The 72,089-nt window shown below is 36.9% G+C and overlaps 1 protein-coding gene across 1 annotated transcript; it reads right to left on the bottom strand.

Moving 5' to 3' along the window:
- Nucleotides 1-31,481: 31,481 nt before the first annotated feature.
- On the bottom strand, nt 31,482-59,365 carry DSG4 (desmoglein 4). The gene is made up of 15 exons (XM_011933295.1): nt 59,273-59,365; nt 57,616-57,747; nt 55,904-56,059; nt 55,407-55,551; nt 53,609-53,775; nt 53,238-53,372; nt 52,136-52,321; nt 44,573-44,844; nt 43,095-43,234; nt 40,501-40,719; nt 37,452-37,748; nt 36,142-36,281; nt 35,925-35,988; nt 33,918-34,180; nt 31,482-32,246 (listed from the first exon to the last, which is right to left on the bottom strand). Exons 1-15 carry the CDS (start codon nt 59,363-59,365, stop codon nt 31,482-31,484), a joined length of 3,174 nt encoding a protein of 1,057 aa, XP_011788685.1.
- Between the last annotated feature and the right edge of the window lie 12,724 nt (nt 59,366-72,089).

Below are 72,089 nucleotides of genomic sequence, written 5' to 3'. Positions count from 1 at the left end.
GCAGGCTGGTTGCATTTCTTGTCCCTGTGGAGGAGGACTGTAGAACGCAATGACAAATCTCATCGTGCTGTCCATAGGCATTTGGGGATCTCTCATCTTTCCAAGTGCCCTTGACAGCACTGCGTTAAGCCAACACTTCCTTTCCTTTGGAAGATTGGGGACCTCCGTATGGTAATAAAGCACCCTTGTACTGGGGCCACGTTTACGTGGTGTTAGGACGGTAATCTGCAGGTTAGTCCTGCTGGGACGTGCATTTGGGTAGAGCCTCTGGACTTAGCAGTTCTTTCTCTTTTCTTCTCATTTATGTTTGGAAAAGGGAAGAAGGAAAAATTTTCCCGTGTTTTCTGGTGAGTGGTTATGTTATTACTCTCTGGATAATGTCTTTGGAAACCTAAGCCCAACCTGAAACTGGATCTTAATCAAGAGGTTGAAATAAAGATAAGAATTGTAACACTATCATAATCACTAAAAGGGATCTTCATTTTGTGTGTAGACTGTGCTTCAATTAATGTGCCTTGTTGAAAATATATGAGTTGAAAAGTGGGTACAACACATCACAGGTTGAAAAAGCTAAAGAAACCATTCCTGTCTTTGGCAGAAATTGTACCATGTCATGTTGTCACATAAGGAGTGAAGCAGTAAGAATGAATATTTATTCCAATGAGCAGTGTCTTCAGAGGTTTCTATGATGTTTCTAGAAGAGCTCATTATCTACAGAACTTGTATTGTCTATTAAGTAGAGAATGTTAATTAACTTTGCTTTCACTGGCAAGCCTTCACCGGCTTTAGTTTGTTTTGATGGGAAACGTGTAATGTATCTTATATTTCAGACATTACTACTTTTTGGTATTTAATTATTCTTGAATATCCAGAAATTCATGAATTGAGATCATAGTTTCACAAATCATGCATTAACAAAATTATATATACATCTTTGGCCGGGCATGGTGGCTCATGCCTGTAATCCCAGCACTTTGGGAGTCTGAGGTGGGTGGATTGCCTGAGGTCAGGAGTTTGAGACCAGCCTGGCCAACATGGTGAAACTCCATCTCTACTAAAAATACAAAAAATTAGCTGGGCGTGGTGATTCGAGCCTGTAATCCCAGGAGGGTAATCTTGGGAGGCTGAGGCAGGAGAATCTCTTGAACCCTGGAGGCGGAGGTTGCAGTGAACCGAGAATGCACCACTGCACTCCAGCCTAGGTGACAGAGCGAGACTGTGTTTCAAAAAACAAAACAAAAAAAACCCAAAGTTACACATCCATCTTGAAATGGCTTGCAAAAATAACGATCTATCATCACTTTTTGTTATTCAAAGTAATCGAAATCATACAACTCTTCCATTTAGGATCATCATATGAAAATATCCAGAAATGTAACAAAATGCAATAATTGTGCATCTGTAGAGAACAGTCTGTACTTGAATAATTAGTAAAAGTAGCTGTTGACCCAATTTCCTTTTAGATGGTGTGTAACATGGTTCACCATGCTTCTCTGATCCCTGGAATTACTTCTGTAAAAAGATTTGCAAAATTTTTATCATATGCTGATTTCAACCCAGACTTCAGAAGGGTAAATGTTGATTAACATAACTTTCTAAACGTTTTATTTATGCTGTGGACCAGAGTCAACCTCTTTTTGCTCTGACTTGGTCTGGTCAGGTAATTGCTTATTTGTGGGAGTATATTTGTAAGGTTATAAAAAGTATGACAAGGAGTTTTCCAAATTAACCTAATGCTCACTTTAAGAAAATGTTTCTTTTAGGAAAATTTCTTCCTCAGTTCTTATTTGTCAGAGGTACAACTGACAAGATTTGATTTCCTTGAAAATGTATTTTGAATCCACTTTAGTTCTCTTCTCTGAGCTTCGTCATTAGCTAAATTTTTAACATCTCTCATGTAGCCTGGGCAGTGGGCTTTTAACTGAACTTTTGCTTTTTTCTCATCTCTTGTCCAGTTTGTCCCTCACTTAGCACACTGAGTGCTATTTCTAAAAAGATCACGGCTTCCAGTGTGCTTGGAACAGAATAGAAACTGCTTGTCATGTCGTATAAGGAACTGCCTGACCCATTCCCCATTATCCTCTCCAGGCACATCGCCCACTCCCTTTCTCTCATAGGCACACTTTTAACTCTTCCAAAGCCCTAAGCTCTTTCTGCCTCAAGTCTTCACGCAGAACCTCCCCATCATTTAGTGGTAGCTAATGAGACCTTCTCAGAGATGTCTTTATTCCCAACACTTGAGCACCCTTATCCCTATTTTAAAAAATCATTTATCCCAGTCTGTTTCCTGTATAGTGTTTAATATATACGGCAGAATTTATTTCTTAGTTGGGTTGCTTGTATTGCCCTTCTCCACCACTCAACCGTGAGCTTGACTGGGGAGGAATCACGTCTATTCCTTTGACTAGAATATTCTCAACAGTTTGCAGAGTGAATAAATCAAATTACTTTTTAAAAATCTGTGCAAATATATCTGTTGGATCAAAAGGCACATATAGTCCAAATTTTTCATAGATGTGTCATCCATAAGACTATACCAATTTATGTTCCCACCGATAATGTAAGAGAATGCCTGTCCCTCCTCCTTGTCTGTCTCCCTCCCATAAAGTTTGTTACTGGTAAATCTTTTCTGTTTCTTTTATGAGAAAAATAGCACTCATTAAAAAACATATTTTAGCTCTAGTTAGAAATTTAAATGTTATTTAAATATTCTAATAATTTATTACAACATAAGAAATTAAAATAAGGTAAAGTATATCAATAGTATATCAACTTAAGACACTAGATTGAGAACTTAGAAAGTTCTGGATCTTGGTTAGACTTAGGGGATCTGGCATCCCTCCTGAACCTAACGTTGTCCTAACTCTTCCATCATGTCAGGTGATAGGATGATATGATATGAAAAGATGAGAACCAACTATGCAAAGTCAAATATTAATTTACTACACTCTTTGGTTCTGCTATGTCCCCTTCATTTGTATGTTTTACATCTTCCTTTTGATGATAAAGAGCACAATTCTCAGAAGTCCTCAAGTATTTTTAAGTAACATGGGACTGGTAATCAAATTGTATCTGTCTTATTGTTGGTAATTTCTGAGGAGGGAGATTTTCTTTTTTATGAGTGTTTTAATTTAGATCTCCACCCATGGGAAGGAATAACATGTAGACAGCTCCACCAGCTTCTGAAACCACAGCCTGGAGTCCTGCCTGCTAATGGAAATGTATGAAGCAGCATCTGTGTTTCTTGCCATGCCGCAGACGCCTGTCTGTAGACGAATGGAGTCTGAAAACAGCATGGAGTATTAAGGAGAAATGACCTCCAAGGATTTCAGGAATGACTGCAGTTGACAACCACTAGCTCTACCATGATGAGGAAGGGAAATGCTTCTAAAAGAGGAGCCTGTCATTCTTTATTCTTCAGAGTCAGCGCATTTTTCTACCAAAGACTCATGTATTACTGGCTTTTTACCTAGTGGGGCATCATAGACTGATACTTTTATGATTAGTAAGTTCCAGGTTCGTTTGTCAAACCTGTAAAACTAGCACAACTTATTATACTCTGTGTTTTAGTGTTGGTGTTTTAAGAAGGAACTACAAAACCTCCTGAAAAGATTAATTTCAGAGAGAACAGCCATTTCAAGTGTCTTACTTATTTTTTGGCTGCATTTTTCGGGTGACAGAATAACGCTTTCATCTCAAGTGGATCTGTAGTGCTTAGGAAAGCACCAAACTTTTAGTTTACACGCACGACTGTTTTCTCTGCAGTTTTGGACATGTTTAACTGACCTTCCTTTGAATAAACACAATATTCTATTCACTGACGTTAAGAAGATGATTAGAATCTATTACTTACCTGAATTGTTAATAAATCTGTCTTATACATTAAAATGAGACTGCAGTCACGCCCTACTCTCCCCTTTGAGCTATGTATTCATCTCCTGAAACTCCTTGCTATTGCCACAGGCAGCTGTAAATTAACTTAATAATGCCGCACTGGACACCATAACCTGTAACCTACAGGAGGGGTGTCCAATCTTTTGGCTTTCCTGGGTCACATTGGAAGAAGTATTGTCTTGGGCTACATGTAAAATACACTAATACTAATGATAGCTGATGAGCCAAAAAAAAATCTCATGATGTTTTAAGAAAGTTTACAAATTTGTGTTGGGCCGCATTCAGAGCTGTCTTGGGGCACATGTGGCCCACGGGCTGTAAATTGGACAAGCTTATCCTATAGCTTAACAATGTATAGCCAATCGTGAATCAGTATTGTTTCTTTAAACCAGGGAGAATTTCTGACAAACAACTTTGTATCAGCCTATTCCTGGTCCCCATTTGTTGCCTTTACAAATCCACTTGTTGCTAACTGGAGTATATACTGAGGGCAACTTGAATTTCTATCTATGCTCCTGGGTTGCAATCCTCTAGCTTAACTCAAATAAACTATCCACTTAAATTAAAAAAAAAATCTGTCTTACAGAAAAATGCATTATTAGCCTACAGTTTTTTCTTTATTGTTTCATATTAACATTTAACATCATTTCAATTTCTTTATTGAAACTTCTTAAGATTCCCATGGATTCATTCAGTCTGAATTCTAGGTGTGCTTCTCAAAGCACAATTTTTGCAGCATAAATTGATGTTTTTGATCTGAGACTGGCACAGCTGCAACATATCTGGCCTTTCTTCTGGAAGGTACGCCTAAAAGAGATTAAAGGTAGAGAAAACTCCACCTCCGCTCTTCTTCATTAGCACAGCATGTCCATGAGTCAGTTTAGGCTTCCCTTTTGATGCATTAGACACCAGGCCAATTTTATGGATGTTTTGTTGCTCAACTTGTGCAACATGGTGGCTTAATGTCAGTCTTCAGTGTGAAGTCAGGATGGACAGATTCTCAGAACACCTCTTTATTTCTTTAGACTCTGAAGTGATGCAATTTCTGCTAAATTGGGTTGGTCTGCTTTCATTTAAGGGAAGTGCTTTGAGCTTATGAAATTTTATCTCCAGTTACTAAGTGTTGCTATACTGAAGCTCCTCAATATTCTTTATTTATTATTGTTTTTTGAGACAGGGTCTCACTCCTGTTGCCCAGGCTGGAGTGCAGTGGCATGATCATGGCTCACTGCAGCCTAGACTTTCCGGGATCAGGTGATCCACCCACCTTAGCCTCCCAAGTAGCTGAAAGTACAGGTGCACGCCACCACACCTGGCTAATTTTTTTTTTGTGTGTGTGTGTATATATATATATATATATATTTTAGTAAAGATGGCATTTTGGCATGTTGCCCAGGCTGGCCTTGAACTCCCGGGCTCAGGCTATCCACCTATCTTGACCTCACAAAGTGCTGGGATTACAAGTATGAGCTGCTGTGCTAGGCTGCTCCTCAATATTCAATTGATCTATTAAGGTTTTCCTTTTTGGGGGCTACATTTTGATAATTTACATTTTGTAGGAAATTATTTATATCTCCCAATGTTTTCAAATTTATTATTACATATGTGCACTTAGTACTTTTCTTAGAAATTTTAAAGTAAATTTTTATAGAATAACTTTTCTTTATCCTAGTAATAAGGATCTAGAGAGTGAATTGAAAAAAAGAATCAATTCACAATCTCAGTTAAAAATTGTAAAATTCTTGCAAGTTACTTTCCTGAGAATCCACAGAAGAATATTAATAAAGGACATAAAATAGGATCAAAGAAAATAGAAAGACATTATTAGATTTCTGGATGAAAATAATTACTATTATAAAATATCAATTTCTAAAAAAATGCTTAATGCAATTCTCAGACTTGACCCATAGTATAAGTGGGGAATAGAGGTGGGAGAGAATGAAAAAAATCTGAAAGTCTATGTGAAAGAAAATATGTACCTAAAAGCTAATAAAAGAATAATTATGAAGAATATTGAAGGGTTTTGTCTTACCAGATATCAAAATTTACTATAAGGATACTATTATTCAAAAAGCAACTGTTAGATATAATTATTGTTTCTGAACACACATTTCTATGTGGGAGGCTTCAGCTACAGGAAAGCTGACCTTGCTCCCCATCTCTCCTTCGCGCCTGTTTTTGGATGTAGGAAGAAATTATCTGATTGATGAGCTTGGGAGAAGAAACTAAACTTGCTTGGTTCAGCCCATTGTCCTTGCCCCCATGAATCCTCATCTAGAGTTTTCTCTCTTTTGAAGCCAGTCTGTTGACAAGACGCATCTTGTCCTTATGCTAGCTATAAGCTCAAAGAGGCACCCTCTATCTTTCTGCCGTGGTTGTGGGGGTTGTCTGTGACTGGGTGAGAAAATTCAATTCTGAGATGAGTATTAGGATGCTCACTGTGACTGCCCATCTCAACCATATCACCCACATCTATTATGTTACAAATTATAAAGCTTATGTATATATATTTTATCTCTTTTCTATACCTTATTTCTCATTTGCATCTAATATGTTGGTTCCCTAACATTTAACAGATATGTCATTATTCTAGGAATAGATACATAGAATACATAAAGTATAATATTTTGCAGGTAACAAAAATAATTAATTAGAGATATACCAGGTGACTTAGAGGTATACGTACTGGGTGTTGTTGAGTGAGAAGAGCAAGATGTAGAATATGAATGTAGTATTGTGTGTGTGTGTGTGTGTGTGTATTGTATATGACTGTAAATGATTATTTGAACATAGAAAAAACTGTGAAGGATCAAGACAGGCTATTAGAGTGGGTTTTTTATGCAAGAAAATACTACTATGATGTGTTTAACTGAGGGGAGAGGTAGCTAAGCTATACAGGAAATGGAAAAAGATTTCACTGAGAACTCTGGAATACATATCCTAACACCACATTTATTCATCTATGTCAAATTAAATACATATTTGAAACATTAAAATTAAAAAAAGTCATTGATATGTTTAATATATTTCCTTTCAAAGTAGTAACTATTAAGATAAAAGAAAGTTTAGTATTTGATGTTTAAAACAATCTCAAAAAAGATGAACTTTACTATTTGATGTTTAAAACTATTTAGAAAAAGTTTTATATATATACATGTGTAATTGTTGTTTTAGAGCTTTGTCTAGTAACAAAAATAGCATAAAAATACTCTGCTGTTGGATTTCTCTGAGTTATGTGTTTTGCACTAAATAAGAACGATGTGGTCTGAAAACACATGCGTCAGTTCTGCTCGTGCTGCTGAAGGTATTGACAGAGTGATCAACTGTGTTCATTTATTTTTCACATGACTGATAGAGATGTGCACTTGAATTAAAAGAGACAGGGGAAAAAATAGGGAAGAACCTTATTTTTACTAGCAGTTTGAAATGAAATCCCCAAAGAGCATCTTTCACTACTTTGGAAATAGCATTCTTTTTTTTTTTTTTTTGAGGCGGAGTCTCGCTCTGTCGCGCAGGCTGGAGTGCAGTGGCCAGATCTCAGCTCACTGCAAGCTCCGCCTCCCGGGTTTACGACATTCTCCTGCCTCAGCCTCCGGAGTAGCTGGGACTACAGGCGCCCGCCATCTCGCCCGGCTAGTTTTTTTGTATTTTTAGTAGAGACGGGGTTTCACCGTGTTAGCCAGGATGGTCTCGATCTCCCGACCTCGTGATCCGCCCGTCTCGGCCTCCCAAAGTGCTGGGATTACAGGCTTGAGCCACCGCGCCCGGCGGAAATAGCATTCTTACTGCTAAAGATAGAGGGAGAGAATTGCTGTCCTGGCAATGGGTGTCAATAAAAAAGTGACATTACTAGGGGCACTGTGATTCACTAGCAATTTCTAGGAGCACAAAAAGTTTTAAAAAGTGATCCCAGCTGTACCATTGGAAACTCTGGCCCATAGCAGGTGGGTAGTTCCCAGCAGGTGAGCATAGAGGCTAGTTATCCTCATCACCAAGCCCAAGGCAATGATCTGGGAGAGTCTTGTCAGCTGTGAGCCAGCATCTCTCTCCAATGGGTCTAATTCAAGAGGCTAACCAGGACAGGAAGTGGGGTCTCTAGGCAGTGGCTTCAGATGTGTGGCTGGATCATAAATCAAAGCAATCCTGAATTCATGCAAGCAATTTAGGAAAAAGCATGCAGCCTAAAAGAGTAGGTCTCCTTTGGAGGAACTAGACTGTAAGCTCTCAGAGGGCAGGGGTCAAGTCTCTCATTTGCCACTTCTCACCTAGTCCACTACTTAGCTCTCAACAGCTACTTGTTGAGTAAATAAGTGGAAGGATGAATCATTGGATGTGGGAGTAGAGACGAAGGGAATTGAATTGTGATCCTTAGCTGTGCTCCAGATACAGCTAGTCAAATAAAAGCTAGAAGCCAGGGGGGTCCCCATAATCCCCTTGAGGCTATAGTCTAAAGATCATTGAACACCCAAATACACTTTTATTTCAAGTGAGCAAGGGAGATGATGTTTACTGAATACCCTTTATATACTTAATTGTGGTGCTATTTTTAAAAATATTATGTATTTAATTATTTAATTTCCCAAATACCCTGTAAGGAATAGATTATTAACTCTTTTTATAGACAAGGCAACAAACACTCAGAAATGGTGAACCCAGTAATTTATTCAAAATCACCATACTGGTAAGTGGTGTAGCTGAATATTTGAACCAGATCTGTCTGACTTCAAAGTTCATGCTTTGCCCACAGCGCCAATGATTCTGAAAGGAAAGGTATAACTACATAAGAGAACAGTTCATAATTTGGTAGAGAGTGCATTTTTAGTCTTCATGTCCCCTTATTTGCAGACTGAAAACAAAGCAGTCTTATCTGCTATGACTTTGGTTTTTAAAAATCATGGTATTTCTTAGAATTTCAAATAACTACAGATTTGTATGTTTATCAAAAGGGGATGTGGGTTTATAAAAGTTGAAAAATACTGTACTTGTGTATTTTGTGTTCATTCTCTTCTTAAACTGTTTTAATCTTTATCTTTGAAGTTATATTTAAAAAATCAAGGAATTACAATATCTTAATATTTAGTTATGAGTTACTTGTTTTTTTTTTTTCAAAAAAATTTAAAGACAAATTTTTAAGGGAAGTATTTAGATTCACAGTGAAAATGAGAGGAAGGCACAGAAGATTTCCCCTATACTCCCTACCCCCCATAGCCTCCCTGATGATCAACATCCCCTACCAGAATAGCATATTTGTAACAGTAATGAATCTACACAGACATATCACAATCACCATAGTCCATTGCTTCCATTAGGGAACACTTGGTATTATGCATTTGGTGGATTTGGACAAATGTGTAATGACACGTATGCACCATTATAGTATCATACAGAGTATTTTCACTGCCCTAAAAATGCTCCGTGCTCTGCCAATTTATTCCTGTCCCTCCCTAACCCCTAGCAGTCACTGATCTTTACTGTCTCCGGAGTTTTGTCTTTTCCATAATGTCACATAGTTAGAATCATACAGAATGTAGCCTTTTCAGGTTGGGCTTCTTTCACTGAGCAATACGCGTTTATAGTGCTTAGATGTCTTTTTATGGCTTGATAGTGTACTTCTTTTTAGTGATAAATAATATTCCATTGTCTGTCTGTACCAGTTAATTTATCATTCACCTACTGAAGAATATTTTGGTTGCTTCTCAGTTGTTTTGGCAATTATGAATTAAACTGCCATAAACATCTATGTGCTGGCTTTCACATGGACATAAATTTTCAGCTTCTTTGAGTAGACACTAAGGAGTATGACTGTTGAATCACATGGTAAGAGTATGTTTAGTTTTTTAAGAAACTGCCAATTGTCTTCCAAAGAAGTTGTACCATTTTACATTTGCATCAGAAATGAATGAGAGTTTCGGTTGTTCCACATCTTTGACAGCACTTGGTGTTATCAGCATTTTGACTATTTTAATTGATATGTAATATTATCTCATTGTTGCTTTAATTTGCATTTTCCTGATGATGTATCATGTGAAGCATATCTATTTGCTATTTATGTATCTTCTTTGGTGAGCTGTCTATTAAGGTCTTTGGCTGATTTTTAAATCAAGTTGTTTGTTTTCTTATTGCTAAATTTTAAGAGTTATTTCTATATTTTAGATAACGGTCTTCTATCAAGATTTGTCTTTTACAAATATTTTCTTCCAGTCTGTGGTTTGTCTTCTCATTCTCTTGACATTGTCTTCGCGGAGAAGACATTTTTAATTTTAATGAAATCTAGCTTACCAATTATTTCCTTTACAGATCATGCCTTCTGTGAACTAAAACGTCATTGCCATATTCAAGGTCATCTAGGTTTTCTCCTATGTTATCTTCTAGAAGTTTCATAGTTTTGCATTTTACATTTTAGCTCTATGATCCATTTTTGTTAGTTTTGTGAAAGGTACAAGATTTGTGTCTAGATTCACCTCTCTGCATGTTGATGTCCAGTTCCAGCACTAGTTGATGAAAGACTGTCACTTCTCCATTGCATTTTTTTTGCTATTTTGTCAAAGATCAGTTGACTATATTTGTGTGGGTCTATTTCTGGGCTCTATTCTGTTGCACTGATTTAATTGGCTAGTCTTTAGCCAATATCACACTGTCTTGATTACTCAAGGTTCATAGCAAGTCCTGAAGTCAGGTAGTGCCAGTCCTCCAACTTTTTGCTTCTCTAAAATTGTTCTGGCTATTCTGAATCTTTTGCCTTTCTGCATAAACTTTATTTTGTTTGTTTGTATTATTATTTTTTTTTTGAGATGTAGTCTCACTGTGTTGCCCAGGCTGGAGTGCAATGGCACAATCTCAGTTCACTGTAACCTCTGCCTCCTGGATTCTAGCGATTCTCCTGCCTTAGCCTCCCAAGTAGTTGGAATTACAGGCATGTACCACCACACCCAGTTAACTTTTTTTTTTGTTTGTTTGTTTTTTGTTTTTTTTGAGTAGAGATGGAGTTTTGCCATGTTGGCCAGGCTGGTCCTGAACTCCTGGCCTCAAGTGATCTGCCCACCTCAGCCTCCCAAAATGCTGGGATTACATGTGTGTGTGAGTCACTGTGCCTGGGCCTTTCTACTTAAACTTTCAAATCAGCTTGTTGGTATCAACAAAATAATTTTCTGGGATTTTGATTTGGATATAATTAAGTCTATAGGACATGTTGGGAAGAACTGACTTCTTGACAATATTAAGGCTTCTGATCCATGGACCTGAAATATCTTTCCATTTTATTTAGTTCTTATTCGATTTCTTTCAAAAGTTTTGTAGTATTCCTCATATATATCTTAAACATATTTTGTTAAATTTATACCTAAGTTCTGAATTTTGGGGGATGATAATATAAATGACATTGTATTTTAAATCCCAAATTTTACTTGTTCATTGTTGGTATACGGGAAAGCAATTGATTTTTTTTATTTTAAGTTGTATCCTGCAATCTTCCTGTAATTGCTTATTAGTTTCAGAATTTTTTTGGCTGATTCCTTCAGATTCTTTACATAGACAGAACAGTTTTATTTTTTTTCTTCTCAATCTATATTCCTTTTATGTCATTGTCTTGTCTTACTGCATTAACTAGTGCAATATGACATTAAAAAGGAGTGGTGAGAGGACACATTCTTGCCTTTTTTTCTGATCTTACTGAGAAAATCTTAGAGTTTCTTATCATTAAGTATGATGTTAGCTGTGGGTTTTTTGTAAATATTCTTTATCAAGTTGAGGCAGTTTCCCTCTATTTTTAGTTTACTGACATTTTTTTCTTTAATCATGAATGAGAGTTGGATTCTTTTTTTTAGCTTGTTGATGTGATGAATTACATTAATTGACTTCGAAAAGCTGAACCAGTTTTGCATACTGGGATAAATCCCATATGGTTGTGGTGTATATTTTTAAAAATATGTTGATGGATTTTATTTGCTACTATTTTTTTGAGGATTTTTGTATCTATGTTCATGAGAGATATTGGTCTGTAGTTTTCCTCTTTTTTTTTGGTAATATTTTTGTCCAGTTTTGGTATAGAAGAATGCTGGCCTCATAGATTGAGTTAGGAAGTATTCCCTCAGCTTCTATCTTCTGATAGAGACTTTAGAGAATTGGTATAATTTATTCCTTAAATATCTGATAGAATTCACCAGTGAACCCATCTGGGCCTGTTGCTTTGTGTTTGGAAAGGTTATCAATTATTTATTAAATTTCTTTAACAGATACAGGCCTATTCAGACAGTGTATTTCTTTTTGTGTCAGTTTTGGCAGATCGTGCCTTTCAAAGAATACGTTTGTTTCATCTAGACTCTCTAATTTGTGGGCATAGAGTCATTCGTATTATTCCTTGACTATGCATTTAATGTCCATGGGATCTGTAGTGATGTCCCTTTTTCATTTCTGATATTAGTAATTTGTGTCATCTCTCTTTTTTTCTTACTCAACCTAGCTAGAATTTTATTGATTTTTTTTTATCTTTTCAAAGAAACACCTTTCGATTTCACTGATTTTTCTCTATTGTTTTCCTTGGTTTCAGTTTCATTGATTTCTGCTCTAAGTTTTATTATTTCTTTCCTTCTGCTTACTTTGAACTTAATTTGATTTTTTTTTGTAGTTTCCAAAGGTGGAAACTCAAATGATTGATTTCAGATTTTTCTTTTTTTTAGTGTATACATTTAATGCTATAAATTTTCCTCTAACCACTGCTTTCTCTGCATTCCACAAATATCGTAAGTTTAGTTTGAAACATTTTAAAATTATCTTGAAATTTCTTCTTTGACCCATGTATTATTTAGAAGTGTCTTCATAATTAAAAAAAAACCCTTTTTAGTATTACAAAAATAGTAAATATGCATTGCAGAAAGTTAGAACACCCAGTCCAAAAAGAAATTAAAGTCACCAAATTCTGACTAGCAGAGAGTATTTTTATTAAAACCTTAAAGTACATGTCTTGTTTGTAAAATGGGATAAATTGCATCTTCTTTGCAAGAAGTGTTTGGGAGAATTAAATAATTAAACAAGTGATGTTAAAAAAATACTTAGCGTAACATTTAAGTACATAGAGGGTACTTAATAAATATTAGTTCCCTTTCCTGATTGAAATTCTTCCAGTTACTTTTCTATTCACATTTACTTGTCTTTTTGTACCAAGGTAAGATTCTACTGTAAGTGCTGTTTTGTTACTTGCTTTTTGCGTGAATGAGCTCTACCTTTTAGAGCTCATTAAATATTCATCTTCTTAATATCAGTAAATACTTATCTTCTCTAATACTCAGTCCATATTCAAATTTCCTCAAATAAACAAAGCATGATTTTATAGTTCATTTGTCCAAATCAGGATCTGATTCAGAAACACAATTTTTTCCTCAAATTTCTTTAACTTTAGCAGTGTCCTTTTATTGAATTATTCTTTTTAATATCAACTTGTTGAAAAAGACTGAAGCAGTTATCCCACAAAATGTTCCACTTTTGTATTGGTCTTGAGATGTTGTTTAACTTGTTTCTCTATCCTTGGATTTCTAATCCCTTGTGTTTTACTCTTATATTTAAAGGTTTGTCAAATTCTAATTAAATATTTTTGTCCAGAATGCATCCTAAATACTTCATATTGCATCTTATTGGAAGACAGCATAACATATGATTGACCCACTTGCTTCTTTTTTTTTTTTTGAACTAATGTTGGATGGGGTCTTGCTATGTTGCCCAGGTTAATCTCAAACTCCTTGGCTCAAGCTTTCCTCCTGCCTTGGCCTCTTAAAGTGCTGGGATTTCAGACATGAGCTACTATACTTGGCTTTTTTTTTTTTTTTTGTCTGAATACTGCTAATTGATTCAGGTTAAATAGGAATGAAGACCCCAAGGGAGATTCTAGTGATCTGAAGTGACAGTCTATTTAACCTGTGAAACAAGTTCCAAAATATTTCAACAGTTGCAAAAATACACCAAATATTAAAGATATTAAACTAGCTCATGGTAATATGCTTCAAGGTCTAAAGACAAAGCGGCTTATCTGTGCAGCTGACTTCAGTGGTGCCCAATAGGTCCAGACTGTTACAGGTCTAGACGGGCTGAGAAATAAAGAACTGAAAGCTGGACTAGCCCAATTTCCTGCTTTCATCTAAACTTACTCTCCACAAATAATAAGAGTAAGTTTAAGTAAAGGAAATTTAAGTAAGGGAAAAGTATGTTCAGGTTTGCATTTCAGATGTGTCTTTTCGGTGCCAGCACCAAAGAGGCACTAAAAATACACATCTGAAATGCAAACCTGAACATGTGTTTCCCTTACCTAAGTGTTTTCAGTGTCTTCCCAAATACTGTAAGATAAACTTCCAGCTATTTTGAGTGACACATGGTTTTCCAAAGCTTGGTCAATGACATTTTCAGTCTAATTTCCTGTCCTTCCCTGGCATGACTTTATGCTCTTTATGTGTGTGACATACCAGACTGCTGGTGGTCCCCCCACCACTGCTGGAACAGGACTCCCCCACCGCCTTCTTAGCTGCTTCCCTATCACTAAGCTCAGGATCCATCTTCTCCAGGTACCGGGCTCTGAGCTTGCATACTAGCCTGTGCTCTGTGTCTGCATGCCCACAGCACCCAGGTAGAGTTTTCTTAAAGGTTATACTGAAATGTTTGCTTAAATTTGATCTCTGTTATTGGCCTTTGATTCCCCCAAGGGTGGGATTCTCTTTGTACCCCCAATGCCTAGTCTATTCATAGCAGATACTGCATAAATATTTGTTGAGCTGAAGTGAACTCAGTGGATTAAAAGCCTGAGCAAAATATGAGCTAGAAATCACTCCTCTCAGGGTTACATCAAAGAACAGAGCTGAGGGGTCCTGGGAGGAAATCTAAGATCAGGGTCAGTGACTTCAATTCAGACAGTAGGATATGGGCAAGTTTCAGTGTCTGAAACTTAAGGAATCAGAAGAGGCAGCTACTTAGTGCACCCAACTCCAAACCAGGAAATGACTGTGTTCTAGAAGGCGGACTCTCCCTCGGCTCTGCCTTGGGCTGGGTGAGAGGGGCTGGCTTCTAATCACCTTTCAGGGTGTGCCCTTCTTCCTGTCTTTCTGGACTCAGCCTACTCTTTCCTGGCTTTCTACTGTCTCTTGTTCCCTCATTTTTCCTTCCTGCTATTTCATTTTTTTCCCTCTCTGCCTATTGATTCTTCTCTTTCTGTGGTTTTTTCTATTACTTCCCTCCTTTGTGTTTTCACTCTTTCTCATTACCTCTGGGCAGAATGAGGATCTGAAGCTTGTATCAACCTCTTTATCAAAGGAAAATTTTGTGTTTTGCATTTTCACTTAAAAATGTAAATGTCCCCACATAACTTTTTCTCACTCTTAAAAAAGTCAACTAATTAAAGTGCTTGATGTTCATTTAGATTTAATTCAAATCTGCTGTGCAAGAGCTTGAAGAAAAGCAAACTATTGTGTGTTAGGGGGAAACGTGACCCCCACCTTTACTGGGGTCAGTTTCAAGCATCCATCCTCCTGATCCATCTATTATCCCCTGATCCATCTATCATTCCCCTGATCCATCTATCATCCCCCTGATCCATCTATCATCTATCATCATCCATCGATCAGGGGGATGGATGTCCTGACAAAGGTGTGAGCATCCCCTTCTCTTTCAGCCCAACAAGAAGGACAACACAGGGAAAGAGGTGAGGTTAACACAAAATCCCAAATAATTTTGGAGTTCCTTTTCGAACAGTTGTCCCTCAGGAAACAATTGTTCATTGCTCTCCAAGAGGTTTTGTCCAGTATTCTCAATTGACTATAAAACATTCTGGGGATTGGATACCTCAATTGACTATAAAACATTCTAGGGATTGCATACCTGTAACTTTACTCACAAAGAGGATCCTTTAGGACTGATTTCTTCTTGAACAAAATGCTTGGAATCTTCAAGTCATTCTCATTCAGGAAAGATATTTTATCCAACAGGGATTATCTTGCTAAACAGGAATAGGTGACAACTGGGCAATTTAACACCCAGAGATTATGTTGCCCAAGAATCTCACTTTTTGAAGGTGATGACCATGAAGCCCAGAGGGATAAGGGACTGGTCTACCCTTCCACGGCCTGCCAGTGTTGAGGACAAAGTGCTAGTAGATAAGGGAGACATGTATCAACATCTACAGGATGTGGTCTAATTTTATATTTCAAAAGTTGAAGATCAAAGCAAAGACAGTCAAAAGTGGGGTTTTCTAGGCTTCAGTTAAATGAGTGAAGAAATGTAATGCACCTACAACCACAGCCTTATTTCCATGTAGATGAACTGCCTCTCCTTAGTAACGATTACAGTGAGCCTAGAGTAGGTGAGGATCATTGAGTACTCATTTTTACAAATTCTCCTCTTGCATTCTAGGGATTTAATAACTTTCTTATTTTCCCAGGGCTTTTCCAGAAGAGGTATTCTGTAGAAAGGACCTACCCAGTGCTTAACTTCCTGTGATGTGAATAATATCGAGTGTACTGATGGTATCTCTCACATGCACAGCACTTGTTCTGCTCTGGGGGATCCTGCCTTATGTCTATTGCTCTAGTTTCCCTCTTCCTAGCACTAAAACCCTTCCTATATCTCTCTCAACTTACTCACAGAATTCAAGCATTTGAGAGCCTGAGGAAACTTAAAATGAACTAGTCTGGTGGCTTTCAAATTTCTTTTAACTACAACTCATGGTTAAAAACATAGTTATGCCACCAACAAGTACACACACATACACACAGACACATGTACGGAAACGAAACAAAATTTTTAAGGCAATACTTACTCTTACTTTGTGTGATGTATTCAGATTTTTTAAAAATTTTATTAAATTTCATTAAAAATGTTTGTCTAGATAGGCATGCTAAATTGACTTTGTGACCCATAATTGGAGGTGTGACTAAAAATTTGAAAAACACAGATTGGGTCAAATCCTTTAACTTTATAAATAAGCAAAGAAATGAGAACAGATTTTATGTGACTTATCCAAGAATTAGACCAAAATATGAATAGAATTCTCAATCCAGTCATGCAAAGTTGCAAGCCTTGGTTGCAAGAAGCTGAAGTATCTAATATTTTACCCCAGAAAGGTTAATAACACATCTTTTTATAATTTATTTTTTTAAAAGATAGATTTTTCCCATAATCTACAGCTAATAGAAGAGATGATTTTGGTAAAAATGTTAAGAAGTGACTGAAGAAGGATAACTCAACAAATATTCATTTTACAGGCAGGTGTTAGTGCCTAACATGTACTGAACACAGTCTGACCTAGAGACATAAAGATAAAGGAGATAATGGTGTAATTTTGGATCAGGGTGTGCCTGTGCCAATAGGCATGGAAAGAAAGGAACTAATTCAATTAATGCTGTGAAGTGTTATACATGACTGATTGGTTATGCAAAATTGACAAATATTTAATGAATGCCCATTACAGTGATTGTATTTTCTAAAACTCAATTTAATGTAACAAGAATGTATACATAAGAGGACAACAGGTGGATGATTTTAAGTTAAGCCTGAGAGGGGTGGTGATAATAATTACAAACCTGCCCTGAAAATTCAGGAGGTATGGTTGCTATTAATCACGCACCCAGCCCTTAGAGTCACCAATTGTTTCAACTTTCAGAACTCATGAGAAAGCATTTCCTTATTTTGACCAGATTTTCTTGTTGGTAAATTGATGGATGTTTTCTCTTTCAAGTAGTCACTGCTAATCTGTCTGCCTGTCATGGAGCTTGGCGGTTTCAACTTCAGATTTCATTTCTCAGCCTTTTTTCTTGTTAAGCTACTTGTTTTTCTGTCTTAGCTAAGGATGCTTGACAAGTACTTTGCCAAAACATACAGTGAAATGAACACACCCTCATCTTCAGAGAAAGAACACTCCTTTTATTCCATGGAAACCGTAATTCCTAAGCCAGTGAGATTATCTGTGGTCTTTTCTCTTTATCCCCTCCTTTCGCCCTTTAGGGGAGAGAAGAGTGTGGAGGGAGGAATCGGGGAAGCCCAGTGCCCTACTGATGCTCTGGACTTTGTTTTTGGAGGTAGCCTGTGATGCAGGGCAGAAAAGAGCTGATGCCTTGGAGAGAGACTGGGAGAGGCTGGAGTTAATAGAGGGTAGGTGTCCTGTTTTGTCTTATTCTGCTAGTGAATTGCTCACTTTTTCAGATTCTCTGGCTTGCTTTCTCCTTTTAGAGAGCCTCTCGAGTCTCTTGACCCTCCCCTCAGAAAATCTGAAAATTGAAGAAGGAAGACATTAGCTTCCTAAATTAAAATAGATCAGTTACTTAGTTGATACCAAGTTACCTATGCGTTAAAGAATTTTTCTTTACTTTTTGTTTCTTTAGATAACTGGTTGTTTTTTACTGATACATTTTATGAAATTGGGATGAGTGAAAAAGTGGTAAGGTTCCAGTCAACTTTTTTTAGCACTTGTTCTGTGACTTGGTCCTCAAGTACTACTAGATTTCAGTAGTTGGTGGAGGCATTCTGAGTCTTTGGTAAAGGATGCTAATCATGCTGTGAAGATTATACTGCTGTATGAATAGATAACAGCCATCAGAAAAAGTTAGTGACTCTTATTAGCTTGCGACATTTGTTTGGGGGAGTTTGCACCCAGTTTGTAACTGTTATGAAAGTGATTAGTATATAAACGGAATGTTCCCTCACATGTCCAGGTCTTCCATCCTATCCAAGGGATAAAACAAAACATTTTATGCGAGTCAAAATGTCAGTTGTTACAGTACCTTCTTTCTGGCCAACATCACAGTGCAGTTGAGGTGGAGCATTTACCTTCCTTAAATTAAGGGAAGCAAAGAGACGGGTGGAAATGGAAACTATGGAAATAGAAAATAACAAAGAGCAGGCTAGTACATGAAATCCACAAATTGTGAAAGATTAGTCATAGTGTAATATATTCTGGACAGTGTAAAAATCTTCAATTGTTTGAAATTAGGAATGAAGATAAGTAATAAGTGCCATCTCAGATAAGATCTACCATTATCATGTCAGATAATGTCCTCTTTGCTGGGAATATATATATATATATTCTCGTTCTCATTTGCACTGAAGAATAAGCTGGAAATATTTTTTTCCTCTAAAACATGTATTTAAATCTAAGAATACTTATTGATATCTGTCAACCGAGTTCTATCAATCAGACCACAAGTAATACCTGGGAGATTCTCTTGTGGCATTGTGGTTCAGGTCCTCTCATGCCTATTTTCTTGGAGGAGAGAGTTCTTCAGGGTTAGAATCGTTAGATGTAATTTGGTTCTTTCTTAGAAAATTACATCCTATAACTTTGGTTCTAGGACTATAGTATTTGTAGATAGGGGCTGCACACATTGTAGATAGCAAAGCCTATATTGTCTTCAGTCCAAAAACCAAGTAAGTTTTATGGCCATCAAAAACAACTGGAACAACCTGACCCTTGATAACAGGGATTATCTATTTAAATATGCCTTTATAATGCTGGCATCCTTATAAACAAATATAAGCTTCATAATGATATTGGTTGGATTCACAGACTCAGAACTGGAGGGAACACTGGAACTCCAGAGATACAAAAAAATTTATAGTTATGATTATTATACTTTGATGTATAAGGTGTCCTCAGTAACATCAAGGACTATCTTGTTAACAATGTGCTGTAATATACAGATTTTAAAATATGTGCATAGTCATTAACCCCAAAATTTCAATTCTAATGGAAATAATGTAAAGTGCATGTTAAGCTCTGTGCACAAAGATACTAATCACACAATCACTTATAATATAAAAGGAGTAGAGGAAACCTCAGTGTCCTTTCATGGGACGAAATACCTCTTAAAGTATTTTACAAAGAATATGAAGCATAAAATGCAGGCACAGGCTTTTATATAGGATAATCTTAATTTAAAAAATAATGTATGCAATGAATATGGGTATTAGAGAAAGGCTAAATTTCAGTCACAGATTTGCAGATTTGGTTTTCCTAGGCCTTACCTGTCAGTTGAAGGGTAGAGCTGTGTTAGCATTAGTTGAAGAGAATTATAGTGTTAGTTGTTGTCTCTGGGTAATGGGAAATGATTTTATACTAGGAAAACAATCATCCTGCACCAAGAGCAAAAAAAAAAAAAAAACCTTGACATCTTAACAGAGTTTTTCTTTTCGTTTCATTTCTATTCCTTATAAATGTAGAAGGCATATTTTTCTTGAGGTGGAGGACTAGGTCTGAGTCAGCTCCTTCAGTACATAGAGACCCTTACAGCTTGCAGGGCAATTCCTGGGCTCCGTGCTTTTAGGTTACAGCGCCACCTTTGGGATATAGCCAGCATCACTCGTTACCACCATTTGCTGAAATGCACACTTATAGTATGATTTTGTGACCACCATTTGCTGATGATGTGAAATGCACAATTATAGTACGATTTTGTGATGTGGGCAGCTAATAATTCAGTTATCCCAACGGTTAAGATGTGTAGATGGAAAGCATATTATTTCTTCAGTGCCTTGGTTCATTGAAACAACTCCTTGCTGGTCTTCTCATCAACAGCTTCATTCTCTTCCTATGCATGCCAAGGCAAACTTCACAAGTGATTTCAAATTCACTATTCTCCTTTAGGCATTTTAGTGGTTCTCTTTCAGATTTAACTTTCAGATTAAAATGGAAATTCCTTAGCATGTCATTCATTTCCAAGTTTCTGACTCCTTCCTGTCTTGTGATGATCTGCCTTTATTCTTCAGCCTTACCAGTTGCTTCCAGTTGTCAGAGAAGCCAGTCTTTCTTCATCTTCCCTGTTTCTCTCCTTCTCTCCAATTCCATCCTATTGGCCTGGAATGCTCTTCTCATTTCTTCATCTGGCTATTTCCTGTGGTCCTTCCAGGCTTGGCTCAAAGGTCATTTGTTATGGGAAGCCTTTCCCAACTCATTCAGGCTAGGCCCCCCTTCTCTTCTCCCTTAACACTCTCATTCATACCCCCTTGTATAACTGTATCTCATACTGTATTTCAACCCTTTATCTTCCTGAATCTGACTGAGGTCGTTGATGGTAAGGACCCTAATTCACCTTTCTATCCCTAGCCCTTAGCTCATAGGCAATAACGAAAATGCTCAAAAAACATTTAATGAATGAATGAGCATTGGAATTGGTTCATGGTGATTTCCTTACAGTTTTTCTTTTCAATTTTCTTCATCTATAAAAGAAAGATCATAAGGTACATTAAATAAGAAAAATTTTGAGAAACAATTAGCCTAGTACTAGACACATACTAGTAAACACTTTTTACTTTCTTATTTTAAATAATTCCTATCTAGTTTCATGTTCTTTACATATGGTGGCTCATGCCACACTGATATAAAAGTCCTCACTCAGTCATTGCCTCCTTGTTAAATACATAATGTGTATTTAACAAGACTTCTTAGTCAATCAATATTTATTCTGATCACATGCATGCATGGTGGCTTTTGTGCCAACACCTCACCATCACTCACCACACAAACTTGCTGCCTCCCTATCACACACACATTCAGCCTCTCTCTTGCCTTTAACTCGATAATCTTATCAATCTCAGAAAACCTTAGCTCTATGAATTTCTAACCAGCATATGGTCCTTTTTTGTTTTCCTCTCTCTTTTTTTTTCATTTTTTAAAAGTTGCATTTTAGAATCAGGGAGTACATGTGCAGGTTTGTTGCAAAGGTATATTACGTGATGCTGAGGTTTGGGTATGACTGTCATCCAGGTACTGAGCACAGTGCCAGATAGGTAGCTTTTCAGTCCTTGTCCCACACCCACCTCCACCTCCACTCTAGTAGGCTCTGTGTCTATTGTTCCCATCTTTATGTCCATGGGTACCTAATATTTAGCTCCCACATATAACTGAGAACATGTGGTATTTGGATTTCTGTTTTTGCATTGGTTCCCTTAGGGTAATCACTCCAGCTACATCCACCTTGCTGCAAAGGACATGATTTTCTTCCTTTTTATGGCTGCATAGTATTCCATGGTAAATACATACCACATGCCTTTTATCCAGTCCATCACTGATAGGCACCTGGGTTGATTCCATGTTTTTACTATTGTGAATAGTGCTGTGATAAATATATGGGTGCATGTGTCCTTTTAGTAGAGCAATTTATTTTCTTTTGGGTGTATACTCAGTAATGGGATTGCTGGGCGGAATGGTAGATCAATTCTTAGTTCTTTGAGAAATCTCCTAACTGCTCTCCACAGTAGCTGGAGGAATTTACATTCGCACAGTGTATCAGTGTCCACTTTTCTATGCAGCCTTGCCAACATCTGTTATTTTCTGACTTTTTAACAAAAGCCATTCTGACTGGAGTGAGAGGTTGTCTTACAGTGGTTTTGATTTATATTTTGTGGTCTGCTTTTTAAGAAGAGTTTTCTCAATGCTTAGGGTCAATCTTTTATGCCAACAGCAATAAATACAGGTAGTCTTCAATTTTCATTTGTTCCCCTTTCATTCAACTCACTTTATCTACTTTATATATTGGCACCCTGACACTACCTTTCTCATGCACAGTTCAGCTAGTGAACAAACACTTTATGCTAGCACATGCTACCTGCCTGCCAACACTTCAGTAACCAGACAACACACACTGTTATCTGTAAAATGGATTTATATAATTTTATTTATAAAAATTTATATATAAATATATAAATGGATGTGTATAATTTATATAATTGTTTGAATAGTTTTATTGCCTTTTACCTTATTATTTTCAAAAATGATAAGACATCTCACAATCTTTTATTTGTTTGCTTTCATAATCCATAAAAGCATTGGCAAAATTGCTGCCAGTAATTCCTTCTCATTATCAACTGGGTTTCTTCAGCCTACTGTTATTTCAAGTAAGCTAAAATAGAATTTAAATAAGTTGCCTTAGTAAATTAATTTCCATTGTCTGTATTTGATATTTAGTCTATGTTTAAAATATTGTAGCAACCATTTACATATTTCAACATTTATGATAAAAATTGAAAATTATCTCATATTTACTGATATTAAGTTGGCTTTCTGGAAGTGGGATTTTTCCATGTGACATGTAAGTTTAAAGTTTAGGAATCATTTATTTGGCTTTCATGTTGCTGTGGAAAATGTGATTAAAATAAGTAACTTTTATCTGGTTCTTAATGCTGAGAGCTCTAATTTTGCTGCCTCTCGTATAATTTTTTTGCTACTGAATTTATATGTAAGAAATAACTTCGAAAGAAAAGAAAAGTTATTAATCAGCTAACGGCTGTAATGGAAGCAATCTTATTATCAATGGCCCCTCTCAGTGATCAGCAAATTTCCAGAAGTATTAACATTCTTCTAAATCATTTATCCTGTGTAAATGTCATAACGGAAAAGGCAAAGTTACAAATTAATGCCGGAGTTTTGAAGACATCAAAGTTATTAATGTATAAATTCAATTTAATTTTAATTAATTCTAAACATATCCTGCAAATTTATTTTAACTTGAATGTATTAGAAGTCCCAAGATAATAATAATAAAAGAAGAGTCAATGGATGGGGACTGTACTTACCAGATAGTAAAACACACTGAAAACAGTATACTACAGCTCTAACAATAGTCAGAATTATCAGCATACTCAATAATATATCAGTCTAATAGAAGAGAGACTAGAAATGTACTTAAGTATGTATGGTAATTTATAATATTGATTGATTAATTTATTCTTGTATTATCAACTAATATTTACTGAATGCCAAATTCTGTATAATGATGAGTAATATCAAGTAATTATAATCTTTATTAGATTATTAAACATTAAAAAGCTGATAACATCAATTATTATTAGGTCTATGGCTAAGCAAGCCCTGTCAAGAACAGCTGGCAGAAGTGTAAATGGACATTCTTATTGACAGAAAAATTTGGGAAAATGCTATAAAAATTATGTGTCCATATACTTCGATACGGCATCCCTCTTTAAAGAGTCTATCCTAGACAAATATTTCAACTTCCATGTGTTTGTTCTTATATGTACATGTATATTATGTCTATATTAGATATGTAAATATTCATTGTCGCATTATTTGTAACAGCAAAAACTGAAATCAACCTAATTTTCTGGTCATAAGAGAATAGTTTAAAAGGTGTGGTGCAAATTTATGAATATTATGCAGATTTTTGAGTGAATGAGATTGATAAACATGTGCTGACACAACAGGATGTTCATGATAACGTGAGAAAATCAAGCTACAGAAAAGTATACTAGAAAAAATTCGATGACAAACTCTTCGCACTAAATTCACATTCTAATACCTCTGTTTGGCTAACTGTAGGAAAAGCAAATCTGCTGCCACTACTTTAAAAACTGGCTGTGTTGGGTATCTGTGCTGTATTGATAATTACCAATTGTCAATTTTGCTCTTCCATCACCCATTTTTAAGGCCTTTGTGGAACTACATTTCTCAGCTTCACTTTCTCTGTAGCGTTTTTAGAATTTAGTTTATCCATCTATACCACAGTTTCTTTCAAAAAGCATGTGAAGTTAATTTCTGTGACTTTATTTTAGTACTCTTTCTGCAAAAGATCAATTTCTCCGGAAATGTGATTGTCACATGCATGCGTCTTCTCCTAAAGGGTGACATTGACACAAGCTTTTTGGAGATCATTCAGAAGGCTGCTATCTAGAGGCAAGACTGTTGAACTGCAGACACTTCCTTTCAGGTGCTTGAGAGAACTTGACTATATTTTTCACTTCTAAAATTAAATGAATGCATGCTATATACTAGACATTCTAACACCACGGATACAGAAAAGAGAAATGCATTGTCCTTATTCTTAAGGGGCTCACAGGCTAGCAAGCACAGGGAAGTAGTGTGGTAATTTCTGAAGGGAATAAAGGAGAGCTAGCTATAACGATAGTCAGAATTATCAGCATACCTAACCATATATCAACCTAATAGAAGAGAAACTATTAGCAGCACCCCAGCAGGCTGGGGTGGTGGAAGAGATAACAAGAAATGCTTCTGGGAAGTGGCAATGCTTGAGGTGAGTAAGGAAAAGCCAAACAGATGAGGGCAGTGGAGAGGGCTCCAGATTAAGAAACTAGGGTGGAGCAGCGTGACAGAGGTATGAGAAAGCAGGCCCTGTTCTAGGAACTACAATTAGTCCAAACACCTCACTTAAAGTGATAAAAATGGGAAGGGCATTCAATGTGCAAATACTTTGACTAACAAGTAGGATGCTTAATTGGAATCACTTTAGAAACATCAAGGACCTGCTCACCTCAGTGGTGAGCTAAAGGATTTCCTAGGCTTGGAATGGTGACTTATCAGAAGATCCTGACTTCCACAGAGACAAATACTAGGCTCTCCACCTCAGTGAACAAGCCACGTGGGTGTCTCAACAGAACACAGACAGACTATCATGAGGATTCCTGAGGGCCGTCTCAGTGCCACCTCATAAAATTGGGCCTGCCCATTGGCCAGCACAAAAAATTTCACTGGTTCTCAATTTCCTACTAAGTTAAATCCAACCTCCTATTTGGATTCGAGATCCTTCTATAGGCTGCCTTTCACATATTCTTCCAGAATTAAATAAAAAGAATTTGGTGTATAGCAGTAAGATTTTTGGAGTGAGTCCTGGGTTTGGATTTTAATTTTGCTACCCACTTAAGCTCTAACAAAAATGATTTCTGGCCGTGTGCGGTGACTTACGCCTGTAATCCCAGGACTTTGAGAGGCCAAGACTGGCGGATCACTTAAGATCTGGAATTTGAGGCCAGTCTGGTTTAGTAGAAACCCTGTCTCTACTAAAAATACAAAAATTAGCCATGTGTGATGGCATGCACCTGTAATCCCAACTACTCATGAGGCTGAGACAGGAGAATTGCTTGAACCCCGGAGGTGGAGGTTGTAGTGAGCCGAGACCGTGCCATGCACTCCAGCCTGGGACACACAGTGAGGCTCCATCTCAAAAAATAAAAAAGGATTTCTCTTAGCTCAGCTTTTGTGTCTTCATCTATGACATGGGTATAAATCATACCTCATAGCGTTATTTTGATAATTCAGTAGGATAGTATATTTTGAGTAATTAATGCAGTAACCATCATTTAAAAATGACTGACTATATGATAATTTTAAAATTCCTATTTTGTTTCAGACGTTTTTAAGTAAGTTTAATTTGGCTACTTAATGGTCTTTGGATTTACCTGTGTTTTGACTTTTATATCTTTGTAATTTCCATCAGACACAATTCTACATCGTCTTCAAGGATCTTTCCTCAATTCCCGTGATTGAAAATAATTATTCTTTCCTTATTCTACAGAAATTGTTTCTCTGGTACAGAAACAATAGTAATAATTTTCGTGAATAGAGAATCACTGAAAAAAAATTGTACAGGAAAATTTTCTTACCCTTTTCACAAGTACTGTTTTCACCTCTTTCTAAAATTTTTATTACTTAATTAAATGCTTGGTACTATTTTATTTTAAATTCATTTCTTAAATCTCATGCCCCAAGATTGAATCCAGTGGGAAGAGATAATTTTTTTTAAACTTTTATTTTAAGTTCAGGGGTACATGTACATGTTTGTTACATGGGTGAACTTGTGTCATGGGGATTTGTTGTACAGATTATTTTGTCACCCAGGTATTAAGTGTAGTACCCATTAGTTATTTTTCTTGATCCTCTCCCTTATCCCACTCTCCACCCTCCAATAGGTTCCATTGTCTGTTGTTCCCCTCTATGTGTCCATGTACTGTCATCATTTAGTTCCCATTTATAAGTGAGAACATGTGGTATTTGGTTTTCTGTTACTGCATTAGTTTGCTAAGGATAATAGCTTTCATCTCCATATGTGTTTCTGCAAAAGACGTGATGCCATTCTTTTTTATGGTTGCATAGTATTCTGTGGTGATACTTAATTTTTTAATTGCAATGTCTACAATAATTTATGGAGTTCATTAAATTTATGTGTTATTTTGTAATGAGCATTTACTAATAAAATAATAATTCTATTGATAAATTTTATCATTAAAAAACAAATGAATTACTCTAAATTTTAATTTACAAGTGAATTCATGCCCCTGTACTGTGCACATAATAATAAAGATGATGATCAATAAAATGGGAAAAGATTTTCTGAATTTGTCTGTGTTTACATATAAAATACTACATTCACCAAAGAGAAAATAAAACATTGTTTCCTCATCATATGTAGTTTTTAAATAAATACATAAAAAATTACATTTAGTAATTAATACACCATGATCGGAAATAACTAGCTCAAAAGAAGAATTTTTTTAGAAAGTAACTTTTTTTCTTAAACAAGTTATTAATTCTGTGTTCTTAATGTTTTCCTTTCCCTTCACCTAAGACTTTTCCAAGATTACCCACTAATTCACGTAATGATGCTACCCCCTCAAGTAATTTCACAGGGCAGGAAATATGATTCAGATGATATGTTATCATGTTTATTTATAAAATATAATTTCTTGAGCTTTTGGGTTCATTTACAAACCTTAACATAAACACGATATCGTTTTTACTTCTTACACAATGTAACACCCTGAGTTTTAAGCAGTAAAGAGAATATTGGTTTATGCTGTTTTGTTTGAGATGACATTTAAAAAATATGTCAATTTTGGAAGCTTGAGTTGCATCTGAATGATACTGATCACCTTGGAATGGTGGAAGAGTTCTTCCTTACTAACAATGTTGAGAGAAAATTCAAATTACATTGCTCAGCTCTTGTTTCCACAGATAGTATGGAGGAGGGCATCTATTAGAGGTAAATCTTTTCTTTGGAAGCAGCTTTAAGTCTTTATTGATAAAGGGAAGAAAAAGCTCATGGGAACATTTTCTAATCCTTTCACAAGTGGTGTTTTCACCTCCTTTAAAAATTGTAAGCAGGGCCAGGTGCGGTGGCTCATGCCCAGCACTTTGGGAGGCCGAGGCGGGTAGATTGATTGAGGCCAGAAGTTTGAGGCCAGCCTGGCCAACATGGCAAAAATCCGTCTCTACTAAAAATACAAAAAATTTAGCTGGGTTTGGTGGTGCGCACCTATAGTTCCAGCTACTTGGGAGGCTGAGGCACAAGAATCGCTTGAATCTGGGAGGCGGAGGTTGCAGTGAGTCAAAATCATGCAACTGCACTCCAGCCTGGGCAACAGAGCAACACTGTCTCAAAAAAAAAAAAAAAAATCTATTAGTTAAATGCTTGGTATTATTCTTCATTTCTTTAATCTCATAGTGTTTTGACTATTTTATAATTTTTTTTTTTTTTTTTTTTTTGAGACGGAGTCTCGCTCTGTTGCCCGGGCTGGAGTGCAGTGGCCGGATCTCAGCTCACTGCAAGCTCCGCCTCCCGGGTTCACACCATTCTCCTGCCTCAGCCTCCTGAGCAGCTGGGCCTACAGGCGCCCGCCACCTCGCCCGGCTAGATTTTTGTATTTTTTAGTAGAGACGGGGTTTCACCGTGTTAGCCAGGATGGTCTCGATCTCCTGACCTCGTGATCCGCCCGTCTCGGCCTCCCAAAGTGCTGGGATTACAGGCTTGAGCCACCGCGCCCGGCCTATTTTATAATTCTTAGAATGATTGTCGTAATAGAATGCAAACTCTAGTTTTGCAGGTCAATTTCCACTTTTTTGGTCGGTTTAAAATATAAAAAAATCCAAATTTAAAATAGTCACTATGTTCTAGAAGAGAAAACTTATTGAGTTCATTTTTATAATTTTTAACATGTTTTAAATCTTAAACGATAACAGTAATTTGAAATACACTCAACAAATTTCTCTAACAACAACATGTGTTTCTATATACCAAGAGTATGATCCTACTTATCCATTTGTAGTTAAAAATATTCAAACAGTATGGAGATTTCTCAAAGAACTAAAAATAGAACTACCATTCAACCCAGAAATCTCACCACTGGGCATCTACCCAAAAGAATAGAAATCATTATATAAAAAAGATACCTGTTTTAAAAATTTTTTATGTTGTTATTTTTCTTTTTCAACTTTTATTTTAGAATCAAGGAATACATGCGCAGGTTTGTTACAAAGCTATATCACGTGATGCTGAGGTTGAGGTATGACTGAACTCGTCACTCAGGTAGTGAGCATAGTACCCAATAGACAGTTTTTCAGCTCTTGCCCTTCTCCTTCTCTCCTTCCTCTAATAGCCCCCAGTGTCTATTGTTTCCATCTTTATATCCATGTGAACCCAATGTTTTGTTCCCACTTATAAGTGAGAACATAAGGTATTTGGTTTTCTGTTCCTGCATTAATTTGCTCAGCATAATGGCCTTCAGCTGCATCCATGTTGCTGCAAAGGACGTGATTTCATTCTTCATTCTTTTTTATGGCTGCATAGTAGTCCATAGTGTATATGTACCACATTTTCTTTGTCCAATCCGCTGTTGATGGGCACCTGGGTTGATTCCATGTTTTTGTTATTGTGAATAGCACTACAATGAACATATGGGTACACGTGTTCTGTTGGTAGAACAGTTTATTTTTCTTTGGGTTTATACCTAGTAATGGGATTGCTAGGTCAAACGGCTATTCAACTCCCAGTTCCTTAAGAATTCTCCAAACTGTTTTCCACAGTAGCTAGACTAATTTGCATTCCCACCAACATTGTGTTAGTGTCCCCTTTTCTCTGCTGTCTCACCAACATGTTTTTGACTTAACAAAAGCCATCCAATGCAAACTTTAAGAGAGAAATGCCCATGTCAGGATTTGCCACAGAATGGAGTGTGTACCAGATGCTATGTGGCTGGTTGTTGCTTGAGTGTTAAATCACCATGAGACCAATGTTCCTTAGCCAACCCATGGATTTCATCAATTATAGAGTAGTAAAATAAACTAAATTGAGAAATGGATGTAGCAGCTGGCAGTATACATAATTTGGAAAATATCAGGAAATATGTAAATAACCTTCTAGCATTACAATGTTTTAGCTGTTCTGTGCTTATACTTCATAAAACTTAAGTTTTTGAGAGATAATTTTTCTTCCAATTAGGGAATAGCAAAGAGTATGCAACAGGCAAATTTGGGTCCTCTTCATATCTGATGAAGTTATAGTATAAAAAAGCAAACTGGCTAGGGTATCTGAACAATGGGTTCAAGGCTTTGCAGCACAACTAGCTGGTTGGGATCATTTAACCTCTCTATTTCTAGATTCCTTGTCTAGAAAATGAGAGAATTGGGTAAGAGGTTATCTGAGATTACTTAAATTCTACAATAGTTTTATTCATAAAGGAGCAAAAGATAGGCAAGAAGCACTACAATTATTTCCTTTCAAAAGGATTAGGCCTTGAAAATAAGTTTATTTCATTTACATTATCTCAGTCACATTATTGCTGCTACGCTATACATATTTTACAGAATTAAGTAAAATTACCTGGCTAGTTTCTTTTTCTCAAGTCAGCTTTATGCCTACTAAAAGTAAGCAATCTATGATATGTGTTTCCATTTTATTTATTCAACATAAACAGTAGTGTTGCAAACAGAAACACAACTTGGTAATGGACTTAAATAGTTGGTTAATTATTGTTGTTAGGAACTTAAAGCCATATCCCAGAGTTTTATTTTAAGTCTAGAAATGAATAGAAACTCTATGAAGGCAGAAACCATGTCTGTCTTCTTCACCTGTATATTCACAGAGCCATGACTAGCACTCAACACCTAGTTGCTTCTAAGTAAATATTGTTGAATATATGAATAACTACAGAGTGCTTTTGGAGAATATCTGCCTGCCAATTGAAAGCTCTATGATTCAGTTCAATGAAACTGATTAAGCCATATTTCATGTATTTTTCTGACATAATTGGCAACAGTAGGGAAAAAATTCCCTGTAACTGGGGAAAACTCTAGTATTTCCTCAATAACTCTTTCTACTTTAGGATTGTCATAATTTTTTTTTTTTTGCTATTCTAGATTAATTTACAGTTAATCTTATAAATCAATAAAGTTCGATAAAAATATATATTTTTTTCTTCAATGAACCATTTCCAGTGATGCTTTCAGTTGGCAAACTCTTTTCTTATTATATTAAGCATGACCTATTGCTTAATAGCACATAATCTTGAAAAATCTTTTGAAGAGACAAATTACTTCAGATATCTGAAGACATTGACCGATACTCTATGTTACTTTTCAATTTCCTTTCAGAAATGTACATTTCATTCAGTTTTTCAATTAAAAATTTTAATATAAATATTTCTCTAAAGAAAAATATGGCTGGTGGATGTAGACAGGGCTTCTTTTGTAACTTCCAAGAACAAGGCATCTTGGTTGACAAGATTGGTGCTACAGGCCTCAAGACCCATAGGATTCACAATGTGAGTTATGTGCTATTCATTAGACAGTATCAAGGGATGCGATACATTTTCTGCACATTTTTTGACACATGATTTAAAATCAGAAAGAATTTTTAAAAGGCTTATCTAAAGTGCCTAGCCATATTCACCCTCAAAATGGTATAATCAAATAATGGCATTGACCTTAGAATATCTGAGTATTTGTTGACTGTTAATATATATGGTACATTATATATCTTTGGTGGATGTATTTGTGATTACAAGGTGCAAGGTCTCCATAGAGAACACTGACCATAAAGCACTTACTGTTGGGTGTAATGTATGTTACCGTATCGTGTTACTGTGTGTCGAGATGTCATTGGGGATGTGGAGCCAACGGTTTGGCTTATGGGAAGGTCTGGACTCACCATTTGCATCACTTGAATTTCTGGCCCTACTAAAATATTGTCACTCATCACAGGTCCCATACAACCATCAGTCATGCTACTATTGCTCATGTCAGGCACACCAGGACTAGCCAGTACTCTCTCAGCATAGATTACATTGTTGTAATCTGCTAACTCAGCAGGTACACAAATATTCCCTTGAATATCATAGACAGGTGCCATTACTGCTTCGGTTACTACAACACTGGGTGCAAGTTGAGGATCAAAAATAATTGTAGTGGGTTGCACACATTGATCAGCAGTACCGTAAGTCTCAGTCACAATAATATCCCCATGAACCACGGGTTCAGATGTTGCCACTTCTTGGAATTCAGCTTCTGAGGGAGTCAATCCTGAAGATTCATTGACAAAGTAATTAGGTCCGAGCAAAGGGAGGTCAGTACTGATCGGTATACAAGCCTGGTGTGAAGGAAATGGTTCAATTTCTGTGTTTAAGCAGATCTCAGCAAGAGTCCTAAATTTTGGATCTACAGTTTCCATGCAGCTTTCATCTAAGTCATCCACAATCCAACTGCAACAACCAATAGAACCTACAGGAGACCCTACTCCCTCGTGGTCATAAATGAGCAAGCAGTCATTGGCTGGTCGACCTTCATCTTCATCTGCATAAGCATATGCTTTCTAAAATTAAAAGGAAGTGCAGAATTAGAAATTTCTCTTCCCCTAAAATGAGGAAGAATAACAGCAATCCCTCAGAGAGACTTCTGAGTTAAGTTGTTACGGAATAAACTGAATAATGGTATCAGTCACTCATTAAAATAATTGATACTATTCATGCACATTCTGTGATAGTATTTGTAACTACCAATTTTAAGATATAGTTTACAATTGCAACAACATCTGCAGCATTTTTTTTTTTTGTAAAGAATAATGGTGAAATTCATGTATCACCAGATGGGGAATAAAGCAGGCTAACTGAAATATGAGATAAAATGGGTTGCTATTTAAGCCGAGTAAACTTACTAAATAGGAATTCATCAGGGGATTTATTTACTCTTGATGCTGCTCTGTTGGGCCAACTCAATGTCTGTAGGGCTTTTTTTTTTTTTTTTTGCTGATAGACCCGTGATCTTTTTTCTTTTTTTCATGGATACATAATAGTTGTATATATTTGTGGAGCACATGGGATGTCTTGAAACAGGTATACAATGCATAACGATAAAATCAGGGTAATCCGGGTATCTCTCACTTCAAGAATTTATGATATCTTTGTGTTAGGGATGTTCCAGTTCTATTTTAGTTCTTTTAAAATGTATAATAAATTATTGTTAACTATAGTCATCCCGTTGTGCTACTAAATACTAGATCTTCTTTATTCTATCTAACAGTATTTTCATACCTATTAACCATGTCCACTTTGTTTCCCCTCCCTACTACCCTTGTCAGCCTCCAGAAACGTCATTCTACTCTCTATCTCCAATGAATTTGTTTTTTTCTTTTAGCTTCCACAAATGAGTGAGAACATGTCAAGTTAGTCTTTCTATGCCTGGCTTATTTCACTAAACACAATGTCTTTCAGTTCCATCCATGTTGTTGCAAATGACAAGATTTCATTTTTTTATGGCTGTATAATATTCCATTGTGTGTGTGCATCACATTTTAAAAGTCCAATCATCCGTTGATGATTGTATTGGTTGATTCCATGTATTGGCCTCGTAACTAGTGCTGCAATAAACATGGGGGTGCATATATTTCTTTGATATACTGATTTCCTTTCTTTTGTATATATGCCCAGCAGTGCTATTGCTGGACCCCTTTTCTTAGTGAAGGTCAGTTGGTGGATAAGTCACTGGACTGAGAATAGGAGAGCTATCTTAGGTCTTAATCTAGCACAAGTCGTGGTGATGCTGTGTTCCTGAGTTTTAACTCCTTTCGTTCCCAATTCTGTCTTTTTATTTTCTCTTTTCTGTTGGAGGCTCCCGGAGAACATGAAGGACATCAAGAAAAGAGGTCATAAATGCACCTTTTTTCCCCCTTGATGAACATTTTCCTGCTTTGCTACTGCTATGGGAAACAAGGTGAGGAATCAAGGAAACAGAAGATAGAAAAATGGAAAAGGGAAGTGGAGAATGATGAGGGGTGTGGCCTTGTTCACAGTACTAAGATGTGCTATTGCAGTTGAATATGAAATCCTGCGGCAAATTAGTATTTTGTGTTTTAAAGAGAAGTGAAATATTTTTTATTCAGGTTTGGGATAGGGTTGAGAATAACAGTTTTCAGAAGAGGCCTACTGCTATTGTATTTTACTATTATTATTCAGTCTCAAGACGATTTTGTGTGTGAGGGCATTACCTCCGAGAAGTAGCTGTCCAAGAAAGCCATGTTGACGTCGGAGTCAGCGTAGTCCCGCAGGGTTCCCATGGTAGAGCTCCTCTTCCTTGCGGCCCCTGCGGCCCCTGTGGCCCCCGCGACTCCTGCGGCTCCTGCGGCCCCTGCGGCCCCTGCGGCCCCTGCGGCCACGAGGCCAGCGGCTGTCCCCATCCCTGTGTTGAGCTCCACTCCCGATACACCTCCTTCCACCGTGCCCCCGGCTGCATAGGTGTTGGTGTAGATTTCTGAAAAGGGAGGATGTTGGTGGAACAGCGCTCGAGTTGCCTGCAGCGCTATCTGCCTAAAACGCTGCCGCCGCCATCTGCGGTGCCACCACCACCCAGCGCTAAAAAGCTGACAAAGAGGCCGGGCGCGGTGGCTCAAGCCTGTAATCCCAGCACTTTGGGAGGCCGAGACGGGCGGATCACGAGGTCAGGAGATCGAGACCATCCTGGCTAACACGGTGAAACCCCGTCTCTACTAAAAATACAAAAACTAGCCGGGCGTAGTGGCGGACGCCTGTAGTCCCAGCTACTCCGGAGGCTGAGGCAGGAGAATGGCGTAAACCCGGGAGGCGGAGCTTGCAGTGAGCTGAGATCCGGCCACTGTACTCCAGTCCGGGCGACAGAGCGAGACTCCGTCTCAAAAAAAAAAAAAAAAAAAAGCTGACAAAGAGCGATACAAGTTACACCGATACATCTCCAGGCTTGTTGACCAAATAAAAGTAAATTAATGACACAGAGGGAGTCAGTGGCGGGACGTGGCCTTTCCAGATTTGCACGGACTTCGCCCTAGACCTAAAGGTGTAGAACTTGCCAAGAGGGGCTGCAAGCAGGCGCCCGTTCCCCACGTGGCTGCTGCGGGCTTGACCCATCCGGGAGCCCTCCAAAGCAAGGCCAGCGGCATGATTGCAGAAACTGAGCTCATAGTCCTCCTTCCCTCCGGAACAGGACGGAGCTGGGCTCACAGGGGTGTTCAGTCACAGAGCTTCTTTGTATGCAAAGGGCCAAACTTGGAATACTAAGGAACCATCAGAGAAAGCTCACATGCACTGCAGAATTAAGCACCCTTTCTATTTGGTGCCAGATAGCTAAGTAGTGTGTTCAATATTCTTAGATATACGTGGGGCTGGTAAGATAGGAGAGGTTAAGACACTTTCTTGAGGCAAAAGCTTGTCTGAATTTAAGAAAAGTTATTCAGTGTATTATTAGAGTACATTTACTGCCTTTTCTTTAGCTCTTTTTTTTTTTTAAACCAGCTTGTATTATAAATAATGACTACAGTAGCATGTACTCTGTGGCACTATTCTAACGCATATTTTGTGATATATGTATATATACATATTTATATACGTGTGTGTATATATACACACATACACATGTATGTTATGCATAATAAAATAATCTATACAATATATGTATGTATGAGATATTACATGTATAATATATATTATTTACTCCTTACAGCAACACTTTAAAGTAGGTCAATTTCAATTTCACAAGCTCAATTTCAAAGCTCAATTTCAAAGATAAGGAAACTGAGGCCCAGGGAGGTTAAATGTCTTGACTAAGGACTTATTACTACAGGTTGAACATCCCAAATCCAATAATCAAGAATCCAAAATGCTCCTATGTCTGAAATTTTTTGATCACCATGGCACAAAAAGGTTGAGCCAAACTCAAACTCGTGATCCTGTGCATTTCGGATAAAAGCTATGCAGCCCTTAAGCAAGTGGCAGAGCTGGGAATCAAACCCAAGCATTCTGCTTCCAGAGTTGAAATTTGCTCTTTTAACTGCTGTGTCATACTTCACTGTCTGTAGTTTCAGATGGAAAAAAAAAAAGTGGCTGCTTCAAACAGGTCACACTCCCTCTAATTACACTGTCAAAAGATTAACAGACTTTTCTTTAAGATACTTTTACACGAAGTTGGTCTGGTTGAATAATTTTGAAAAATTTAAAAGGAAAAGCAGATTTTGGTGTCTACTGACCAGAGGAATCCATCCGATCCTGGGTATTTGAGGCTGTCATGGGTGCACATATATTTGACACATCCTGAAAAGAAAAATAAACATTTGAAAAACAAATGCTTTATGTTAAACATTTAAACACTGACATCTGTTCATTTTTGTGCAGCGTGTAATTGTTAAGACATGCTTAATTTCCACTGAAACTCCACACTTTTCTGGAAAGTGATAGTCCACTTACCCTGTCCTCTGGATGGGCCCCTTCAATTCTCCAAGACTGCATCACTCCTTCTCCGCCCTCAGGCACAGGAGCAAATCTTGTTCCCAGGCCTTCAGGCTGTCTCTGTTTGCAGCAACACAGTAGCAGCAAGAGTGGAGCCACTGCTCAAGAAAGTGACAACGAGTTTACACAAATTGCTCAGTTGAGGAAGTCACTGGATGAATCATTTTGGGGAGCATTTGGTGGCATTATATTTAGAACAAAAACACAAATATATGTAAGAAAATCTCATTTTTTTCCCTTAGAGGATTGAGTATATATATCCAAGTTTATAAATACAACACCACCAAATCACATAGAACTTTAGCGCTAGATGGCAAAGAGTTTGAGATCAGGTAATTGAATTTCTTTACTGACAGATTAGGAAAGTAAGGTCGCCTTTAGTCTAAGACTCCTGAGCTGGTTGGGGCAGATACACACACACGTAAGTTAAACACATCATGAATATATGTTATCAAGAGGATTGAATACAGGATTCAGCTATAGGACCTGGAGATAGGACCTTTCTTCAATCCTTATTACAGTTACACTTAAAATAGAAGTCAAACAATACTCACTAAATTTAATGGAGATATTTACAATTATTTTAAGACTTGTTTATAGACTATAATGAAAAATTAAAGCTATCAAAAATGTTTAGCTATCCAAGTGTTTCTTCCAAGAGGAAATTTCCTATTTGTTACCCTAATAATCACCTCAATTCTATATTTTAATCCATAAATACAGACATTGCTTAAATTTTCTAAGATTCTAGAATACACTCTGTTTAGTTCTTTGGGCCCACTCTAGTTGCTTTTCATAGCTTCCTAATTCTCTAGCATGGCATGCATTTTACTAAGTGGGTTAATTAAAGATAAAGAATGGAAGGATAAATGCTTGAGGAGGTGGATGCCCCATTCTCCAGGATGTGATTATTTCACATTGCATGCCTGTATCAAAGCAGCTAATGTACACCATAAATATGTATACTTATTATGTACCCACAAAAATAAAAAATTAAAAACAGATACAAAAGAAGAGAATATCAAAGCTGCTGTAGTGATTTGCATGCGTTTCCCATTTTTAGGACTCTCACTCACTCTAGGCTTTCTTAGTTATCATTGTGGATTAAGCGCATATCCTTGCCTGTCCCATTGTTTATTTCTAAGGCACTCAAAAATTGCTAGAGATACCAAAAAGAAATGGCTACATGAACTTAACCATCCCAGCGAACCTCGTTACAGTCTTATTTTGAAGAATTGTTGAAAAGAAGGATTTAGTTGAGTACTTACAAAGCAGTAGCAGGATGCCCAGAATCATCATGCCGATCCCTGCTGGTCCAAGACCAACATTTGAAACTCCAGCTTGGTCTTCAGTGACAGGCCCATACGTGTCACCAGTTATGTCCTCTGTGTAGATGCCCGTGGCACCAGAGTCCAGGCACATGTGGTTGTCATCGCAGTCGCAGGCATATAACTGCACCATCTGTGCCAATTCGCATGCTCTGTTATAACTGTCCTTCACCAGGATTGGGATTTCATAAGATCCTGGAGATAAAACCTGCTTAGCCGTAAGGATTGCTGAGGTAGCTGAAATGGAAGAGAGGAAACAGAACAGAAAATAAATGGAAATTCCTTGGTTGTTGGGGGGGTGGTGGTTAACTCTCCCTAATACCAAACATTGACTTAAAACACTTGATTTTTCATGCTTTCTTAGTCATAAAGCACCTTGTACTTTTTTTAACATTTAATTTATTATTATTATTATTGTTATTTTTGAGACAGGGTGTTATTCCTATTGCCCAGGCTGGAGTGCAGTGGCACAAACATGACTCACTGCAGCCTTGACTTCCTAGGTTTAAGTGATTCTCCCACCTCAGCCTCCTGAGAAGCTGGGACTACAGGTGCGTGGCACCATGCCTGGCTAATATATATTTATTTAGTAGAGACAGGGTTTTGCCATATTGCCCAGGCTGGTCTTGAACTCCTGGGCTCTAGCGATCCACCTGCCTTGGCCTCTTAAAGTGCTTGGATTACAAGCATGAGCCATTGTGCCTGGCCTTTTGTTCTTTTTTTTTTTTTTTTTTTTTAAGACGGAGTCTCGCTCTGTCGCTCAGGCTGGAGGGCAGTGGCGCGATCTCAGCTCACTGCAAGCTCCGCCTCCCAGGTTCACACCATTCTCCTGCCTCAGCCTCCCAAGCAGCTGGGACTACAGGCGCCCGCCACTTCGCCCGGCTAATTTTGTTTTGTAGTTTTTAGTAGAGACAGAGTTTCACAGTGTTAGCCAGAATGGCCTCGATCTCCTGACTTCGTGATTCACGCGCCTCGGCCTCCCAAAGTGCTGGGATTACAGGCGTGACCCACTGCGCCCAGCCTCTTTTTCTGTTTTTTTTTTTTTTCTAACATTTATAACTAATTTTTAAATAAGTATTGCTTATTGCTGGATTGCTACTTCTACAATGCAGGCAAGGACCTTGTTGCATCTTTCCGGAGCAACAGTACTTGGTATATAATATACATTCAATGAATATTTGCCCAATGAATAAATAATATTAAGTTGAAAGAAAATATTGGAAGTCTTCTATTTAGGATTACAGTTTACACAATAACCTCCTTAAGACTGTTTATATGTATCTGAGTCAAAATTGTTGCCCTTTCACTTAAAATTGTTCAAATTAGCCTAATTCTTTGTGCTATCATTGCCTATGAATTTTTATAAAACATATTGTCTAACATATTGGTTGGAATTTATTTATTTATACAAGGAGTATTAAGAGATGATTAAATTTACAGCTAAACCATGAATAGTAACTGATTGATCCATAGCACACAATATTTTTTATTATGATGGTTTATTATCCTCAGTTAGCTAGATAGCAAGCCAGATTTGGTGTCTACCGAAATCTGTGCACAAGGTAAAAATGAGATAAGACAATGCCACAGCACATTAAGTAAAGTTCATTCTGTTCTAAAACACCAGCATTGAAACAGGTCTCTAGGAATATTATCTCCAGTGCGGTTATCTTTTTTATTGGCAAACCTGTAATAACTATAATATTATACCTCCATGCAGAACATTTTTTCTTATGTGTATAATCATAATATCTAGGATCTGAATGAGGAAAAAAGTGGTTAGCAATTATTATTATTTATGAATGGGCTATTGAGCTTTATAGGAGATGGCATATTCAGAGTTGACTTGATATTAATGTAATTGCTTTAATGTGATTAACTTTAAAAAATATTAAAGTGGTTTTGTTGAAAAGAGCTAAAATTTTGATGGTAAAAACAAATTGCCTAATTGCTCACTTTGACCAAGTCTTTATTGGTAGTACTTTTTGTACCATATTTTAGGGTTCCTCCATTCTGTAAACAGAGGGGCTTGGTGGCCTCAAAGAAGCGGGAAGTATTTCCTTTCACCCTGGGCTCTGTAGTCTGATGGCCACCAACTAGCCCATGAGATTTTCCCTGTAGCCCCACATGAATATGAGATTAGGGAGCTATCTAAGCCCAAATGGGATCCTCTCACAGCATTTTCTTTTTTATTATGCACTTAACATTTTAGGAAAAAGAACCTAAGGTAGATAAAATGTTATGTTATCTGAAATTTATTCTTAATTTTTATCGATGTCAGCCATTCAATTGTATGTAGCTATAGTCAAGATACATACATATACAACTTTGTGATCTGCTTTTCACTTTACTTTCTTTGGTTTATGCATTCTTTTGTATCTACATACTTTGTGTAATTCTAATTTTAATGGCTGTATATTAGCACATCTTAATAATATGTAGTATAATTTGTTTAATCATTCCTCTAATACTGAGCAATTCGGATTTAAATTTTTACCCTTAAAAATAAGTCTGAACTCATAGTTATTGTTAAAAATAATTTAATTGATCTTATGTGTTCCTGAGTAGTAAATGTTTAAATGTATCTATGGAATATATGAGTTTCAGAGACGTTTATGTGATTTGTCTGAGTTTATTCAGAATAGGGAATTGTGACATTCTTAATTTATGAGTTTGTTAAGGGTTCTGTTTATTTTAAACTGAATAAATATTGGTTTAATGTCCTACCTACTCAAAATGATGGGTAAACTGGTATTTATCTACTACTATTTGTAAATGCAATATTAATGAAACATTTTGACTCTTATTTCAGTTCAAAATTTTGTCAAATATCCTCTGTGCACATGAAAGATTTTCTTCATTTAATGTTAATATGGCAAGAATTGTGGAAACAGAAATAGAATGTTTTATTAAGTGACTTGACACAGTTTTTGGTAATTGTTTTGCTTTGGGACTTAAAGTCCGAAAAGCAAGCTTACATTTCACTTACCATTTGTTGATCTGACATCCCACATGTCAGCTGTACCTGGTGGCTGATCAACAACACAGAAAGTAAAGGGAGACCCGTAAGAATGTTCATGAACAGAGATAAGGACTGATGGGGAGTCAATGCAGATGGTTCTTCTTTCAGGAAAAATGTTTGGACAGTAATCGTTGATATCAGGAACCTCAATACATACAGTTCCTGTAGCTGTTTTTCCAGAGCCATCTGAAAGAGTAAGTGTCATAGGTGTTGAGGTAAATGGTGTTAGGGAGAAAACTCTTTCTCATATCCCCTGATGATGCCGTGGAACTTGTAGGAAACATATACATGACTTGGGGGGCTTGACAGGTTCCTGCCCGCTTCAGCGACCCAAAGTGACTCTTCCCTTTGTGTGCTACCTTCCAGCCACACTGCTTCTTTTGAGTTCTTTAAACCAGTTTGTCTTTTTAGTCTAGACTCTGGCACATTCTTTTCACCCTTCCTAAAATGTTTTCCATCCTCATTTCATTTTGCTAATTCTAACACATCCTAAGGCGCAAAATCAAATGTTCTTCCTCAGAGAAGGTTTACTGCTTTCTAGTCTCACCCTGTTCCCATAAATTAGACCCCCGGATCAGTTATGCACCTCCATTCAGGATGCTCACTGAGTCCTGTGTTTGTAGAAATAAGTACAGTTGAAATAAATACTTGTGATGTTTTTCTTCTGTGTTCACTGTTTATTTTAATTGCATCGGTTACACGCTATTTCTTTCAGAAATAGCATTTCTGAAAATAAATATGTCTATTAGATTTTTCCCTAATCCACTTGAAACAAGTTTTTGGATAGTATAATTTATCAGAAAAGGCCAAAGACTAAAGATTAGGAGTACAGGAGCTTTTTAGTCCACTTTTCTACTCTATGTTCTGTTACAGCGAATAAAGAATTTTTTTTTGCTTGTTTTTAACTTGAAAAAAATCTTAGCTTTCTCACTTTTAAACTAGAACATTGTCATCTCTAGGGTACTTTAGTAGGTCATTTTCTGAGAAAGCAATAAATTCCTTTTATAGACATTTTCTGTGTGCCTAAGTAGTAGTCACTGAGGTAACTGAATGAGAATAAACTGAGAGCCTAGTATAGTCTATATGATATTGTATAACATGTTTATATACCCTATTCAGCATTGGACCTGATTTCACTGAAATCAGGTGATGAAAGATGTCAATTTCACTTAGTTTCTCGTTAGAGAGCCATCAGATTATTCCACAGATTGTTTTATTTGTCATTCTCTGATCTTTGGTAGCTCTTCTATTACCTTGTGATTGGCAACCAAAGCTCAAGCTATTGCTTATAGCATTTGCTCCCCAATAAAGTTTGCTCTTCCTAGAGGTCTGTCTCTTCACCTGATGATGGTGTGTGCTGAAGCAAACTTATTCCAACTATTCAGATTGCTCTGTGCCAGTGCAGACACTCTGCTTAGGTGAATAAACAACCAGCTTTGTTTTTGGATTTCTCTTGGTACATTTTGATAGCACTTTCTCTCTCTTTATTTGCTTGGAATGATTAATTATTTGTTCTAGCATTTGAAGATTTTCACATATGACCAATATGCAAACATAGGGTGCAATGAACATGGTTAGAATCCATTTTCAAATTAGATCTTCCAGAATACTGATAATAAATAGGACAATGTTATTTATAAAACTGACCCAGGTATTAAAAGTTACTCGCCACAGGGTGAAGCTCAGGATGCATGGACGATAGTTGGTTTGGTTTTATCATGGTTTGTTTTTGAATTTTATGCTGCTTCTTTATCTTTATATTTGTTTTGATACTAGAAAGGTCAGCTATAAACTCAATGCAAACCTACAGTATCTATCTTACATTAGGCATGTATCTCGGACACCTATCTTTCCCCTTCCTTCGTGGTTCCTGACCTTTCTCTCTTGTTTTGTTCTACAGCAGCTGGTTTCCTGGGCACTGCTTCATAGAATCATTAACTATTGATAAACAAACAAATCCTGTTGCTACTCACCAAGAGGACTGCTTAAAAGATTTTCCCACGTGAGAAGTGGCTCACTTACAAGTTAAGTCAGTGCATCTGCATTTACGACTTTTAATATGGATCTTATATTTGGAATAACCTGTGCTTTCTTGATCCATAACATCTTACTATGGAAATATGTCTAATCAAGCAACACTCACACAAGCTTCTCACTGTAGTTCAGTTTTAATGGCTCTAAAATAATTATATTCACAAGGTGATCCCCAAAAGAACTTTGGAGAGCATGTAGCCCTTACTTTAAGTAAACATTCCCAACATACCCTACAAGTGAGATTAGCCGTACTCAAGAGACAAAGTTATAAACAGAAGATAAATTATATTTTAACGTTTATGCTTGAAGCCATATGCAACTCATTTTTGCAAGTAGATGAAATAAACTATGGCTTAAGCGTAAATTATGATTTTAATTGACTTCAATTCTTGATTTAAGGTGCTTAGGACTTTCTATATGTCTTACATACACCATTAAAAATGTTTGAGTAACTCAAATATCAGCATTAGAGTAACATAATATAATAGTATTAGTTTTCTTAAAATACTGAAAATAAATTTTCTTACCATCTATAGCCAGGATCTCTGCTGTGTATATCCCATTGATAATATGTTTTGACTTCGTATCAAATTCTCTAGAAAATTGTATCTCACCAGTTCTTGAATCAATTTTTAACCAGCTGCCTGCATCATGCCCTATGATATATCTGTTTGTAAATAAAAAATTCATTATTATGCTTTTATGAAAGTTAGTACTATTAAATCACATAAGAGCTACAATGTGGCAAACTTAAATATTGTGTTTTTATGTTTTATAGTGATGATTGCCTTGGTTTATAAAAAGTGTATATATATCAATAAAAATTCAATGATATATACATTAATATACAGATTGGTAAGTTTTAAAATTTCATCATTCTTACTCTTCTGGCTCCTAGTATAACTGTTAATAAAATGTATGAGTTTATTTCAGCTCTGTTTATTAAATAATAGCAATATAAAATATCTTTTATTCATTTTCAGAAACAAATATTGCTTATTTATTTTCACATGTGGTATACTTAGGACTTTTTTGTGGCTTTTCAGCCATGTTGATTTCAGAGCACCTCACTGATGGCCTGTTGGGGGGTTGTGGTATCCTCTGTTCAGTGTGTCTATCTGGATCTTGTTACAGATGATAGATTTAAAGTGCTTGACCTCACTGGAAGAAGATCTGGTCTCTACCAGGCACAATTTCAAGTCTTCTGTTCCTTTATCTGAACTGCTTTTACTTCCACCCATCCTGGCAGACTTCACAGGTTTTTTTGAGTCTGTCAATTTGTTAACTGATTTAATAACTAAAACTGTGAACATCAAAGTAACTTATAAGTCAGTAGACTTTGTTTACTCCAAGAATATTGGGAAGAAGAAAAGGAGATATAGAAGGGCAGGATATAGAGAAGACCTGTGTACTTCACTGTGGTTATTTCCAGAATATTTTACACTGTTCTAATTCACATATAATCTATGTATCTCATGCCCCAATACTACCTTTTAATTTCTCCTCTTCTGACTCTCCTTATGCCTATCAAATTTCTGAAACACTGTTTTTAGCTTCTATAATTGTGTCTTTTCTCTGAGATTAAGCAGAGAATTGAAATTAGTCTCAAAGTCATAGGTAACACAGCTTTAAGAAAACAAGCGGTGACTCAACTTTTATGGTGTCTTATTGTCTACAGTATGGCTTAATCGGCCCAGGTCCAGGGTAGTACAAACTGGCCACAGAAGATCAAAAAGACTCATGGAGTAATTTAGGAGGCTCTTTGATCTTACAATTGCTCACTGGACATGATTACTTTTATAACTAGTTGGAGCCCTTACATTATTGAAGCCTCTAAAACACTGTTAAAATTCTAAGATTTCAAATGCTCTAATAGTCTTTTAAATCAAAGGAATAATAAAAGCAAAAAAACTTCCAAAAGTATTACAACCAACATATACTAGCACATGCTACATGAATTAACACTGGATAGAACCATAGAACATGAAGAAAATATTTGCAGTACCTGACATTTGTTGCAGGGTTTCCTGTGTCCAAATCTATGGCTGTATATGTGCCAAGCACATAATTCAATAAAGAATTTCCTTTTACTCCTTCCCGCACACTAAAAGCCATAGTACTTGGATGAAATGCAGGTCCTTCTCTCACATTAACAACCTGAATTCTCACAGGGGTTGGATGCATTCGGAATTGAGAAGCAACGGAGTAGTGAAAATCAGCTTGGTTTTTAACTCCGATACTAAGCTGAATATTAGGTGCTTGTTCATAATCCAGCATCTGAAATGAAAGAAAATAAAACACTCTGAAACAGCAAAGAACTCTCTTTTGATAAAGTAAGAACCCACGGTAAAGCAAACCACACACTAGAGTAAAGTCCAGGAGATATGTTGTTTAGATTTTGAAATGAAAAAAAATTTACTTATTACTGCATTAGGTATCTGAGATATGTTATTCTGTTTATCTTTTAGCATAGTCCACTATGTAGATCATTTAAGGCTGTGATTTTAAATTGGAATAAAATTTTGGAGTTTTGGACTTTTTATACAAAAATGCTGAAGTGAAAAATGATATTTTCCAAATAAGGTGTTTATGAAAAATTCTTTAAAATAAAAGAAAAAATGTTTACACTATTGAATGAATAAATAAATAGTACCCAGATTTCCTTTCTAGAACTCACATCTGAGAATCTTTTGAAAGTATAATCAGCAGAATAAAGGTGCTAATATATATGATGTCACTGAACACGTAATTTTTTTTAATGATGTAAACAACTTATAAAGAATTTATGATGATTATAGTCGCTGGGTCTGGTGGACAGGAAGATGCCTTTATGGGGCATATTCAAATAAGTAAATGCCATGCCCAGAGAAAAGTCACCTTTGAAATGGGTATTCTGGATAAAAAATAGAATCTTTTGATGCAGAATGATTGATGTGGTGACATGCAAAGTCACAAGTGAAAAAGTAGTTGCAAAGAAAGAATTGCTGAGCAATGTCTGCTTAGTGTTTTGGAAGCTAAGGTAAGCATCACTTGCAATGCATTTCCAATAGCAGAAGTCAAGATATCAGCAAGGCTTGCCATCAGCAGAACTCTGAGGTAAATCTCTGCTTCTCAGTGAAACTCCCTGACATCATGAATGTTTCCTTACGTTTTAGAGTTACATCTTTTCAGAAGACCTGATAAGAAAAACATTCACTGAAATTTACTTAGGTTCTTCTTGGGAGATGGCTCAGCATGCCACACTTGAATTTCAGCCAAAACCCTTCAGGTCTGGAATATTGATTCCTATTGCACATCTATTTACAGGTCCACATAATACCTAGTCCACTGGTCCACATAATAGACCATCCCACATGATATTTAGCACAGGACTGAATATAAATTATGTACTCAAAAATCGATTTTCAACCGGAAGAGATCTTTCTTCTACAAACCTTTTTTTATTTAATAGAATTCCATGCCATCTTAAAATAAATGAAAAATTGAGAACCTCTTTTTTTTTCCCTTTTCTTTTTTTATGTTTTTGAGACAGGGTCTCATTCTGTGGCTCAGGCTGGAGTGCAGTGGTGCAATCTCAGCCCACTGCAACCTCTACCTCCCAGGTTCAAGCAATTCTCCTGTCTCGGGTCCCAAGTAGCTGGGACTATAGGCATGCACCACCACACCGGGCTAATTTTTTGCATTTTTAGTAGAGATGAGGGTTTTGCCTGTTGGCCAGGCTGGTCTCGAACTCTTGACCTCAGGTGATCCACCTGCCTTGGCCTCTCAAAGTGCTGGGATTACAGGCACTTTGCCCGGCCTGATAACCTCTATTCTGATAGAGAAATCTCTTTTGGTTTTGTTATGTATACACACAAATGCACTTTTGTTTGTAAGAATATTAATAGTTCTCTCCCCATTGAATAGAGTGTGATGAAAATATAACAATATGTGTCTAAAGTTATATCAATTAAAGATCTTCACATGATCTAGGAGCAGGAAATTGGTCTGGGGTGAATCTTTCCTCTAGGAGGGAAAGCTAAATAGAGGAAAGGCATAAAATTGTTTATTCATTCTTTGCAAGTGGGGCCCTTTAGTCAGGATTTTCTGATTGTGTTCAGAGGTCAGGGATTGTAAAGAGCAATGGAAACAATGGTTTACCTTGGAGTCTCTTCATAAAGTAAAGGAAGAGGCTGGGGAAACTCAGTCTCTGCAGTTTAAGGAACAAATGAAGAATAACTGCTTAACAAGATACACAGGCGTGTGTTAGAGTGGGTGGGGGCTTGAGCTGCAGTGACCTAGAGTAAGGCTCTGGAAGGGCTCAGGATGAAGATAACACATCCAGAAATGTATCTGGCTTCTGGCAGGATTTGGCTTCTGTAAATTGTAGTACAGAAGCTAAGCTTAGATTCTCACATCCATTTATTTTGTTCTAATTTAATATGACACAGCTAATTCTAGTGGGGACACTGATTCATTTTAAAATTAAGTATGAAAGAGGGAGAAAGTTAGAAGTCTCCATCCAAAAGAGGATGTGATAGCAGTTTTTCAACAGCGGGGGACTGGGGAAATGGTCAAATATCGGCCTGAGTGTGTGTTCTGTTTCCAGGAAGGTTCATTTTCTGGTACAAATGTGTCGGGAAGAGAGAAGCAGGGCACACACAGCTGGGAAGGAGTTTATAGCGGCACACAGACTTGGAGGGAAAATCTCGGGGTGCTAGTTTTTTCCTAAAATTGGTTTTACTGGCCCCCGATTACACAGTGAGACACGAAGGTGGCAGTTAAATATGACTTTGTCACCAGAGAGTTCTGATTGGATCTTGTCTCTGCCTTTTACCACCTGGGTAAACTGAGACTAGCAATTTGTCCTCATCAGTTTTGTTTCACTTTCTCTAAAAATGGAATTACTGGCTGGGTGCGGCGGCTCACGCCCGTAATCCCAGTACTTTGGGAGGCTAAGGTGGGTGGATCACTTGAGGTCAGGAGTTTGAGACCAGCCTGGTCAACAATGGTGAAACCCCGTCTCTACTAAAAATGCAAACATTAGCTGGGTGTGGTGGCACATGCCTGTAATCCCAGCTACTTGGGAGGCTGAGGCATGAAAATTGCTTGAACCTGAGAGGAGGTGGTTGCAATGATCACACTGCTGCACTCCAGCCTGGGTGACAGAGTGAGAATCCATCAAAAAAAAAAAAAAAAAAAAAAAAAGGCAATGACCCTATTTTCTTTCAAGAGTTGTGAGGATTAAATGAGATAAAATATGTGAACCCTCTGGATACACCTTATAACAGAATAGTTGGTGTTTAGTAATTACTTAATAAATGTTAGAATTATTACAAAAATAGAGAATTAATTTTTTTTTGTTAGAATTCCAATTGGGTAGCATTTTGCTTTGCTTTTTTCTCAGTGTTGGAGTCAATGTGTGTGTATATATATATATATATATATATATATATACACACACATATATTTATATTGCTTGTGTTTTCATATACACTTATCAATAAATGCCAAGGAGAGGCTCTTATTGACAAAGAGACTTTCATTTTTCTGAGATCTTTCTCTTGTTAAACTGTAAATTCCTTGAGAACAGGGACCATATCTTATTCGCCTTCATGTCTTTAACACACAGCAATTCTCAATACATCTTTTTTTTTTCCTCTGCCTCCCTGATCAGGGTTCAAGTGATTTTCATGCCTCAGCCCTCCCAAGTAACTGGGATTACAGGTGACCGCCCCACACCCATCTTTCAGTAGAGACTTGGTTTCACCCTGTTGTCCAGGCTGGACTTGAACTCCTGGCCTCAAGTGACCCTCCTGCCTTGGCCTCCCAAAGTGTTGGGATCACAGGCACGAACCACCTTAAATCCTTTGAATAGAATCTTTGTAATTTCCTCAGACTAAGAGAAGGGTTATATAAAGCTTAGTCAAAAATCCATTAATGAAGGGCCAGTTTCCACAAGTTAAGGGGTATCCTGAATGAAAATGGAGAAGGTGTAAGAGGACATTAGTAACCTCATCCCAAATGTATCTGTAATGAGAGGCTGACCTCTGGCTATTGAAAATGTCAAACATGGGAAAATTACTCTTATGTTCTCTAAAATAGTTCTTTTGGTTAGGTAGTAACACACACATAAAATTTCATTTTAATTAGCCTTTCTCTATTACTTTGGTATTTTTAAGCAAATTTTTTCTTACTCTTTTTAAGAGACTTGGAAAGTTATTCAGAAAAAAATAGATGGGGCTTTGTATATACAACATCCAAATTACATTGACAAATTTTTCATGAAATTAATATTTCAATTTTTTTTTAGCAATTAAGTATATCTTTTAAAAATGTTGTTATCACAGAAGGCACATTACATAAGTCAGATAGTACATTGCCTGCATTGTTAATTTTTTCATATTTATAATTTTATGCAGAAGTTATAAATGATGCAGTCAAGTCCAGGGACTTCTGTTTGGATGATATCTATACCATTAGTTTCCAGTAAATATTATCATCAATACTATTCTCAAATTTTGTGAGTCTCTACTATCTTTTGGACACCGGACGAGCTGCTGGGGATAGAAAGATATTTAGATCAAGTTCTTTATGCACAAAATTCTTCTATTATTTTGGTAGGTTGGGAGACAGACCAAAAGTGAAGAACAGTTACATAATATGAGATAATATACAAAGTCAGTCACTAAGATGGTAAGAACATAGGTAAGAATTGCATGTTATGTCTAGCTCTTGATTTTTAACCAGGATACAAGGTTCAACAAATTCTGATCCCTGGAAGAAAAACTTGACTAAATATTCAGAATTTGATATGGTGGGGGATGACCTCCTGTTCCTCTACTCCTCTTCATGTTGTATTTGGCAATGACTCCTATATCCATTCCTTTTTTTTTTTTTTTTCAATTTTTACTGCCATTGCCTTAGATCAGATGCTTAGCACCTCAGGGCTTAATTAATATGATAATAATTTTGATAACTTTGGTCTTTTCAGAGCTGAACTCATGATGTTATTTACTTATTTATTTATTTATTTAGAGGCAGAGTTTCACTCTTGTTGCCCAGCCTGGAGTGCAATGGTACAGTCTCAGCTCACTGCAACCTCCGCCTCCTGGGTTCAAGCGATTCTCCTGCCTCAGCCTCCCAAGTAGCTGGGATTACAGGCATGTGTCACCACACCTGGCTAATTTTGTATTTTTAGTAGAGATGGGGTTTCTCCATGTTGTTCAGGCTGGTCTCGAACTCCCAACCTCAGATGATCCACCCACCTTGGCCTCCCAAAGTACTGGGATTACAGACATGAGCCACCTCGCCTGGCCGATGTTATTGTTATTTTAGAAAATATCTCAAATCTTTCCTTGGTCTATAAGTAGGAATTGAAAAACTTTTTTGGTCAAGGGCCAGATAGTAAATGTCCTAGGTTTTAGGGGTCATATCATATATAGTTTCTATCTCAAGTATTCATATCAGCCACTTGAGTGTGGAAACAGCCATAGAAAATATGTAAATGAATGTACGTGACTGTGTTCCAATAAAACTCTTTATGAAACAGGGGATAGGTTAAATTTGACCTCCGGATCATAGTTTGCTGACCTCTGTCCCAAAGCAATGTTTTCCAAATAGAAAGGCCATGATACACTCTTTGAATCCTTGTGTTCACTAAAGAAATTATAAAATTTGTGTATTCATTTGGATGACAATCTTATATATAAATATTTTTCATAATTTTGGTGGCCAGCTCATAAGTTAATATACCATATGATTTGAATGTGTATGGTTGTTCTTTGATGGTAAAGTAGTAATACTAAAATTGCTCAGATACTTGAGAAAAAAAAGAGAAAGCCCCAATGAATAAACGATATGTTTGCGTCCAGAAGCCTAAATGGTTTCCTAATACGCTATCTGAAAAAACCTCACAGTAACTTGATGGTGTGGTTTGGGTGTCTGTCACTCACATATCTCATCGTTAAATGTGATTCCCAAAGTTGGAGGTGGGGCCTGGTGAGAGGTGATTGGGCAGATCCCTCACGAATGGTTTAGCACCATACCCTTGGTGATAAATGAGTTTTTGCGAGATCTGATTGTTTACAAGAGCCTAGGACCTTCCCCTTCTCTCTTTTGCTACTGTCCTTGTCATGTGATACACTGGCTCCCCCTTTGCCTTCCACAATGATTGTAAGATTCCGGAGGCCCTCACCAGAAGGACATGTCGGCACTTTGCTTCCTGTACAGCCTGCAAAATGGTGATTCAACTGAACCTCTTTTCTTTATAAATTACCTAGTCTCAGCTATTACTTTATAGTAACACAAAAACAGCCTATGTGCTTGAATAGAGAAAAATAGTAACAGAACTGAATAATCACACTGTAAATTCCACAATCACACCGTGTAGCAAACTAAAAGTATGTGTGTACGTATATGTCTTAATACATATTTTCCTGGCTATAAGTGCTATGTTGTTAAGCAGCAATTTCCTTTAATAAAAAATAACAATTTCCCTCATTACATTAACGTTAATCTGAATCTTACTGGTCTGTGGTTTTATTCATTTCTAATTATAAATTTTTCAGTTTTATCATTGTCTATGAATTAAAAGCAAGTAATTAAAGAAAAATTAATCTATAGAAAAAAAATCAAACCTGGTATTTCAGTATGCAAGGTTCTCAGGGGATCGATTCCAGCTTCACTTCCCTCATCTGACTTCTCACTACTTCCCTACTACAGCCCCATCGGGTTGCTCACCATGCCCTGAACATGCTTCATGTTTTCTCACTCTGCGTGTTTGTTTATTTTATTACCCACATTAGCAATCTTAGCTATAATATCTTGCTTAAGCCTGATTTCCTGCATGAAATCTTTCCAGACAAATCTAGCTCAGAAGGATCTCACCATTTCTTATCTCATTCATTATTTCATATTTCATTCCCTTGGCAATTAATTATGTTTTATATCATGACATCTGTACTATTTATTACACTGTGAACTCCCATACATTGTCTAATTTGGGGGTGCTTACCTTATCTTCATAACTAGATACTGGACACTGTCAGAACAAAAATGCCTTCCTATTTTTCTTGGTAATAAATTGTGTTGCTAGCTAGGAGACTCAGACTGACACAGTAGTTACTTAGGACCCTTGATATAAGCAATATTCAAAGTTATGAAGTACTGTTTCTGAAGGCAGATTCTATTCTGTCTCTAAGGTCATTTAAAACTTCTTTGGGGCCGGGCGCGGTGGCTCAAGCCTGTAATCCCAGCACTTTGGGAGGCCGAGATGGGCGGATCACGAGGTCAGGAGATCGAGACCATCCTGGCTAACAAGGTGAAACCCCGTCTCTACTAAAAAAAATACAAAAAACTAGCCGGGCGAGGTGGCGGGCGCCTGTAGTCCCAGCTACTCGGGAGGCTGAGGCAGGAGAATGGTGTAAACTCGGGAGGCGGAGCTTGCAGTGAGCTGAGATCCGGCCACTGCACTCCAGCCCGGGTGACAGAGCGAGACTCCGTCTCAAAAAAAAAAAAAAAAAAAAAAAAAAGACTTCTTTGGAAGAAAATATTGCGGAAGAAAATATTGCAGATCCTTATACTGTACCTTGACAACTTTCAAAATGCCTTCATTGGTTTGTGGGTCTGTTTGAATATCGAACCAATTCCCATCATTTCCAGAGAGAATTAAATATTGCGCCAACCAATTATCGGTGCCTTCTTCATCAAGATCAATTGCTTGTAATCGTATCAGTTCCGGACTTAAACAATTCTCTTCAATACTGGCTGAGTACTAAAATGCGGGGATCAATTTTGTAGTCAATGAATGTTCAAAAGAAGAAAAGTACTTAAGAACACATAATTATTATTTAAAATACTAACAACAAACTATGTCAATGATTTTTGTACCATTATTAAATGCCCATAGTCCAATCAGGAAAATAAGAATAAAATTATTGCAAGATAATAACACTGACATTCATGTGCTGTATGTAAAATCAAGATCAAATTAGCACTTCATCTCTTTTTCTTTTCTTTCTTTCTTTATTTTTTTGCTTATTGTGAATTTTCTTTATTCTTTTAGACAGGGGATCAGATTTTTTTCTGTAAAGGGCTGAATAGTAAATATATTAGATTTTGTGGGCCAGAGAATTGGTGTTGTAACTCCTCATCTCTGCTGTTGCAGCACAAAGTCCCCACAGACAACATATAAAGGCATGAGGACAGGTATGCTCTCTAATAAGACGTTTTTTGTTTTGTTTTGTTTTGTTTTTAAACTGAAACAGACAGCAAGTCAGATTTGGCCCTGCTAGTTTGGATTTTATGCTTCTTCATGCTTAGAGATGAAAATGGAAGTTGAGAATGTTTGGGGTTCTAGCAGAATTCATTCAGCAAATCATGAGGCACATACAAAAACATTAATGTTGCTATGTTATTCCCAGAATTAGATCAACAGATTTCTGTGTTTCTGTGAACACAGTATATAGAGTAGACAGTTCGTTGCTTTCACAGAGAAGGCTTGCTTGGAGTAGTGAGTCAAAGACAAATATACAGTTTGAAGGTATATTACTATACATAAGAAATTCCAAAGTTTCTACAACAAAGTTGAGTATGTCCATACATAGGACAGAACCAGGCTCATGAGCCAGCATGAAAGCAAATTGATTATTGACACTTGTGGTAAAAGGATGATAAGAATACAAACTTACTGAGGTTTTCTCTAAGGTGGGGAAATTATCGTTGACATCTAAAACCTTGATTCTACAGTCACACTCAGAAGACAGTCCATCTGCAGCTCCATCCCGATCTGAGCCTCTCACAACTAGGTTGTACATACTGTGTTGCTTAATCAAGATGAAAAAGAATGTAAGACTTAGGTTTGTCTTGAATAGAATCCAATGCATTCAATGCCATTATTTCTCTACTCCTTTATTTATATAATTGAGCTTTTAATTTTTATTAAAAATGGATTATTTTCCTTCCCTCCTTTATATTGGAGTAAGGGTACACATAGATCATTTTATCTTTGTCTTTTCAAAATTGGATTTTTTATTTCTTATTCATTCACAGAAGGCTTTACCTCCCTGTCCAAGAAACTGGACATGGTGCAGACCTCTCCAGTGTACCTATTCAGAATGAACATGGGTGCACCTGACGGCTCCTGAGAGATGATCTTGTAGGCAATTTTAGAATTCAGATGATTTTCTTCATCCGCATCTGTGGCACATAACTTTACTACCAGTGCATCTAGAAAGGGAAATGGAGGTGGAGAATGGTTGGGACTCTTAGAATAAATTCAGCAAATCATAAGGCATAAGAAGACAGAGTGGTTGATCTTCTCCTGAATTCTCTCTGTTTGAGTTGTCCGTGGGAATATAGTACCATAACTTTCAGCTCTACCAGTAATTACAAAAATAATTGTGGTTTACTTTATAAAACCCTTTACTGTTTCAAAAGTACTTGCACTCTTTAAATGATTAAATGCTAAATTAGTAGCAAAACATAGTTCTCTTTAAAGCACGAAGAAGAAGTTCAATAGATTCTTTATCAGAAAGCTGAATAAACAGATTATTATCTGTTTTATTTTTTGCCATGGTCTTGTGAAATCATTTTCAAAAGCTTAATTAAGATTATAGTTTAATTAAATTCAACATTGTAATTATTTATTGAACACCTATATTCTTAATTGCCACTTATCCAGAAAGCAGATAATTACTCTTGGTTGCACTGGAAGATAGCATTTTCCCAAACAGTCACAAATATATAATTATTGAAAAGAAGACTTGTCCATAGCAATATAAGAAGTTCCTAACTACTCATAGGTAGACAGATTTGCCTAGGTATCCTAGGCAAATCCCCAGAGACATCAATCTACAGGACAGATTTTTCAGAATTGTCAGGTCCTTGATGTTCTTTTGCTTCCTAGGCAGGGGGACTTGGTTGTGGGTTTCACCTTCTCTTCCTTCACCAATGTTGTCTTGAGGTGTGTTCATGAGTAATCAAAGATGGACTTTGGACTTTGGCTCTTCTAGGCAAAATCTCTTTGCCTCTCTATGGGAGGACCATCCTAGTTTAAAAAAATATTTTGTGTTTATCTGCCTTTTCTCCTGAAATTTATTTTTCCTATTATTTCCCCCTAAATTTGTTTAGAGGTATATGGGCAGACATAGATTTGAAAGGGAAAGGGACATTAGAGGATTGGGGAACAAACTGATATTCATGTACTGGACATAAAATCAAGGTCAGAAGGCAAAGGGAGAGGAGAGACAGGAAAGTAGCCATATAAGAAAAGCATAAGAATAGGAAGGAGAGAAGTTCAGGAGAACTAATATAAAGGAAAGACAGAGAGTATTAGAACTGGAAATGGAATTAAGTGGAATGGAAAAAAATGAAAGAAAATGAGAGAATAGAATGTAGTTTGCTATGTAGTCTGTGAAGATCAATGATTACCCTTAGTGAATGATCTGATGGGTACAATTGCACCTGCTTGCACCATCACACTCTACCTGGTGTGGGTCAGCCAAACACTTTGAGTAACAGACCAGAACAGAGCCTTCTTAAACATTCCTGGTTTATTCCTCAGTTTGCTCACTTGGATTTAGTTGTTCATGTGCCCAGTAACAATCTCTAGAGAAGGTGCTAAGCACCTGCTATATTCCTGTAGGGACCTTCTGCAAGTAAGAAGATATTTTATTTTATCATTTTAGACATAGATTTCCTTTTCTAGCTCAGTTATAAGTTAAAATATGTGGGGTTTATTCAAAATACAAGTGTGACTTTTTCTGTCCTTTACATTTCCTGTAGGTCAGTCTTCTAAAGCTTTTGACCAAGAGAAGTAGATACGCTGTGACACAGAGAAGGAATGTCATTCTACTTACTGGCATCACTATTTTCTTCAATACTGGCTGTGTATACACTTTGTGAAAAGACTGGAGCGTTATCATTTATGTCCATAACTTTGACTCTAAGCTCAAGAGGCCTTTCTAAGTCTTCACCCCGTGAATTCAGAGCCCGGCAATAGATCTGTGGAAAGTTGGAAAAAAGCTGTCTTTTTCCACCAAAGGAATTTTAGTAACATGCTTGAAAATATATCAGAAAATAGGCAAAGAAACAATTTTTTTCCAGTGAATTCAGACTGTAGTACAGTCAAATAATTTAAATATGATCAAAACACTTGACTACATGTACACGCAACACACCAGAGAATCCTGAACTATCAACTTTTATTTTCACACTCTTTCCATTCCTTCAAGTCTTCTATTTGGGTTCAGTCTACCATGATTTATCAAAAGTAATCCATTATCTTAAGGCAATATTTTTTGAAAAAGGGAAGAAAACTAACATGAACAAATCAAAACATACGGCTATGACTTACCAAGAAAAGTGGAGTTATCTCTCTGTCTACCACTGAAGTGATGTTAATTTCCCCAGTGCGAGGATTAATGGTAAATACCCCATATGGTGGTCGATCAATCCCTACTCCAGAAATTCGGTATGTAATCTTCTGGTTCGATTCGCAGTCTGATCGAATCTATGAGAAAAATAACTAGGATTGTGATCCAATTTAGAGCAGATAATACTTAAGAGTGTAGTGGAATGAGAAGGGAATGGGTTTCTTAACCAAATGGGCTTTGGATTGAAACCTGGCACCATGAATTAGTCCTGTGTGACCTTGGAAAATTTACGTAACTTTGCTCGGATCAGCTTACAATGGGGATAATATCACCTATCACACAGATTTGTTGCGGGAATTATGTGAGGTACAACATACACACTTGATGCTAGGTTTGTTATTAATAACACATTGTTCAATTCTCTGATTTTTTAGCACACGCAGAAAGAGCTTCACAAAAGAAATTACAATCTTTACTATTTGTTTTTAAAAAAACCTGTGTCATATTAATAAGTATCCTACCTAAGCTGGAGCCTGAGATTTAGTCAAAATGGTCTATAAATTGAGAATATCAGAGAACTATAATGGTTAGAGATATTGGTAATAATTTTATAAATGTAAACATACTGCACCACTTTTCTGCCAAATAGATTTTATGGCAAATATTCTGCCACATAGATTTTGCTTTAGTAGCTTTTTTATCTATTGCTGATAAATTTAAACTGAAACAGTTTTGAAATCTCACCTATATGACTAAAGATAAGAGCATTCAGTAAAATAGTAAGATTTGTTACCCGCACATTCACAGTCAAATAAAGACTGCTGGAAATAGAACTTGGGTTATCTCAACTCTAATCCAAAGGCCCTTTTTGCATAGAAGAAAACTTAAGAAGCTCCCAAAATGCAAAGATAAAGAAAACAATATGCAACATAAGTGGAATAACATAAAGCTATCACGATGAGTTGAATGGAAATAATCACTTAAAAGCATCCCTCCAATTTGAAAACATCTGAGAGAGAATAAATCTGTTTTCTTGAGCTAAGGTTGTATCTGTAACATCATTGCTGATGCTTACTACGTTTTAATGTAAAGCTGGAAGGAGGGAATTCTGCAGATCAGTTTACTGTTCAAGATCAAGATGCCCAGAAAGAGTGAATGAAGCTTGTTAATGTGGATCCCATCCCTCGTGGATCAATGTATTACACATTCTTTAACTCTCCTTCCTTTCAGTAGGCATTATTTGTGAAAGTCTTTTAAGACTCTCTTATTTTCTGGGTGTGGAGATCTGTTGGGAACTTTTGATACTATCCTTACTTTCTCGGAGTGAATTCATCAAGTGCAGTAAACTTAGCTTGACTTTCTGGAGGGCCAGTCTTCAGACTGTCATTAAGTGAATACACTTCCTATGACATTGACAAGCAATAATGAGCAGAACACAAATGGATGAACAAAGCCCAGTTGTGCTGGAGATCCAGCTCTTTCTTCTAGAATCACTTGCATTGACTGCCTGCCCCACGTCAGCCTCCCTGCACATGATACTCCAATCGTGCAGGGAGGCTCAGCAACTGGAGCAAATGACCACATTCTGTCTTCTTAAATAACTGTGGAGCAGTGAAGGCTGCAAATCTTGGAAATATTTGAAAGCTTCCCTGCTCTGCAAAAGCATCTGTCATCAGCTTGCTTCGTCACTTACTTTGGCAATGGGATTCCTCTTCGAGTTGTCCTCTCCTTCTCGACAGGCTGCGGCAAACTTGATCCACTCCCGCTTTTGTCGTCTGACTGTTTGCCATTTTGTAGTGCCATTTTCAATGTCAAATTCCTTCACCTTAAGCAAAAATGGTTCGGGTGTCTTACAGTGTTAGAACAATTTTACTTAGAAAGGACGTTTATTTAATATTGTAAGGTGCATTTGGAAGAAACAGTGATATTGAATTTGAAGAACAGAGAACGTTTTCACGAATTCACAACTCTGGATACATACAGCTTGGTTACCCCTGGCTGCCACTCCTTTGGGAATCATCTTGGTTCCAGTTATCTGATTCTAGTGAAACAAATTTGATTAGCTATTTGAGGAGCTCATGGTGTGCTATACTGTATAAGTTGGGCAGTTTTCCTTTTATCAATCTATCTTCATCATATAGGAGCCTTGCCTACCTCACGCTTCATTGAGCTTTCACCAGAATTTATAGTCTGCAGAGTTTGAAGATTATCATTGCTCCATGTATGCACATCCCATATAACATAAAAGTTGTGCTGGTGAGTTGTGCTTACCTAAAAGAGAGAAGAGACTTTTTCTCTTCTGTTGATAAGGACACCACTGTGGCTAAGCACCCAAATATATTTTTGGGGAATTAGAAACATATTATTAATATTGGAGGAATTGATGATTCCTCCAATAATCCCATGGACACCTATAAGGCTTTGCAATGTTGTCATTTGTATCTGTGCTTGCTATATGGTTTTTCTTTTGTAGCCATAAGTTGCTACTGTTGATGTATAGTTAAGAATTTCATACTCTTAATGAGATTAGAAATGTCACTACATGTGCAAGCATATGTGTATATATGCATAAACTATATATATGTGTGTGTTTATTTTTGTAAGTCCTAATGTACCCCCTGAAACACAGGTGATTATAAGTTTATTTAGGCTAAGCTTCATTTAATTACCACTTTGTGGGAAGGAGGTGTTTCACTGAATGAAGCATATATTACAACCAGGGTATTTACATTATTTCCCCACTTTGATACAACTTACTGAAATGTACCACCTAGTCCCTATTTCACCAAAAAGATGAGAAAAGTAATTTTATTTTTTCCAATGACTTGAGAGGATCATAAGGAAAATTTAACTACTGTAATAAAATAAAGCTCTGCCAGAGATAGAGGACAGCAGCTCTATGTCCTGAGTTCCACTCTAAATGGCACCAGATTGTACGTTTTCCATTCAGCTGTGATTATACAATTTGAATGTTTGTCCTTTTTCTCATTGGTGAACCAGTAATTATCTTTCTGTCTAATGTGTCTAAACAGTCTCTTCCCACTTTAAAGTGTCACTTTGCTTCTTTTGCTTTGCTAGTGGTTGGAAAACATAAATAAGTTAACTACTCATATAGTTTGATAAACAGGAGTTACTAAGACAACACGCTGTTGCAAACACATGCCCTAAGAGCATAGAGATTTGGGAGCCTGGGCTTTACCATTGCTATTTCAGTTCACCAGAGATTCTTTCTCTTAACTTTTATCTGGATAATTACAATTTCAAATATTCTGACTTTTATATATAACACATTACAAAATTCAGTGTTTGTTTTAATTTTAAATTGAGAAAATAATTTTATTATACATTACCTCAACAATAAATTCACTGTTTACTTCCATCACCACCTGTTTTAATAGAAGATACCACATTAGCATAAATCTGCATAATTTAGAGGAAGCCATGTCATAAAAACATTGACAATTTCTTTTATTAATTCATTTTTAAATATACATTTTGTTGATAATATGAAATAAATATGGCTAACACAAATGAATAATAGACTTTTTGCCCTCCAAAGTATTTACATTTTAGAGAAGACAAACACATAAGTCTATACAGCAGGTTAGGATACCTCAGTGGGCTTGATGGAGGATACAGAAGGCAACTCAAGTTATCCAAGTGAATTTCAAGAAGACTTCCTAGGAGAGTAGGGATTTGAAAGGGCTCTGCAGAATGAAGCTAGTTTGATAAGAGGAATTGATGAGGAAGAGCATTTCAGCCAGGGTGAAACAAGAACACAGTTGTAAAGGCTCTAAGTCAGCGGATGTTCCAGAAATGGTCAATAATATTTTTGTTGGAAGGTGAGGGAACATATGAGGAGCTGTGGGAGATGCAAGAATCTACATGTTATTGCCCTCTGATGCTCAGTGCCATCCATTAGAAAAACAGATGAATAAGTTCTTTGTCAGTTGGAATTTATTTTACTCCTATCACTCCTTGAACTCTTATATCACCTTTCTATTGATGAATTATTCCTTCCATAGATTCATCTACTGGAATATATTTTCAAGCTTCAAACATATTTTAATGTATTTTAAGGTTTTTATTGAGCAGTCTAGCATACTTGTCTGTAATGAAAATACAGGTATGAATAGAAATTTTATTTTATTGAAATTTCTGTCATTGTGAAACTCTAAGTGTAAAGAAACATTTTTTCTCTGAATTGGATTAGTTTTACAAATATACTTAGCTCACAGTTGAGCAAACAAAATGCAAATATCGAAATTTCAATGCAATATAATTAAATGTGAAAAGTAAAACTTTATTGGAAATGCATTGCAAACACGGGGATGAAGTTTTAGAAAAATTAGTTCATAAATAAATATTACTTATTATTAGAATTAAACAAGCTTCAGAACCAATTCTATTTTGTCTGGTTTTGTCTTTCAGTTGTAAGAACTGGGGAAACTTGTTCATATTAACAGATGACACTGGAATTTTTTTTCTGGTAGCAGAGTCATTAAATTCTTAAAACTTATTCTGAATTACATGACCTAAATCTATCAGGCAATTTATCATCAAAATGATTTTTTAATAATGTATAAGTTGACAACTCCTTTAGGTCCACTTTTAATTTTGTTGAAGACAAATAATTGAAAACCATGACTTGCAAAAGGATTTGTTAAGTGCTTTGAAATTAACTCTCTTTCTCAATACTGACGTCAATATTTTCCATTATTCCTTAGTTTAGTGTTCCAGATAATTTCACAATCTACTGGAGTGCAACAGAATAATGTTTGCTATGGCTGAGAGGTGTGACTTTTTAAGGGGGATCTGGGAGAGAAGGACTAGCTTGATACCTCAAGTTCAGGTGCACGCTGAGGTAGATTGAATTGAAGAAAGACTAGAAGTTGAGGATCTGGAAAATGCTAGAATAAAACTAGAGTTTTAAAGGAATATGCATTCAGCAAAATACGTGTCCCAATTTGAAGACTATTATAGTAACAATTAAGCTGATATCACACGTATATTTCGAAGTTCAATGATTTATAGTTCATAGTGGATATGCAGCCTTAAATTATAATTTGGCTTAATAAAAAACAATGTGTTTTATCAAAAATTTCTTGAGACATGCGGGCATGAGAACTCAGTAGTGTGGTTTTGGACAAATCCCCTGGCTTCTCCCTGTTTCAGACTCTGATCCAAATAGAATGACCAAGGTGGAAGTGACAGGCACAGCAAATGGTCAGTACATTTGTAAAGAGGAAGGAAGAATGAAGGAAGAGTTTTATTCTGTGATTTCAAGGGCGTGTTCATAGTGCCCCGTGACATCTAAAAGTACTAGTCTATCATTTTTAAGGATTTGAAAGTAGCCACATCAAGCAGACTTGTCTGTAGTTTAAAGGGATGAGGAGTTTTGAGTTCATTTTACCTTGGTCTTATCCTTTCTACAGAGCCCAGCTCAACTGAAGTAACTGAGAATTTTTGAGTGTAAGCCCCTTTTCATCCTTCTGCTGTCCCTGAATTTTTTATTTTTAATTATTTTCAGGGCAGGGAAGTGGAACACTAGAACCCAGGGTTCTCATCTAGCAGAGCCTGTGCTGTGCTTCCATAGTGCATTTGTGGTATTTCTGCTCCCTGCTCAGCTGGTTCTAAGGATGAGGGTAACAGAAGCCACACTCTCCAAATCCTGTCACTTTATGTACAGGTCTCCCGGAAGGAACTTGCCAGGTATTACTCCCAGGGCCTATGAAATCATAAGCCCTATCAGGAACCCTCATTTTCTAGGAAACACCTGTTAATAAATGTTTTGGAAGAAGCATGGAATGACGTCAGCCTCCTAAATTGCATAGCATAGTATAACTGTATGAACCTCAGTTAAACTGTGAAAAGTAGTCATGGACTCCTAGGTAATTGTGGAAATTCCTTGCCTACAAAAGTCTTTTTAAAAATTTTTCTTTTTTAAGACCAATCAAGTGCAGTAGTGAGACAGAGGGGAAAGAATAGAACAAGGAGCTTGACCTGTAAGTGACTGTGAACAATCAGTTGAGACAACTCACTACCTTTGGACCAGCCCGAAAGTCATGTTTTCAGAGCAATATGTGGTTTAGGCATCATCCGCTGATGTGGCTTGACCTGAGGCCCTGAGTAAAAGACATGTCAGAATGGAAATGGCTGAGTACTTTACCAGTACATCACAATGGTAAAGTACTAGAAAAGGGAGTTGGAGGCACGTGCTGTTGAGGGAGCAAACATAACCCAGAGAGATGTGTGGTATCCTAAGTGTGTTACAGTCTCTCTGGGCCTGGTTGATGACAGTTTCCTGTTTCACTTTATTTTTGGATGTCCTTTCGATAGGTTGCATTAATGGCAAAAACTTATTTCTTATCCAGTAAAACTCTATATTTTACTGGAAATATAGAAATGCTTAAGAAACTAAAATTTGGCCAGGTGCAGTGGCTCATGCCTGTAATCCCAGCACTTTGGGAGGCTGAGGCGGGCAGATCATGAGGTCAGGAGTTTGAGATCAGCCTGGCCAACATAGTGAAACCCCATCTTTACTAAACACACACACACACACACACACACACACACACAAAATTAGCTGGGCATGGTGGTGGGTGCCTGTAATCCCAAGCTACCAGGGAGACTGAGGCAGGGTAACTGCTTAAACCCGGGAGGCGGAGGTTGCAGTGAGCCAAGACTGTGCCATTGGACTCCAGCCTAGGTGACTGTGCCAGACTCCATCTCAAAAAAAAAAAAAGAAACTAAAATTTATGTCTGTGCTAATTTCTGAGAAAGAAATTAAGAGTAAGACACAGGCCTAGAAAGAGTGACATGTTAAAACAGGAGGCAAGCAGGAAAATAAAAAAAGATATTGGGATGAATTAGGCAATGTAAAGAAAGAATGTATAGTGTTGGGCATTGGCCCAAAAGGGGAATGGAGTCAATGCTGGCAGAGTGGAAAGAGTTTTCGATTCACATCCTGACTGTCCCAGTTGTGAGCTGTCTAATTTATCCCATGAACATTTTTTGTTTTTAATTTGTAAGATTTACCTTTCGAGACTTTTGTAACCTCTTCAAATTGTTTTGTTAACTGTGAAATGTTTTGTTAATGTCAGGTGTTAGAATGGAAATGTAGTAGTTGGCAGCTTCAGAGAACCAACACCTCGTCTCAATTTGAAACAGTCGAGCTCTTTTTAAAGCTCACTAACCATATTAAAGTTGCTCATCAACATGTGGGTGGGAAATATATGATGAAGTGACTTGGTAAGAAAGATAAGTTAGAAACTAAATCCATTCATTCATTGAAACATTTTCACTGACAAAGCATGTGACAGACACTGTTCTCTGTGTGCAAGACAAGTTTTGACCTGTAATAATGTATATATTCCAGAGAGGAATAATAGGATATGCCATACTGTATTGTCATCTAACTTTTAGAAAATTGCAGAAATTTTTATGGGTCTTGTTTTCTCTTTTAATACTTATTTCTAGAGAGAATACGATGATTTTCCATAAGATACGTAGATTCTAAGTCATATAATATATGCTTCTTGCAATATTGGAATAGATATTATTCTCTTACATTCTGAGTGTATTTAAAGTGGTAGCTACAGAACAAGGCTATTGAAGTAAGTAGTCAGTTTTGAAGTCATCCGCATATGTAGGACCAACTTATTAATAAGCAGTTCTTGCCTGAATAATGTTTATAATAACAATTGAGTAAAGCAGTTACCATCCTACTAGGTCTACGGTAGAGTTGCCAAGTTCAAGCCTAATTATACCACTTTTGTTTATAATTGAAGGTGTATCAATAATGGCGTTTTAGTTTGTAAGCCATGTAATTTTCTGTGTAGAAAAGAAGGGCAAACATTTCTCATGCAAGTTATGTCTAAAGATTTCCCTCCAGGCACTGTTGTCACACACCCTGTAGTCAGAGCTGCTTTCCACGAGTGAAGAATTCCAACTGTGCTCCCACTTGGGGAAGGGAAGGAAACATTGCTGCAGCTTAAACAACGGTTTCATTGCTCTATAAGGAACACCTTCCTGGATACTTAAGAACTAGAAAAGAGTCATCGGACTGTGCACTCAGGATCCAGAAGCTCTCCCCCACACAAAGAAAGTATCTTTCAAAAAGGAAAAGGGTTGTAGAATCCCAAGGGCCATGAAATCTTTTTAGGGCAGAATTTTTATCCTGCAAGTCAATAAGTAGATATTCTTGAGAAAATGATACTAAGTTATAGGTCATGGTAATACCAGATATCTCTTGGGATATAAAACTTTTTATATGCCGGGAGCGGTGGCTCAAGCCTGTAATCCCAGCACTTTGGGAGGCCGAGATGGGCGGATCACGAGGTCAAGAGATCAAGACCATCCTGGCTAACACGGTGAAACCCCGTCTCTACTAAAAAATACAAAAAACTAGCCGGGCGCCGTGGCGGGCGCCTGTAGTCCCAGCTACTTGGGAGGCTGAGGTGGGAGAATGGAGTAAACCCAGGAGGCGGGGCTTGCAGTGAGCTGAGATCTGGCCATTGCACTCCAGCCTGGGCAGCAGAGCAAGACTCTGGCTCAAAACAAAACAAAACAAAACAAAACAAAACCTTTTTATATAAGGTTCTCACCATGGACTCTGCAGAAATTTGAAGGCAAAAAATATAAACTTATCCACTGATTTAAAATACATTTAGTAATTTCTTAGCCACTTATATCAACAAAACAATAATAGAGGTGAGGGTTACTTTGATGTAACCTTTGGGGTGATGAGTACATTCTTTCTGTAATAAGCAGTACTGAAACCGATCACTTAAAGCAATCTAGGGTATTCTGTTTAGTACAAATATCAAACCGAATCAGATAAGGTGTTTTTCTCTCCATCATATTTCTAGAAATTTGCCTGACAGGTAAATAAAAACAAATTTCTGTTCCATGTTTTAGAATAACATATTTGAGTGCATGTGAGAACTAAATTGATAAGTGGCAAAGTTAGTTTTAAATATGTTTTCAAATTTTGATGCCTGCTCTCAACTTGCAATGAGATAATAGCTATATTTAGCCACCTACCTTCTTTACTTCCAAGAATCAGACTATTTAATGGAAGTGTTTACATCTCATGTGTAGCATGAATGGTCACCACACATAGAGAAAAATTCTTATCTGATAAATTATTGTCTTTTATGACCTTATCAACTTTATATAATATAGGCCTCTTCTAATAACTGTCCTGCTTTAAGTGATTCCTTCCTTATAAAATTTATACAGTCCGTAGCATTACCTAAATCCTCAGATTCTCCAGCCAAATTTATGAAAACTATTTATGAGCCAGAAATGAACTTCTACTATGTAAGCATTCAGTGGAGATAATTTTAGAATTGCAGAGTTTCTACAGTAGAAGCAACCTAATAACATCATGTCTAACCATATATTCTCACATGAGATCAAAGGAAGCCCTGAGAAGGTGGGCGCTTTTGCCAAAGTCACACAGCCACTTGGAAGAGGAGCTGTGATTCAAACCTGGGACCTCTGAGTCTTGATTCACTGTTGATTGTCCCTCACCACCCCTATCTGTTTTATAGGAGAAGAACACGATACGCATCCTTAGGAAGAAAATGCTAAATGACTTGTGATAAAATCAATGGCCTATTGTAATCTTGAGTTTTGAGTACCTTTTACTGGTTAGCCAGTCAGAACTTTGTTTAAAGTACTTAACCGCAAAGGCGGTTAAGATGTAGCTCACACAAAGTACCTGGGAGTCTCTGAGAGGCTGCCACACCCTCACCAGTGTAAGCTGCAATGATGCCCCAGAAAGTCTTTGATTTAGTTAATGAAGAAGGGGCAGAGTTCAAGTTCAGGAAATTAAAGACAAGTAGGCATGCCTACTTTCTTATATATCTATAACATCATATTGATTCTCCTTAAACAATTCTTGTATTTGTTTCAATTTTGAAACATGCTAGAAGTCTCTACCTTCCAATTCCAGACATTATTGACTGATATGGTAAGGGATCTATTATACATGCATAAAGAAAAAAATACATAAAGAACTTTTTCACAATTACCATGAAATGTCAAACACAAAGACTTTAATATCAATGAGGAGTAGGAGGAATTAAGTATTAAAAATGCTAGTGTTACCAAGGAAAATAAATAAATACTACCAAAAAAGATCCCGAGAGTCTGAAATACAATACTCTTTCAAGATCAAGGAGAATAATCAATTCTTCAATTAAATAATATTATCATAAAACATGCCTGTGCAGAAGGCAATGGGAGGCAAGATTTAGTGCTCAGAAGTGGCCTCTAAAATCTTGACACATACAGTTTTCCTTACAGAAAACCAAAAGTTTATCTGAGTCAAAGCATGAAAAACTCAGTAGAAGTGTAATAAGAGGTATATACTAATAACTTACTATTTCTATTGAAGACCAAGTGTGATTCTTGCCTCTTCTTTTAGTAACATTTATTTTATGCAGTAAATAAATAATGATCATTGTAACAGAATATTGCCCTTCTAGCTTGTGTTTTTAAGTTTAAAAATATTTTTCAAAAATCGTCTTGTTTAATAATCTGTCTCCTAAACTCAGAGGATGCAATATTCTACCACTGTTCTCACGTTCCCTTTTGAGCTTGGGGTTGTGTGCCCTTTGGCAGTGTTTGGCTCCTGTGCTGCTCTTGAAGTTTAGATATGTGAATTCCAGAAGAGTAGCTCTCACTGTGCCTACTGGAGAATGATGTGCTCCCATCTCTCCCAGCTCTAGCTACTCTCTGTTCCTTACAACTGATGTTCAGAGGAGTCTGGTATAATTGCCACTTGCCTAAGAATAGGATGGGAATCATTTTCTAAGCGTAGGTTGTAGCACTAATGTGGATACTGCTGGGAGATTGAAGTGTGGCCAACTATAATGCGTTCATCTTAATTTACTTTGAAAAATTTGTACAATTCCTAATAATCCTGTCCTCTTATCTTCCCACTTATTTTTCTCAGCTATTTGGACTGAATTGTTCTATCATTTGATCATCAGTAGACTTAAGTCTAGTCTAGTATAACTGATTCTTTAAACAAAACTTTTCTAATTGAATTGGCCATAGTTTGGTGATTGGCCAACTGGAACTCTGTTCTTCTTTGGAGTTGGAATTCTCTCTTTCTAGGGTAGGATACTTGTTATGTATGCTGCCTGTCTGGAAATCATGTCACACCTTGGGCACCCACAGGTTAGAGGAAAGTAATATAATATCCAAAATGCCATGTTTACTGTAAAGAAATAAGTCATTTAAATATTTCTTTGCTGGTCTGTAGGAATGTATTAATAATTTGAGAAAAGGTTTGTCTTGATGGCTGGGCTTCATATTTCTTTAGCAATATCTGACTGGAAAAAATTTTCATGACTTAAATATTCATCATTAGTTGCAATGTAATTTCAACATGGCTATCATTCCTCCACTTTGAAAGAAACTCATAGGGAGATAACTGTTGAAAAGAAATGGGCTCAATTAACTTCCCTTCAAATTTAGAACCCATTTGCACTGGGAGTTTTCACAGCAATCTATCTGATTTATTTATATGACCATAGAATATGAATTTTATTTCAAATTAAAAATTTTAAAATAGTCCTAGCACTTAAAGTGAAGTAGATTATGTCTCTGAGGGCATATAAATTTGATTCAGCCAGATTCTCATCCTGCTTCTCCATGGCAGTTTGTTCCTCAAGGCACAGAGAGTTGTTTGAAATTAACAGAGGCTGGACTTCTAGAATTCTGTTTGTAGGAAGGGGATTAAAAATGGAATAAATCCCATGTAGAAAGCCCGTCCGCTGACAGAGACAAGACCTTGAGGCTGCATTTCCTTCCCACCTCTTTAAATTCTACTTACCGCTAGAACGATCAAAAGGCAAAAGTTTCTGAAGAAGAGCCAATCCATTCCTTTGGGTTTCTCTTGCATACAAATCCTATGAGATTCAATTTGAGCCCTTGTCTTCTTGGTTCCGAATTCTGCTCTACAGCAAAATACGCTTCGAGACACCCTTTTAGGAGGGCATGGGTGATAACTCTGGTGCTCTCTGGGCAGAGAGATGAAGATACTCTATAATGACTCTGTTTCCCCACCCCAAACTCTCAGGCTGGTCTGGAAGACTGGCATTGTTTGGGCTCTGGGTAAGATTTTAGACACACCTTGATTCTTATTGCAATGAAACCCTTTGTTGGACACCAAAGAAAAACCTTACAGAGCTAGGACAAGATTTACGGGGAAGATAGCCAATGAATAATAAATTACTCACAACATAAAAAATAATTAAAATGCTAGGGCCTATCATCATGCTGAATAAAATTAGAAGGCTTCTTCTTACTGCCAACATTGTAAAAGCAAAATTACATATACTGACAACACGTACACACACATGTCCACTACAGAACCCACTTCAAGGAATGATACTCTTAGCAGAGGCCATTGTTGAAAGTCATCAGGCCTCAAGTATGGTATAGGAAGAAAGATAGAATAATGAAGCTTGTCTCAATTCAGTTGATTCTTGCTTCTCTCTTTAAAATGTCTTGTAGTTGAACTGCACTCTCAATTTTAAGGATGTTCTTAAATAACAAAGTTAAGATGAAGGAACTCTTATTTAACTAGTACCGGTATGTTTGTTTCCATACTTTGGCATTTTCTTTCTTGCTTATTCAGTCAAACCTTATTCAGTTAAAAAATATGATATTTACAAAATCATTTTAAAGTAACTACAATATAGCATTCTCGCTTCTCATGGTATTACCACTGATAAAAAGTACATAGTGTGGGTGAAGAACACCTTTTACACCATCACAAACATTTATCAAGGAGAAACTGAAGTTGGAAACATGAGAATTTAATGAAAAAAAGCCCAGAGTGGGATCTGGATATTTTTGAATATTGTTTCCCTTTTTTCATGTCTCCCTTTTCCTTTGTTGGTATGGGTTTGAAACAGGTTATAGAGTATCCTGATACAAAAATTGCAGGCTGGCAGCAACATCAATAAACTTAAAAGAAGATGCAGTTAACTGTTTTCTGATTTATAGATAATACATGTTTGTTGGAGAATTTCAAAGGGAGACTGCTTCCTGTCTTCACTATTCCATCACTGTAATTCAGAAACAAGGTTGACCCTTGTAATAGAATGTATTCTAAGTATTGCTTACTTTTTTGAGAAAAGTAGTTTTAGCATTTTTGGAAGACAGATAAAGGAATTTATTTTTGCATTATTTCATATCATGTTGAATTAGATGATTTAATTTGCCTAAGAGAATTAATGAAACAACACTAGGTCCTTATGTGACATTGCTTTTCACAAGGGAAAAACAACATTCTTCTCTATTGTTGTGTTTGAAGGAAATATTTCACAAAGGTTTCTACTTTTTGTTTACATTATAGATGATTTCTTCAGAAATATAAGATTTTCTATCTACTTGAATGCTATTTATAGGATGGATTTTAAAGAAAAGAAACAGGAAACAATAGAAATAGGTACTAGATCATTTATGTGGGTATCTCTAGCTTTCTCCATTTGAAACTCCTGATTTCAGTGGTATCCAGAATTTGAATACAGATTATAATCATGAGCATATTTAAAAGATTCTTCAATAACTAAGGAGTGACTACCTGAAGCCCTATCATTTCATTTCTATTTACTCCTTGGAGATACGTGGGAATGATCTTTTGTTTCAAATTTTTTTTGGAGGCAGAGTCTTGCTCTGTTTCCCAGGCTGGAGTGTTCTGATCACAGCTCACAGCAACCCCTGCCTCCTGAGTTCAAGCGATCCTCCCACCTCACCCTCTCAAGTACTTGGGTTTACACGTGCATATCACCACACTTGGCTAATTTTTAAAATATTTTGTAGAGACAAGGTCTTGCTATATTGTCCAGGCTGGTCTCAAACTCTTGGGCTTAAGTGATCCTCCTGCCTTGGCCTCCCAAAGTGCTGAGATTACAGGTGTGAGCTACTGTTTCCCACAGGGAATGATTTTACAGTGGAATTCTCAAAGACAAAACTTGGTTATGGTTCTCAGCTTGTGTAGATAAAGAGTAGCTACTTCTGTTTCTCTTGAAGAGTATCAGTCATTATAGAAACAGAGCACAAAACATTAATGCCTAAAGATAATCACAGAGATCATATAATCCAATCTCTCCTATCCTCCCTCTCTCCTACCCATGTGATAGTGATAGTCCAGAGAGGCTGTATGGTTTATTAGGGCCAAAGACAGGCAAAAATTCCATCTCCTCTTTCAAAGTCAGTTTATATAAATACCAAGTCACTTTTCATTATTAGCTATGTATGTAAAGGCAAAATAGTTGATGGTTTAACACTATTAGCTTTAAAAGACTTTCCCATACTTTAGAGTTTACTGAACTGTTGGTTCTATGAGCAGAATATTTTTTAGTAAGTTTTTTATAGTATTTATTTTTGATGTCAAACCAGTGACATTTCATTTGCTCAGATGAAACCATACGTTGACTTTCAGGGATGCTATTGATATTTAATTATTGTTCTTATGCTTCTGTAATGTTGTATAAAGTAGCAAGACACCTTTATTCTCCATATCACATCTGTGTAGAATATAGTGAGAGCTTTAACACACGTACTTTTCAAATCAATGCCATAGAAGGCAAGAAATTCAATATGTACCAATACAAGTTCTCTTTAAAAAACAGAAATGTAATTTATACAGGCAAAGATATTGTGGAAATGACATTAGGGCAAACTTTTCCATCAAATTATTCTAGTCTAGGGTTACTACTGGATATTATTCAAGTATCCAAGGACAATTCTATTTCTTGAAAGCAGGAGTTAGGGGAAAGAAAATTTAAAAAATATTTATGGTCCTAAAGTATGCTGGTCAAATGCAGCACAAGTTGTTTCCAGAGCTGACACAAGCAAAGGGTTTTCAATTAGTCTGGGCCTGGGGAGCAGGGGACAAAAGGTAAACAAGGCTTGTCAAGGTTTTGACCTAGAGTAATTGCTGTGAATACATGTCTGTTCACCTACCACACTGAAGATAAACATCCTGTCCCCTCATTAAAGGCAACTTATGTATGGCAACAAGGGGCCGGCTAACCAGGTTATTTAGTGGGTGTTAGAAATCATAGAGATTAAACATCAGTTTCCTAGTTATGTTATTTTCATAAAGATTATGTTAGTTTATACCCTAAAATCATACTTACATCCTGACAGAGATGCCTTGTTGATTATCACTGTGACTTCACAGATAGAGGATATATTCCAAATAAGTGGAGACAGAATAGCAAGGCTTCTAACTTTATATTAAATAAAGTGTATTACCTACATACTTATTTTTGCATACTTGCTACATACTTATCTCAGAAATATCATCTTAGTTTACCTCCTGCTTCCCGATGACTACAGTGGCAGCCATTCTACAGTGTGATAATTACTTAGATGTCACTCTGACTTCTTCAGTGACTCTGGCAGTGCCCCTCTTATGACAAAGTTGTATCATGTACATGGTTAACCTTTGATGCTGTTCGTCATATTTCTGGCTGCCTCGACTATGGAATCTGGTCAGCTCAGGATGTCTGAAGAAGAAATCCAGCAATAGGAAGGTCAAACGGTAGGCAGTATTTTTTGAAATATATTTCTTAGGCCATTATGTAGAAAATGCAGATTTCCTGGCCCCAAATTTAGTGAATCAGAATCTTTGGGGATGACATCTAGAATTATTCATTCTTAACATGCTCTTTAGGTAATTCTGGGGTGGCAGGCTGAAGTTGAAGAATTATTGAATCAGGGTAATCACCTGGCCCTGTGGGTGGCCCAGGGAGAAATGGTACCAGGTAAACAAGAACATTTTTCTTTTTTCTTTTTTTGAGACAGAGTCTCCCTCTGTCACACAGGCTGAGTACAGTGGTGCAATCTCGGCTCACTGCAACCTCCATCTCCTGGGTTCCAGCGATTCTCCTGCCTCAGCCTCTTGAGTAGCTGGGATTACAGGCACCTGCCACCACATCGGCTAATTTTTTGTAATTTTAGTAAAGATCGGGTTTCACCATGTTGGTCAGGCTGGTCTTGAACTCCTGACTTCAAGTGATCTGCCTGCCTCTGCTTCCCAAAGTGCTGGGATTACAGGTGTGAGCCACGGCACCCAGTCAAGAACATTTTTCTAATGTGAATAAGATTAGCATCTCTTCATGGGGTGGGCCA

Source organism: Colobus angolensis, unplaced genomic scaffold (genome assembly GCF_000951035.1).
Source record: "Colobus angolensis palliatus isolate OR3802 unplaced genomic scaffold, Cang.pa_1.0 Scaffold125, whole genome shotgun sequence".
Classification (NCBI taxonomy): Eukaryota; Metazoa; Chordata; class Mammalia; order Primates; family Cercopithecidae; genus Colobus; species Colobus angolensis.
The sequence above is the reverse complement of the archived record's forward strand: the minus strand, read 5'-3'. Positions and strand labels throughout refer to the sequence as shown.

Coding starts and splice junctions, on each gene's coding strand:
- DSG4 (XM_011933295.1), bottom strand. CDS start 59,365: ATGGCTTCCTCTAAATTATGCAGATTTATGCTAATGTGGTATCTTCTA. Junction 53,373..53,608: donor CCAGTTTCTTGGACAGGGAG/GTAAAGCCTTCT, acceptor ATCTTGATTAAG/CAACACAGTATGTACAACCT. Junction 43,235..44,572: donor AACCCTGCAACAAATGTCAG/GTACTGCAAATA, acceptor ATTTACAAACAG/ATATATCATAGGGCATGATG.